This window comes from Urocitellus parryii, chromosome 8 (assembly GCF_045843805.1).
Source record: "Urocitellus parryii isolate mUroPar1 chromosome 8, mUroPar1.hap1, whole genome shotgun sequence".
Classification (NCBI taxonomy): Eukaryota; Metazoa; Chordata; class Mammalia; order Rodentia; family Sciuridae; genus Urocitellus; species Urocitellus parryii.
This window is the reverse complement of record NC_135538.1, coordinates 46,520,865-46,592,953: the sequence shown is the minus strand read 5'-3', so window position 1 is coordinate 46,592,953 and position 72,089 is coordinate 46,520,865. Positions and strand designations below refer to the sequence as shown.

The following is a 72,089-nucleotide window of genomic DNA, read 5'->3' as shown; positions in this document are numbered from 1 at the left end:
CTTGAATATTTGATGTATTGATGTTTTCTGTTTTTCTTCCTAATAATTATATGAAGATGCTGGGCTGGATTTTGATCACCTTGGCAACAATTGCTACCTTGGTCTCCTGCTGTCTGGCAAGGTGCTGCTCTCCCCTCACCTCTCTGCAGCATTACTACTGGACCAACCACCTCCATAATGAGAAAGAGCTTTTTGAACAAGCCGCAAAGGAGCACTCCAGGCTTCTCATTGGGCAGCGCATAAAGAAACTATTTGGCTTCTGTCCCGGGAGTGAAGATGTCAGACACATTCGTATTCCTTCATGTCAGGACTGGAAAGATATTTCAGCACCTGGTCTTCTATGCATGGGTGACACCTCACTGGGGCACTATAGCTTTCTTGGAGACAGGGTGGTTGAGGATAATGAAGACAAACCAGATGGCATTGAATTAAAACCTTGATAATAGCACCTTTAACAATTCAAGTTATTTAACAGATATTTGACTTTATGATGATGGAGTTTCAATGCAATCTCTTCATCATTTTCTCTCTCCATTTAATATTTGTTGATAGAAGTTCATCCAAAAATACTATTTCAGAAATCAGTTTGACAATTGTGTCCATCTCTCACTTTTTAAAATTCATTGATGGTTTGGTAATGCCTACAGTGTCATATTGATCTAATAAAAATATGAAATTTTAAGTCACATCAAAATTTGCCTCTTTGTTCCATTATTTGCTATTTGTGAAAATTAAAATTTCTGAGTGGCATTTTTTTTATCTCCACATGTTAGCTACCTCATTCAGCCATTGTGAAGACTAAATGTAATAACATCAGCAATATGTTTACTGCAGCACCTTTCATAAAGTATTGATAAATTTTAATTTTTCTCTTTCCCTTTAAACTCTATGTCTTCTATCATTGTTTTCCTTACCTCTAATTTCTGACTTTCTCTATTTCTACCTTTATATAATATCTAGAAAGTTTCCACTGTCTCTTCCTCTTTCCTAAAATCTGAATATCTGACCTATTGGGAAGAACAATAAAATGCCTTGCTAAACTAATAACATGTGAAGAAGGTCTTCGCTCATCCTGCCATAATCCGGAGGAAGTGATGCCTTACGGTATCATCATTAGTATCATACTGTTATTTATAGCATACTACATATTCTGAGCATTTTAATGGCCACTACATACAAGGATTATTCTAGAAAACTTACTCTCTGTGCTCCACTACAGGGGTCCCATATGTGCCTTTTATTTATCAAATTGCACCTTGCATTAGAAGTCTGTTTGGGAAACCAAGACTACTGTTTGTTCTTGTTTATCCATTACTATAACACCAAAGGGGAAAATATGTCCCTCCTCTGCCTGCCTTTGCTATGTGATTTCTAGTATTTGACAATTTTCTAATTTATCTTGATTCTTTTTTAATATTTTTATTAGTGCATTATATGTAGTAGTGGGATTCATTATGCCATATTTGTATAAGCACACAAGATAATTTGATCAATATTTCCCAGTACCATCCCTTTCCCTTCCCTCTTCCCTCTCCCTCATCTACTCACTCTACTGATAGCCCTATTATTTTTATTCTTATTATTACTTTAGCTTGTACATTGTAATTGCGTGTATATATGTATATATATGTAGGTATATATACACACACATATGTGTATATATACACACACATAGTTGTCAGTAATATATATATATATATATATATATATATATATATATATATATATACAGGACTCATTTTAGTATGTTCATGTATGGACAGACCAAAATTTAGTAGATTTTGTTCCCCCCAGTACTTCCTTATTCCTATGACCTCCCCTCCTTCCTTCCTCTGGATTCTCTTAATCTACTCTACTGGTTTTCCTTCTATTTTTTGTGAGAAATGCCCCCCCACACACATTCTTTTTAATTTTGAGATTTTTTTTTCTCTCTATGGCTAGCTTCCACATATGAGAGAAAACATTTGTCCTTTGATTTTATGAGTCTGGTTTATTTCACTTATAACCATGTTCTCTAGTCTCCTCCATTTACCAGCAAATGACATAGTTTCATTCTTCTTTGTGGCTGAATAAAACTCCATTGTGTATATATACCACATTTTCTTTATTTATCTGTTGATGGGCACCTGGGCTGGTTCCATAACTTGGCTACTGTGAATTGTGCTGTTTTATTCATTGGTGTGTATGTATCACTGTAGTATGCTGATTTTAGCTATTTTGGATAAAAACCAAGGAGTGAGACAGGGGGGTCATAATTCTTTCTTATGTATAGTGTCTCATGTCTGATTTTTTCATATTTACTGAAGCAACTGGCTCATGGGCTAAAATGAGCAATCTGATGGCTTTCATTTATTCATTTCCTTAGCCAAAACAATGATCTCTTACTGTCAGTGGGCCAAACTGCCAATGGTCAACTTGACTTAGAAGATTCACTTTCAAGGAGAACAAATAGCTTGATTATCTAAAATTCAACCAATTTCTTATTAATTTATTTTTATACAATTATGGAGGATTCTATTTTGTGTCAAATGCTGGGTCCTTCAATTTAACAAAACAAGTAAAAATGAATTTTTAAGGAAACAAAATGTTTTCAGGCTTTCACCCCAACAAAAGGCTGTTCAGTGTCATATTTTGTAAGCACTGATGACTTGTGCTGCCTTATCATTGCTTATTAGTAATTTAGCCTTGTGCAACTCAGTTCATCTCTTTAGCCTTTCACTGTTTTACCTGTAAAATAAGGATAATGGTGCCCTCTCTTCTGGAAGGCAAGGAACTGAACAAATTCCTGAGGTCTTTTCCAGATTGAATGACTTTAATATTTATGTTTATAGGTATACAGGTCAATATGTACACATCCTTCTGAAATGAGTAGGACCAGATTGCTTCTCCTGGAAGAAAAATATTACCGAGTTTGATTTTGAGCTTTCTCTAAGACAGATACGGGCATTCTACTTTTAAAGAATGATAATGTACTTTTTGCATGTGTCTAGGAAAGTTGTTCTAGCTTATCAATTAACCATATACTCACTACATTGCAAGAAAGACATTAAAAACAAAATATGTGTGTCATGGAAGGAAATTAGGATTCTAGTTCCCTTTGCTACATGAGCTGGCAAATATGGAAAGTCTCATCCATTTCTTCCTCAAAATTCTCCTCAAGCTTGAAAATTCTATGGCTATATTTACATGAGAGGTTTTGAAACTTCTCTGTAGTAGGACTTGCTACAAAATCAGCCCTTTATACCATGCTCAGAATTAGTTTATTGGTTTGCAGGAACTGTACCACAATAAAGACTCTCCAATAGGATATTCAATTAAGAGCAAAATCAAACAATGTATGAAGTTTTAGCATACATCATCAGAAAGAAGATTAATAGTAGCTTATATACCTTAATAATAGGAAACTTTGTCTCTATTGGCTTCTGAAGCCCTTTCTTCATAAACTCTTTTGGACTATGACATATGAAGTTTATATTTTGAGCAAGTTAATCATGCTCTTCCATCATAGCTTTCTGGTAAAGGACAATAGGCATCCTTTGCTTCTTCTAAATGGCTTCAAAGTACTTCATAGAATCTATATGAACATTTAAAGTGTAGGATACATCCTTGTGTTTGCATTATATGTTATCCACTTCAAATGAAAGACTTGAATTCCCAGTTGTTTTTGTTTTTATCTAGAGTATTCTTTTGTCCCACAGTCAGTTAGGTAATTTTTTTCCATTAGAACATGGTACTTCCTCCCCTTTAAGCTTAGTGGATTTGTGTAATTATGAAACATATAATTAAAATTAATTATGTGCTAATACTACCTAATATTTTGCTACCAAGTGCTTTTGGCTACCACATCAGATTCTTTGGCTTGGCAAATAGAAACTTGCTGACTTCTTAACTTCATCTTTGTCAGCTCCTCCACTTCCCCACCGCAGTCTAAACTGCCTCCTTCCCAGGAACTAAATAAAGCCAATGTTTAGGTATGTTTAATTTAGATTTCTTTCTTTTCCAAAGCTGAATTGTATAGCATTATAAATTCTATCATCCTCTTTGTTTCTTCCCTCTGTTCTCAATCTCCAACTCTGTCTTTAAAAAATATTCATTTATGTTTGTAATAAGAAATACTAGTGTATTTTACCACCTATATGCAAAAGGAAAGCACATTAACCATAAATTTTGACTTACCACAACTAACCAAAGGCCTTCTGAACTCATGATTATGTAGGTATTTGCTAACTCAAAAACATAAGGTGAAGAGACATAATTTTAGCTTCTAAAAGAGTCTATCAAAATTTAGCTCTAGTAAAGGAAGAACAGATACTGGCAGAATAAGGGGAGCAGATAGATGGCTGCTTGAGCTGGGGCAGGGGAGGCACAAATCCGTAAAATGTGACCCCTGGGTCAAAGAGCAATAGATAAACCTAAGAGCAATTTCCACAAAAGCAAAATTAATTATCGGCCAGATTATTTTTCTGAAGTAAGCACCAATTTGATTAAGCTTCTCTAGTCTCAGTGCACCAGAAATCTTCAGGAAGAAAACTGATTTCAAGTATGGCTTCCTCTGCTGCCACCCAGTGGTTAGTAGTGTTGTCTGCACCCACACCCATTTGTAAATGGGGATTAACAGGTTGAGCATTCTTAATCCCAAAATTAGAAATCTGACATGCTCCAAAATCTAAATTTTTTGAGAGCCAACATGATGGATTAGGAATATTAAGCCAGTAAAATATATGCAAATATTCCAAAATTCGTAAAGAAGTCTGAAACACTTCTCGTGTCAAGCATTTTGCATAAGAGATACTCAACCTGCAGAAGTAAAAATAATTAAGAGTGCTCATTATATACCAGCTACTATAAAAAGTAGCTACTTATAACAAAGAAGCAAACAGAGTCACTTATCAGAAAATAACTTGCTGGAATGACATTAAATAATGTAAATAATATGAAAAAGTTTTAAAAGTCCTATACAAATGAAATACTTTCCCACTTACATCTCTTTACTAGATAACCGGTGAATGGTGAGTCATAATTGGAATCCAAGTTTACATAACTCCAATAAAATAAGTTCTTCCATTTTATTAATGAGATAATTGAGATGCAGAGAAATCAAACAATGTGCCCAAGATCATTTACCTATAAGTGATGAAGCCTGAATCTAGCACCAGCAGGCTGACTTCTTACCCTGTACTACATAGCACTGTGCTAAAATGTTGCAAAAGTAGCGGTTTATCAACATTCCAGGGCCTTGCAGTGTTGGGAGGATTTCTCTATAGTTCAATCAATCAATAAACCACCCTGAACTTCAACAAGTCAATGTCATAGCACATTTCACTCCGTCTTTCCACTTGTATTCTTGCATACATAAGGCCTAAACCTCAAGTCACTGTGCTTCTTACCATAGTGACTTTTCCACTCTCACTGGACCATGAACTTTAGACCTTATCTACTCAGTAAACAGTCAGTAGCACTGATTTTACTAACTTCAGATGAATCATATACCTGCCCTGGGTTCTTACATGTACTCTTTCTTATGCTGGGCTCAGCAGGGCAACAGTATAATCTGTGAATATGCTTTCAGTCATAGTTATGAAGGGTCAAAATGAGGTTCAGGGAAGCATAGTCTCCATTACTCTTATGATCTTGTATGAGTCAGTCGCCCTGGAATTTTAATTTCCCCTTGTATGAAACAAGAGAACATATTAAATTGTGAAAGTGGGTTATTAAAGTATTTTGAGTCACATATCTCTTTGAGGAGCCATTCTGATAAATTATTTTGACAAAATATTCAGCAAAACTGCATACACACAGACACAGGCTCACATACCTTAGAGTTTACAACACTGTGCAAGCTAAACAATGGCCCCTCAAAGATGTCTACATCCTAATTCCTGGAACTTGTAAAGTAATATGGAAGAAGAGACTTTGCAGATGTGATCAAGTTAAGAATTTTGAGATGAGATTATCCCAGTGTACTCACAAAGGTCTTTTTAAGAGGGTATAGGAAGAATCAGAGTCAGGGAGAAGGAAAAGTGACAACAGAAGAGTGTTAAGAAGGGTTAGAGTGAAGCAGTTTGAGAAATCAATCACTGCTCGCTTTGAGGATGGAGTGGGTCATGAGCTAAGGAATGTGGGTAGCTCCTAAAGATGAAGAGGCAAAGAAGTTGACTCTCTCCAAGTGCTTGCCGAAGGAACACAGCCCTGGTGACACCTGTATTTAAAGCCACTGAGACCTGTGTCAGAACAGTAAGAACCAAATACTGTTCTAGAACTATAAGATAATAAATTTGCATGTTTAAACCACTTAGTTCATAGTTATTTGGTGACAGGAAACTAATACACATACTGATATGTTATAGTATCTTATGAATCCACAAGCCTGTGGACAAATGATACCCTCTGGATTAAGACCTTTTCAAGGTCATTTCTAGCATGAGCATCCTAAGATTCTATATGTGCTAATGTTCTGTCCTAAGTACAACTGTTGCTCCTAAAATATATGTATATATACACATATATCTAATATATTATAAATAAAATACAATGTGTTCTAATATTTAAGGTGCTCTAAAGTACAGAAAGAATAGCTGAATATAAACTTTATTTGTATGTATAGATGTTTCACCTTAAGTTATAAAAAAAAAGACCGATATCTAGTTTTCTTCTGTAGTTACTAGTCAGTGGTATACTATAATATAACTGTATATTATAAGTTATTTCATAATATTTCAGCATTTGGAAATGTGAGAAAGCAAATGCCAAAGCAAAAAACAAAAACAAAACAAAACCCCTTCCCCAAACCTACAATATTTTGTAAAAGAGGAATCTGGATCTATGTGGCACTTTACTGATTGTATAAATTTCATAAATCAAGAGTAGCTGACCTATTAATGATGAATCTTTGTCTAATATTTTTTCATGTTGAGATTAACTTGAATTTGAGAAAAACATTTACAAAACAAGCATCTTTAATTCAGTAATGACTTAATAGATCCCATGAAATCCTATGGGAAAGGCTTGTATTTTGTGGAGAAGATAAAAGCAAAAACAAGAAAAATACCCAAGTTATTACAGATAGAATAATAATTAGTATGCAATTCAGTATTGCTCACCATCAGGGCCTTTGAGTTCCTTCTCTGAAATGTTCTGGGAACCACCTGGGTGAGGTGCCTGGAGCCATCTTGACTGGCTCTGCATTGCTTGGGCTCCTTTAGTCCCTTTCTGGCTATCTAGGCTGTACTCCACAGGTGCAGGCAAGCCCTGGGTGTAATCCACATATATGTTCCAAGCCTGCAGGATGGTGGCAGATGACACTGAGCTCTCTAGTTAATCAAGGACATTCCTTACAAGGGAATAGAACTGCTTACTTTAGCACTGCCCATAGGCTGCTTGCCTACTGGGGGCCATATGTGGAAGGCAGTGTGCAGTCAACATTGAAGAAGATTCCATTCTAGGAATGCAGTGATTATGGCCTAAAAACATGGTTGGAAGGTGTGTGGTAAAGTTAGCTGACCAGAAAACTTTGGGTTAGATCTTAATTTGTGCTCATCAGGAAAACATTCTTGGGGAAACTCACTGGAAGCCAGTAGTCAGGAGAAAACCTGATGGGGTTTAATAAGTAATGATGTGATCAGGGATATTAGGTTAGGGATGTGATTTTAGGATAATCCAGAAGCAAGAACTATGATTATTTCAATATAAATGACAAAGTTATAACATATGTGTAATAACACCACTATTTTTCTTTTAAATAGTAATGAGATAAGAAATCAGACAGGAACAGTGCATTTGCAAATAAAGAACATGAAGAGAGCTGGGTTGTGGCTCAGTGGTAGAGCGCTCGCCTTGCACATGTGAGGCACTGGGTTCTCTCCTCAGCACCACATAAAAATAAATAAAAATGAAGGCATGTGTCCAACTACAACTTAAAAAAAAAAAAAAAACATGAAGAGATGGCTCTTTAACCTCAACAGGAAGAGATGGTAAATGTACACTATGAAGAATTCTCAGAATGACTAAACAAATGTTTATGTACCTTGCTTTATTATAATTTATTCTAAGTCTTCATCAGTAAGTTTATTATATCTTACAGAGGCCTATGAATTGTTTCAAAATATTTAAATTTAATTAACTACTGAGAGCCTGTGGTGAGCCGTTTCTGTGAACTGTGGCCGCCATTACAAGATGGCGCTGGTTTCCCCTGTAGTCTGTGACAAACAACTCCTTATCAGAATGAGTTGGCACGCTGTGACTTGGCACCCTATGAGAAAAGTCCACGTGGCAGTTGTGCATTGGGGCTTTATCTGCTTTATTAAGGCTGGGGCACACGGGAGTAGTAGTAGTGGCAGTAGGAGTAGCAGTAGAAGTAGTAGTAGGAGTAGCAGTAGAAGCTAAAAGACATGTCAAAACAAAGGCCTGAATAAACAGCTGAAAGAAGAAAAAGTATCAAGGACCTGAATAAACTGCTGAAAGAAGATTCCTGAGTTGCGTCTTCCTTGCGGGCAAGGGGTCGCGACAAGTGGCGCCGAGACCCAGGAACCAGAACTTTCAGTCAGTCAGGGGTGGTGCACCGGTTAGTCCCAGGTAAGTGGGATCTGCGATCAAAGCAGGGATAGTCCCAGTAAGTGGGATCCGCGACCAAAGCGGGGTCAGCTCCTCTACAAAGAAAGAGAGAGCCTTACATTTTATTGCAGCTGCACTGTGTACTTTCACTTTTGTTTTCTGTGTTTCTTTTGTTGTGTCATTTCGCTTTTGTTTTTTGTGTGTCTTTTGTTGTTGTGTCATGGGTGTCGCATCTTCAAGTCCGCTTCTCCTGGCCCTAGATGACCTGTTACGTTCCAAGGGCCTGGAAGTGAAACGTAGTACTTTAGAGAGATTTTTACAGAAGACAGATATTGCTGCGCCGTGGTTTGCATTTTCGGGCAGCCTTACTATACCTAGTTGGGACAAATTAGGGAAAGATCTGGATTTCGCTTACAAACAAGGAACTTTAAGGGGCAGTACCATTCCGCTTTGGAAATTAGTGAGGGGGTGTATAATGGATGGTAAATGCCAGAAAGCTGTGAGCGAGGGCCAGGCTGTTCTTGAGCAATTGCATGAAGAAAAATCGGAGGGGTCACATAGCGAGGTAGCAGAAAGTATTAGGAGTAAGAGTGGTGAAAAGATAAGGGAGTCTGAAGTTAAACAGAGGAGAAGGCTCTATCCGGACTTGACTGAGTTAAAAACTCCCAAGGACACAAGTAGCTCGGACAGTTCTGAGGAATTAGATCCACCCTAGCCGCTCTCAACCCCTCCTTCTCATCTTCCCCCTCCCTATCAGGCCCACAGAAAAGTCTTAATTGACCTTCTCCAGAATATTCACCATGGCTTATTTTAGGACTTTCAGCAAAAGAATCTCTACAAAAAGGTTTAATGTAGATAAACTTCCTATTTTCATGTTGCCCTGTTTTATTTGGCTACTGTCTGAAAAAATCAGCATTCCAGGCACTGGACACTCCCTTACTAGTTTTTCACAAAAATATGTAACAAGGCCTCTGGCCTTGAGCTGGGCTTCACAGTGCTGACTACATTTCTAAGATAAGGGAGTTACTAACTGGGCTCCAGGGTAACAGCTGGCAGGAGGAAAAACTGGAAAGGGAGATAGAGGAACTGGAGGGTCCATTAAAAAAGTCAAGATTTAAAGCACCTACGGCCCCGATGCAGTCATGCTCCCTCCTTGTAACCCCGATTGGGACAAGGACAACCCCAGAAGGCTGGGGGGTGTTCAGTGGCAGCCTAAGACGGCCCAAACTTCCCAGTAATTGAAAACTTGGATGCCGATGGACAGCCGGCCAGAATACATGTTCCTTTAGCCTTTAAGGATATTAAACAACTAAAGGAGGCAGTTACTAATTACAGACCCCTGCCAATCAGCCGACACCTAGTGACTGGCAACAGCTTTGCATGGCTGTGTTGTCCGGAGGGGATTTTTTGTTGTGGAAAAGTGAAAATCAAGAGAGGTGTCGCGAGCTAGCCCGAGTCAATCAGGACGCCGGCTTCCCACGGCGTAACCTTGAAATGTTAACAGGCTTGGGATTATATGCTATCATAAATCAACAAATTAATTATAATCCTGGGGTCTATGCTCAGATAGCTACAGCAGCCATTCAGGCTCGGAAGGCTCTACCTATTTCAAATGCTAAAACAAAAATTTCAAAAATTGCTCAAGGACCCTCTGAGCCTTATTCTGACTTCATTGCCTGATTGATACAGGTAGCAGAAAAAATATTCCCTAACTTGGAACAAGCCATGCCGGTCATTAAGCAATTGGCTCTTAAATATGCAAACTCCTATTGCCAAAATGCTATTAAATCTACCAGAGCAAAGAGTGTTGATGACATGATTCGAGCTTGTAAGGATATTGATAGAGCTCATATTACTGGACAGGTTCTGGCCGCTGCCCTCAAAACAGGAACAGGGGCCCGCCCCAAGGTCTACTGGGCAATCCAGGGACGGAATGATACCCTGGGGAGTGGGCGACTTCGTCACCTCCCACGGACCAACCCCTTTCTATCTGTAGACTCCCCAGGGGAACGCCAGGAAGTGCAGGATATACAAGAGCTGCAACCGCAGGTCACAGAGACAGAACAAACTGCTACCGCAGTAAGATCTTGGCCAGGCGCGAAAAAATGCAGACAAACTCAAACAAAATGCAATTGGCTAGGAAAACTTGGAGAACTTTTGCCCCGAAAATGGGCAGCGGACTCCATGTTGTTTGCATCACCATGGTAACCATGGGGTGCCTGGCCGGAAGAGCTGCTTCCTGGTCCCACCTCCCACACTTTTGCGGGCTTCTGATTGGTTCTTCCACAGTCACTCAGACAGGACTTCTGGTCCCGCTTTCCAGCCACTAACCTGTACTGCTGTGTTTCAGGTTTCTACCGGAGCTGCTCAGAGCCTGTATTTTTTTTACAACAAAATGCCTACCTGTAAATGCTAATGAAAGATATCTTTTTCAGACAAAATTTAATTCCACAGGTTTCTATGTTACAGTCCTAAATTTAAGCTAGTTCTAAGTTAAATAACCTGACTTTTTCTCTATAGTTGTGTTACTAAATAATGTTCTATTGATGGGAGATATCAAATATGCTTCTTTATATTTTACTTTTAATTTTAAAGGTTATGAGGATGCATTTGCTCGCCACAGGAACAAGCCGGCAAAGTTCCTGTGATGACCAAAAAATCCTTATTTTCATTGCTAACTATAAAAATAAAAATGTATACTCAAGGATCTTATTTCAGTTACATCAAGTGACGTCACATAGAAGAGTGCACTCCTAGTTAAAAATAAATTTAAATGGATCCAAATATTTTAAGACCACGTGGTTACATAAAGTTAATACAATTATAAGTTATGTTCTTATTCTTAATATATATATATATATATATATATATTTTAGATATTTAGATAACCTATATTTGTTAATCTATAAATTAATTAGCACATGCCTAATTGATTAGTTAATATATATTTGCCTAATTGTTTTCTTCAACAGAAAACCCATAATTTAAGTTTTATATTTACATTTATCAGATACTCTGTTTTTTCAGTTACAGATATTTGAGATAAATGTGTTTACTATAAATTTGCTTTTAAGTAAAAATACAATCAAGTAATTTCTACTTCTCAAGGTTATTGTTCAAACTCATATAATGATAAATTATTATAATTATTTCTCCAAAATATCTAAAGGTTTTAACTTTATTTTCATTGATATTTCTTATCAAAATATAATAATTGGTTTATAGATTCTAAGGTTTTCAAAAATTGTTCCATAGTATAAAAAAAAAAAAAAGGCACACATGCCTCCTCCTGGATGAAGAACCTTGGTGTCCTGTGATTTTTTTTTATTTTTTAACCTCGACGTCTCTCGCCGGACTCGGTTTCCGTTAGCCGGACTTGGCATCTGGAGGTCCTTACCCGAGATTCGGAAAGCAGAGGTAAGCAGACGAGGCTCACCTTCTAAGGGAGAAGGGGGAAAATTGGATCAAAGATAATTTAAAGAGACAGGGTACATACCATGGGTCACTCAACAGTGAAACTTCGTCTGGCCAATGAAGTTAAAGAACTGTTAAACAAACAAGGAACAGGAATAAAAACCAAGACAACAACTGAATTCGTTGAAGCTATAGCCCAGGCTTGTCCTTGGTTTCTGACGGGAGGCTTTCTTAATAACAGTGATTGGGATTTGGTAAAGCAGGATCTCCAAAAGTTGTTGAGGGACCAGGGTCCAGATAGAGTCCCGATTGCTACTTTCTCTCTATGGAGATTGGTAAAGGATGCTCTTTTAACTGATAAAGTGAAGATTAAGGAACAGCTTGCTGAATGCAAACAGGCTCTTAATCAGGTCCAAACTGCTGCCACTATTGATCAGGTTATTCAACAAACTTCCAACATACTCAAATCTCAAAGTAAAATTAATCAACATATTTTGTCAGGGATTTTAGCTGCCAACCAAAGAATAGATTTACTCCAAGCTCAGGTAGAAGAATTAGCTGACTTGGTGCTTTTGGGTTGCGTTGACCAACGTGCACATTTATGCATAACCTCTGTCAGATTTAATAATTCCAGGAATGCTTCCCGCATCATCGGAGAGTACTTGGCCGGAAATTGGTCCATGGTGGCAGAAAATTTGATCCAGTCTCAACTGACTCAGATAGCTGTTTTGAACGACACCCGTGTCATACCGGTGACTTTGGGACAATTCACCCTTTGGATTTCTTCTGCCTTTTCCTTTTTTAAGGAGTGGGTGGGAGTAGGCATTTTTGGCACTATGTGTTGCTTTGGTGTGATTCTTTGTAGTTTCTCTGTCGCCTCAAGGCCCGCAATGCTCACGATAAGGCTATGATCATACAAGCTCTTGCAGCTTTAGAAAATGGCAACTCACCTCAAGTCTGGCTTGCGCATCTTAAACAGTAAATCTTTGACATGGTCGTTGCACCCCAAGTTGTTATAACATTGCACTGGGATCGACATGTCTTTCCTCGCTATTCTCTTAGTGTTGGAAAGTCCTTGCACTCTGCCGGTCTTGCTGCCATTGCACGCAGATGGGTTTCCACACTAGTGCTTCTCTATCGCTTTAAAGTCCGTGCCTTTCTTTCAGGGTGCTGTCAACTTGTTTGTCGTTGTAAACAGCCACAGTTCAGCCTCAGCTATCCCCCTCCGTCCACCATCGTCACGATACAGGATGCGAGGCAAGGCACTGCACTTGAGTGATCCTTGAAGTGGACCTCAAGGAGAGCATGTCCTATTGCATGCGGGTTTGACGTCCTTCCTTACCCCACCTTATCCACGCCCCGCCCCACGAAAAAAGGCGTCGGCTGATATGGCCTCAGATCTGGGGAAGGGCCCTCCTTAGGGCTGAGCCATACTATGCAGCCACTTCTGCACAGTGGGATAGGACCTCTACTCTCGCCTGTATTGTCGTAATAAAACAAAAAAGGGGGAACTGTGGTGAGCCGTTTCTGTGAACTGTGGCCGCCATTACAAGATGGCGCTGGTTTCCCCTGTAGTCTGTGACAAACAACTCCTTATCAGAATGAGTTGGCACGCTGTGACTTGGCACCCTATGAGAAAAGTCCACGTGGCAGTTGTGCATTGGGGCTTTATCTGCTTTATTAAGGCTGGGGCACACGGGAGTAGTAGTAGTGGCAGTAGGAGTAGCAGTAGAAGTAGTAGTAGGAGTAGCAGTAGAAGCTAAAAGACATGTCAAAACAAAGGCCTGAATAAACAGCTGAAAGAAGAAAAAGTATCAAGGACCTGAATAAACTGCTGAAAGAAGATTCCTGAGTTGCGTCTTCCTTGCGGGCAAGGGGTCGCAACAAGAGCCCTGTTTTTTTTTTTTTTTTTTTAACAAGGCCCATTTGTCCACTGTAAAGTACACCAATTGCTGAAACAACGAATTTTCCAATAATTTATTTTCAAGATGGCCAAGTATAGAGATAAGAGACCCAAGTCTCAAATCTACCTCCAAAGAATGGGGCTTGGGATACTTATGACATAAAGAATCAGGATATTTAAGATATGTGGACAGGTGATTGGAGATGAGATAATTAGGGATATGTACATGTGTAATCAGCCTTCATAGCTTTTCATAGGAAGTCTGTTCAGAAATTAGTGGCATTAGAATGACCTGAGTATGAAGTTTTTTGGGGCCCTGATGTCAAAAGGTCATCCATTGGACACATGCAAGCTCAAGTGAAGAGTTGATGGCTTCAACAAAGATGATCTTTAAGTCCCTGAAAAGTAACGTAGATAACCATTATCACAACCTGTTCATCAGAGATGTAATCCTTAGCAAACCTAGTGGAAGGCTAATGACCTATTGCTCAGCTGTGTCATCTCCCAAATTGATGATGTTTAAAATCAACTAAAAGCAACTAAATCTGAGGCTAGATTTTACCTCCAAATGTTTGCCATCTAGATCTTCCATACCTTAGGGGCGACCCTGAGTCAGGCCTTTACTTTTTTTTTTAATCACAGGAAGCCAAAGAATTAATTACTTTAAATGTTTGTTTTAACTCTTAAGTTCATTTTTCTTCTATACATTTTAAGACATCTGCTTTGTATTTCAGTAGCCCTATCTTCTTTTGCTCCTTTGATTTTGCCTCTTTCCCACCTAGTCCCTTTTAAATCCAAAGCATAAGAGGTGTGTGTGTATGAGAGACAATAATAATAATACAGTGATGATGTTGGTGATGATAATGATGATAGCAAAGATAAAAATTACCAAAGTGTTCTAGGTGGAAGAAAAGAAAAATGTACAAATTTTATTTTGTCTGCTCACCTGTTCTTACATGCAAGGTCATGTTGAAAGTATAGTTCACACAAAACTCTTGCGGTCCTTGCTCTGTTTTTGCCCAGAATTGAGATCCCCTTCTGATACATGGCTCAAGAGCATTATCATGAGACTACTAGGAGATAAAATATTACCCATAAAATATTACTCCTTTTAGCTATGAGACTTTGGGTCAAAGAAATTAAATGTGGTCTTAAAGTCTGATTCCATACAACTGGCTCCAAAATGAGCAAGACCTTGAGAAATTATTGGCTCTTACCTCTGCAAAGAAACTTTTAAATCATCTTACACAAAGCCCTCATTTTATAGATGGAGAAGGTGAGACCCAGCGATGTGGTACCTTACCTAAATTCATGTGTTAAAGTAATTGCAAAGATCCAAAACCTGGTTTTACAATCCCTGGTCCAGTGCTTAACATCATACCATTATCCCTCCACTGGGCTTATTCATTCTGAGTGTAAATACTTTTCTGAGTGACTGGTATATGTGCTAAAATATAGCACCAAATAAAATTTCTGCCTTTGAGGAAGGAACATTAGTCCAGACAGTGGAAAGAGTGAGTGCAAAGACCTTTGGAGGAGAGACTATCTTGCATGTCTGAAGTGCAGCATATAGGTTAGTGTGGCTGGAGCAGACATGTTAGAGAGGAAAGAAGTGTTGCAGGAGAGCATCAGGGAGCCAGATTCTACAGGACCTACATTTGTAAAGATATAGACCTTTAACCTGAGACGTGAGTGAGGCGCAGTTATGAGCAAAGGAGTAATATGACTTCATGACACTGTAACAAGATCATTCTGGCTGCTGGATTGAGCCAGAGTAGACTGTGAGATAAGGGTGAAAGTGGGGAGATCAGTTAGGCTAGAAGTATTACTGAGATTCCCACCTCCAATCAAAATTTTACAGTTATTTGTATTTATGACTGCTGAACAGCCTTTGAGACACCTGGGTAAATGAAACATCACCCACATGAATGGTAGGAAAATTAAATTAAACATTAAAAAAGGAATTCTCAATTCTGAGCTTCTAAGAGTAGTGTAAGATTGAGAACTCATAGGCATAGGAAAGCAAAAATAAACACCAAAACAAATTTTAAAGACATAATATTAAAAGATAATTGAGTTTGCATTACCCACAGAAGAAACTAAGATGAATCCAAATGATTAAGGTTACTCCCTTAGGTATAACCTAGAAATTAGTGCTCTGATGTGTGAGGGGTGAAAAACTGTTCCCAAGATGTAGGCTCTCTATTCACCTCAGATTGTTTCTTTTGCTGAGAAAAAAACAACAACAACAACATTTTTTTTAGTTTGAATCCATCCCATTTATCGATTCTTGGTTTTAATTCTTGCACTATAGGAGTCTTATTAAGGAAGTTGGGGCCTAATCCCAGATGATAAACATTAGGGCCTACTTTTTCTATTAGACACAGAGGAGTCTCTGGTTTAATTCCTAGGTCCTTGATTCACTTTAAGTTCAGTTTTGTGCATGGTGAGAGATAGGGGTTTAATTTCACTTTGTTGCATATGCATTTCCAGTTTTCCCAGCACCATTTGTTGAAGAGGCTATCTTTTCTCCAATGCATGTTTTTGTCACCTTTGTCTAATACAATAATTGTAATTTGGGGGGTTAGTCTTTCTGTCCTCTATTCTGTACCATTGGTCTACCAGTCTGTTTTGGTGCCAATACCATGTTATTTTTGTTACTATTGCTCTGTAGTATAGTTTAAGGTCTGGTATAGTGATGAAAGAACTCAAAAAGCTAAGCAGCAAAATAAATAAATAAATAACCCACCCACCCAATCAATTTAAATGGGCCAAGGACCTGAACAGACACTTCTCAGAAGAGGATATACAATCTATCAAGAAATATATGAAAAAATGTTTATCATCTCTATCAATTAGAGAAATGCAAATCAAAACTACTCAGATATCATCTCTCTCTAGTCAGAATGGCAGCTATTATGAAGACAAACAGTAAGTGTTGACAAGGATGTGGGAAAAAAGGTACACTCACACTTTGCTGGTAGGACTGCAAACTGATGCAGCCAATATGGAAAAGAGTTTGGAGATTCCTTGGAAAACTGGGAATGGAACCACCATTTGACCCAGCTATCCCTCTCCTTGGTCTACACTCAAAGGACTTAAAAACAGCATATTACAGGGACACAGCCACATTAATGTTTATAGCAGCATAATTCACAATAGCTAAACTGTGGAACTAAACTAGATGCCCTTCAGTAGATGAATGGATTAAAAATATGTGGCCTATATACACAATGGAATATTACTTAGCATCATGACACTTGCAGGTAAATGGATGGCGTTTGAGAAGATAACACTAAGTGAAGTTAGCCAATCCCCAAAAAACAAATGGCGAATGTTTTCTCTGATATAAGGAGGCTGATTCATAGTGGGGTAGGGAGTGGGAGCATGGGAGGAATAGATGAATTATAGATAGGGCAGAGGGTTGGGAGGAGAAGGGAGGGGGCAGGGGGTTAGCAAGGATGGTGGAATGTGTTGGACATCATTATCAAGTACATGTATGAAGACACAATTGGTGTGAACATACTTTATATACAACCAGAGATATGAAAAAATGTGCTCCATATGTGTAATAAGAATTGTAATGCATTCCACTATCATTTATTTTTAAAAATCAATTTTTAAAAAAGGTTAATCTCTTAGGGACATTTTTCTTTAGCAATAAAAAAGAACAGAGAACAGAAATGCTTCAAGGGATATTATATTTTTCAAATCACTAATAAACAACAGTTGCATTGTATTTCCTAGTTTATTATATGTTTCCACACACATTTCATGCTATCCAAATGATCCTATAAAGCTTGTAAATGTTTAAGGATGGGCTTCTCACTTCTGGCTTCACAGACCATGATGGTTATTCTCACTATACCATTTGCTTACCTGCACAGCTTGAAACATACTTGTTCCACACCATCTTTAATTATAAATTAAGGGTCAACTTGCCTTTAGAGAATTTGCCATATTTTCAGATAAGGGCTTCTTGTGCTCTGTGAAATGTTTCTCTCATTGACAAATGAAACTAAGGGATCAACTAAGAAAAATTTAATGATGTCTACGTAGGTATGAGAAGGTAAATATTTGGGGGCATGTTTTTCTTATGGTTTAGGTATAAGGTATCCCCCAAAAGCTCATGTGTCAGATAATGCAAAAAAGTTTAGAGGTAAAATGATTGAGTTATGAGCCTTAACCTAATAAGTACATTAATCCAGTTGAATGGATTAACTGGGTGGTAGTCATATAGACAATGGCTAAAGGAGGTAGGTCACTGGGGGTGTGCTTTTGGGATATATATTTTTGTCCTTTTCAAGGGGAGTTCCCTCTCCTTCCTGATTGTCATGTCCTAAGCTGTTTTCCTTCTGCATACACTTCTGCCATATGTTTTGCCTCAACTCAAGCCCAGAGTAATGGAGTTAGTCAGCTGTGGACTAAGACCTCTGAAACCAGGAGCCCCACATAAACTTTTCCTTCTCTGAAACTGTTCTTGTCAGGTCTTTTGGTCACATCAAAAAACCTGACTAAAACAGTTCTTTTGATTACGCTAGGTATGAAACTCTCTAAGGAAACTATCTCTAGTATTAAAAACACCACTCTGGAACATTTGGAAAAACAGAGGTTTTACAATGATATGTAACAGGTTTGAAAATGATGTTTTACCAAAAATTGTTAATAAAATAGTAAAATGGTCATCCCATTCATTAGATTAAAACTTAAATGGCAATAGCAACTTCCTTTTTTAATATAAATATTAAATTGGCTGCTTTGCAATGTCTCACCTATTTTGGTAACTAGTTTGCATTATCAATTAGTAAAAAATTTACTTTGCATTTTTCTTTGATCCATGATTCAAAGATGAATTTTCATCTTTCTTTCCAAACATATGCTGTCTTAGTCACTTGCCAAAAACAATCTATGACTCTTCTCTTATAACTCATGTCAAGTCATACAGTTTTATCTTCAAAATATATTTGGAATTTCATCATTACTTTACCACTTCAATTACTGTCACTCTGGTCCAGATTTCCATTGTCTTCTACTTAGGTTACTGCCATAACTGTTCTCTATACTTTCAGATGTGGTCCTCCCTAAGAACTCTTACACCATAGAAACTACTGTGGTATTTTTAATCAAACCATTACTCTTTCATTTAAACATCCAATAATCCTATACAATCTGTAATAATCATCCTCTTCTCCAAAGTTCACTGGGCTCTCTTCACACTGGCTTCCAACATGCTATGTGGGTTCCCACCTTATGACCTTTGCAATGGATTCTGCCCTGAAGCTCTTTCCTGAAAAGAGACAATTGTAATTCCTCTGAATTAAGGATATCCAGAAAATGAAACATTTTATATATGGAAAGTTCTTTTATACATTTTATTTAATTCTCAGTATAGTCAGAAGATTCCTCTGACCCAAGCTTAAGTGAATATTTAAAACACGGAATCGTTAGAGATTGTTCTTGAGTATGCTGTTATAAAGTATTCCTCTGTTATAAGTAAGCAATATTTCCCAATTTAAAAAAAATCGAGATGCCTTATGATTCATGAGACATCATCTTTTTAACAAGAGAAAAATCTCAGAACCTTCGTCATTAGAGAGTTCTTATTTAAAAAGTGCTCCCCGTAATAGATAAATGAAATCAGATTTAATACAGAAAACAAAAGGAAAATAAATGTGGAGAAAATCTATTAACATGTTGAGAGTATTTTCTTACATTTTCCACATTTTTTGCTACACATAATCATATAATAAAGGAACCTGAGTTCCTTTACTGCGAACATAAACACAAACCTGGTTATTTAATATTTCTCTCATTAAAACACCACGCTTATTTCCCCATCCTCTTAGTTTTTGCCATTATGGTTCTCTGACAAATTCCTTTGTGATTGCTGCGCACGCTTGGAGTTGACAATGTTATTCTCATAAGTACCATTACCAAATCAAAGGTTCTTAACATTTTTCAAGGTGCAGCAAAATTTTACATTGCATATCAAAACTGTTACTGGCGTCTACATTCCTCTTCATCAATTCACAAAAATACATCATGATAGACATCTTTATTATATGCAAGCCGAGTTCTTCCACAAATTCAAAAATAAGGCCTAACCATATGAGCCTAAAGGTCAGATCCCCAGACCCCAGTCGATTTCTCCCTTGGATTCACCTCTACTTATTAAGGCGCTGAGCCTACCCGCCCCACGCATTAGCAGACCTTCTGCTACTCCGCTTATCGGCTTCCGTAGTGGTCCCAGCCTCTCGCTCAACTCCTGAGGAAGCCCAGCAACTTAAACTTGAACTTGGAGAAGGGCAGAAATGACCTGAACCTAACCAAAAGCAGGCTGGGGGTCCGCCTAGCTTCAACAGCAGGTAAATCAGAAACCGTAAAATGCGCCAGTTCGCAGACGTCCCCACCGCTCGCCATTAGAGACAGAGTCCGACCCAAAGCGTTAAGGGCACCTTCAGCCCCGACTCATCGAGCGAGGATGCAGCGCTGAAGGCTTCTCAGGCTCAGGCCCTGCAAAGCGCAGCAGCGGCGATAGGTGTCCTTAGTGAATGCCAGACCAGATGCCTCCAAGATCCCAGCAAACGTCGTACAGGCGTGGAACAGGCGGCAAATCAGTGCCCCGCTGGCTAGGCCGAATAAGTCGAACGCGGAATAAGGGCTCAGGCGGAGGGCGACGCGGTGTTGTTGCTCAGCAGGTCCGGCCTGGCTTTGGACTGCGTTCCTTCCAGCCCGGGACTCTGCGCCTGCGCCCGCCCCGCTGCCGGCGCGGCCGCGCTTTCAGCTGCTGCGCGCTGCCTTGGGATCCGGGCGACCCATGGGGAGCAGCGAGGGCCACGATGACAGATTACGGCGAGGAGCAACGCAATGAGCTGGAGGCTCTCGAGTCCATCTACCCCGATTCCTTCACAGGTGATTTTCGCTGCCGCGAGCCCACAGCTGCCTCGACGTGGAGTGGGATGGGCAGGAGCCGCCTCAGGCCTAGGTCTCCCTGGCTGGGATGGAGAGGGGACCTTGAGGCCGCGTGGCCACTCCGCCCGCCACACCAAGTTTTTCAGCCGCTTGCCAGTAACTCAGTGGTTGTTTCCCCTTCTCCGATTGTTCGCTGAGATCTGAAAAGCGGGGTGACGCTGGTGAAGTCCCTGGAAACTGTCAGGCCTGGAATTGGGTCGGGAGCACGTTGCTTTCTGTGTAACCTGAATCCATCCGAAAAAAAATCAGTGAAATACACTAAAAGATACTCCGAATGAGATTTGTTTTTCCAGAGCCGCAAAGGTCTGAGTTTTCACGTACTTACCCCTAACTCGATAGAAGGTGTGTTTCATAGGATGGCGTTTGAAAAATTGTGGGATTCCCAGTGCTCTTCTTAGAGCAACCTAGAATCAGTGTTGAGAGTAGCGTAATCCCTGGAGTTTGTCGACTTTCTTTCTTAAAGAGAAAGAAAAAGAAACACAACTTCTCTCCCTGGCATTCTGCAAAATGCCTCATGAATGATGTGGCCCAAATTTCTGTTCCGCTATAGTTTTGTAGGTTGTTAGGCTGTTAGACAGCATCTAGTTTGAGACTTTTGCTACAAGTAAGATAACGGAGGTTCAGGAAAGGAAAGTGGTTTGCTTGCTTTGGTACCTCCTGCGAGTTAGTGGCAGGGATGGTACTAAGTATTAGGTCCGGTACTCTGTCTTTTTTCCTCTTCTAGGCTTTGGGGCTTGATATGAAGGAAAGCAGATTACTTATTGGTTGGGCTAAGATAAAATATTAGTGAGAAGTTTATTAGCTATATTGAGAATTCTTACGTATTTAGTCATGCTTCAGTTGATTCTGAAAGTGCGATAAGGTAATTCTATCAGTATAGCTTCTCTCAGGTTTGAGAAGAAGTCCAGGTAAGGCCATTACGAATGAGTAGGCATTCCCCATCCTTTAAGTGCTGTCTATCATAGATATCAGAGTGTAAAATGTATTACTTGAGGTCATAAACTGTAACCCCTCTCCCTTTCATTGTTTAGGTTAGTTTTTCCTTGGTTCCGCCCTTTGATCACTACTTGCAATGGTAGCAAATTTTGTTCTGCTTTGCCAACAGGCAGAAGTGTGTCAGCTACCCCAGTATAGCTCCAGTCCTGTTCATGTTGTCTCTCACCAGCAGTACAACTGTGCTGTGAGGATGTTAAGGGGATGAGTGAAGAGGGGTTTGAGAGTGTCATTACCTGGGTGAGTGTGTATGGAGTCTGGCTCCCTTCTCTATCCTTGCTTATATATCAATGTCTAAATAAAATGGAATACCAGGGTCAGTTGTTGGATATATTCTTAATGGTGATGTTTGGTGGTTTCTAATACTTCAGACTTATCACAGACATGAACTCTGTAGGTAGAGGCAAATCAGCATAGGTGTGATATTCTTATATTCTTTTTTTTTTTTTTGGATGTTAAGGTATCTCTTACTATTATATGTGCATATAAATAGTTAGGAAAGTGATATGTTTTTAAGTTATGTAAGTATTTCAAATTGTATTATGCCATGACAGCTCTGGTATAGTTCAGTATGTAGAAATTTTGACAGATACACAAGTGCTTGAGAATTCTGAACCAGGATAATAAATGATATTTATGAATTTTTTGATGCATTCAAGTATTCTACTGTTATCATTTGAGTCTACATCTCTAATTCCTGATAGCATTTCTATAAGTTTTGCAATAAATAAATTAAAATGTCTTGATTTATAGTTCTTAGGGACCTTTGTCTTGTGATTTTGTTCTTTATGAAATGTCTTAGGAGAAAGGCAGAGGACTTTGAAATAAAATGTTGCCATGTTTTATCTTTTGAAATTTTGAGAACTTTTAAGGTTTGCTATTTTATATAGCCTTGTTTTGTTTGTTTCCATACTTTTGTATTTTTATGCCAGATTTAAGAAAGAGAGCTTACTTGTGTCAGTTTGTCAAAGAACTAATTCATAGTTTTCTAACTTCATTTTGAATCACAGTTAATATTAGATTTGGTAAATGCTCTTTGCTATTGATGAAGGAAGTAGATACCCACCCCCTCTTTTTTTCTTCTAATGGCTGGTTGAGAGCTAAAGAAAGCAGCATTTGTTAAGTACACATGCCTTTATGTGGATGCTGAAGAGGCACAGTTCTAGTGCATAGACCTACACTAACCTCAGAGTTAACAGGTTTTCTATTTGCAAAGAGTTTTTGGTCCAGTGTTGCATTTGTTGTGAATTATAACAAATCATAATGCAGTTTCTTCTTTTTGCCTATTCTGTAGCTTGATTGCACATTGATCCAACCCTCCTAACAACTAGTCTTCCAAAATTATAAATGGACTCTCCTGATACCACATTCTCCTTCAGTAGTGCTTCACTTGACAAGGTCCTGCTAAGGTAGTAGAATTTGGTTATTTCCGTTTCTGTATCAAAATCTCTGGATGTTGGGAGTTTTTGTTGAGATAAATTGGTTGACATCAAGTGAACCAAAAACCAGGTTCCCTTAATTCTGTTTGCCTTGCCAAGAGGTGTACATAATCCTGTATTTGCCCTGTCAATCCTGCATTTAACAGTATATCTTAGAGCAGGAGTCTCTTGTAAAAGCAGTTTTTCTTAAACATACTTTTGAAAGATTAAATACTCCCTAACAACCAAGGGGACTGATCTTAATATTGGCTTACTAGTTCTTTGTGGAAATCTAAGGTCATTTGTATGCTCTGCTAATATACCTTTTAGCTACTGCCTGTTATCTGTTTTTGGCAAAATCCTTAATTCTCTCCATCTCACCATTATTTGCCTCTATGTCATCTAACATCTCTCCTATCCTTCCGTTATGCCCAACAATCTTACTTTTTTTTTTTTCAAAATTATTTTGATCCACTCACAGTGGTGCAAGTCTGGCATCTGATACTTATCCCAACTCACAGTAATGTATGTATTAGATTGGGGTATTCCTTCATCAGAACTCAGGATCTCCATCTCTGTTTTTAGTTGCTGCCTTACTTTCACATACTGTATCACCCCCTTCTCTGTTTTAAAAATAGGTTCAGCTGTGATGGAAAACCCTAAATAACATTAGTTTTTGAAAGTAAAAGTTTATTGCTCTTGCACATAAGACTTATGGCAGGACCAATCCAAAAGTTCCTCAGGGAAGAGGCTTCTTTTGATCCTTTTCTTTGTCATCCCTAAGGTGTGTTCTCACCTTCTTGGCCTAAGTGATGGTAGTATTCCCTTTTCAGGTAACAGGACAGATAAAGAAATTAAGCTAGGGTAGGGCGGGGATGAAAGCCAGAAGTTTCTTAAGGGAGGTCCTGGAAACCATCAATGGACATTTCTGTTTTTATCTTGTTAAGTAAAACTGAGTCATTTCATGAGAAATGGGAAATGCAGCTTTTATTCTGGGACTGGTCAATATGCTCAATTAAAAATGGCATATCGAGAACAAGGGGAGACTCAATATTAGGGGATTATCAGCAGTGTTTCTCAATATTCCTTTTCTTTATTGTACCTGGGTCCCATTTTTTTTCTGTATAGTGACATCTTGATATAGTGTCCTTGGACAAATCATAATACTTCAAGCCTATATATCTTTTTAATGGGAAATAATGTAAGTAGAAATTCTTTATATCCATTAAACAAATATACTTTTTTCTAGAAATTTACCATCTTCATTGTTGATTCTTTTAATGGTGTGACTTTATAATTCATTGCCTTCATCAACTAACAGCTTTGATTATATCCTTCAGTTGCATGTGGCCATGGGCATTCCTTGGCAATGCCATCTCTAAAAATTTTGGCTTCTGAAATTCCTCCTTCTGTCCATAACTTTTGTAGCCCTATAGTTCTTTCACTGTAATGCTTTTAGAACTTTTTGTCATGATTTCTCATGGAATGGTTGTTCAGTTTTCTTTCTGGTCTGTCTTGCCTCCCTATTCAATCTGGCTCACAAGGTTCACTGATGTTCAGTGATATTCTTGCTCATATACCCATGGCTGTTTGACTTCCTCATTGACCAAATATTTATTTATATACATTTTTAAAGAACTAGTCTACTAGGGAAACAGACATAATATAAATTTAGGGAAGAAGAGAGAGCTTGAATTGTGTGGGAAACTGAGGAGTAATGGAAGAGTTCCATTAACAAGTGAGTGAGACTGGGGGGAAGAGTGTTTCAACAGTGGGCACAGTGTATGCAGAACCAGACTCAATAGATTATACAAAGGACAAGTGGTTTGGTATTTCTGGGATATAAAGTGAGAAGTGAGAGTCATAGAAAATGAGACTGGACAAATAAGCAGGGTCTAATCACAGAGGGCCTTGTCAGAGATTTAGATATGATCTTATAAGGCAATAGTTCATTGTCCATTTTTCCCCTGTATAGCTATAAAACTATGTAGTACACATTGTAGACATTGCCATATCAAACTTAGATCCTTATAACTGGTATAGTTTCACAAATAAAATGTATTTCAGTTATGCATAGTTTCTAGTGTGTTGGCTATATGATGCCACCCTCTTTTCACAACTGATCCAACACCACATATAGATAGAGAACTGCTGATATAGGCGGGTAATGATGTGATAAAATCTGCTTGCTAGAAAACTCTTGAGAGACAGTGGGTAGAACGGGGTGGGGAGAATTATCTTCCATGTCTTTCTGAAACTTTTCCCCTTGATTTGTTTAACATTGTTGTCTCTTGGTTTTGTTACTATCTCTTGCGGCTGCTTCTTGTAATCTTTGTCAGTTTTTTTCTTCCACTTAATTGTTCTTCAAATTGAGGATCCCTTTAAAAGTGAATGTTGGCCTTTATCTCTCTATTACATTTTCTCCTCCATGATCTTATTTAGTTTGTCGCTTCTTTATAAGTGATCCCAATTTGAATTAAGGCCTGGTTCTCTTTAGTTCCATTTGTCTATTTCTGATTGCCTACATGACATTTCCAGCTCAGAGTACCTCTGTCTTTAAAATATACCATGTTTGATTTTTGTGTGTGTGTGTTTTGTTTGTGTTAGTGGTATCATGTCCTCATCCTGCAAACTCAATATCTGATAACCATCTTAACTTCCTCCCTGTTTTCTCCATTCCCATGGCTGACAACCTAGTTTAGAACCTCCTTACCTTTACCTGATTTATTATAGCAGTGACCTTGTTTCATCCATATCTAGTCTTGTTTCCCTCCTTCCATTCTATATACTATTGCCAGATTTTTCTCCTGTTTGTAGAGAAAAAAATTTTAACCACTATTAAAAACTGTTATTGATCATGCCTAAACTTTAAATTGTATTTTTCCCTAGTGTTTTTTGCTTACATATATATACTTCAAACAGAAAAAATAATTATTCCCTATATGATCCTTAAGTTTTCTAATCATTATGATTTTGCTGCCATGGTACCTTCAGCTATGTTCCCTTTCTCCATTTCTACATGCCACCCATGATTTTCAGCCTAACTCAAATGGAATTTCTCAGCTAGAAATATATATATATTTTTCTTTCTAAATGAAACTATATATCTGTTTAGTTCTGCCATTTACTAGTTGTAGAGCCTTGGATCAATTATATAAAATCTCTGTGTCTAAGTTTCCACATTATGAAATTGGAGTGATAATATAGTTAATCTTTTCTGAGACACATTTTTTACATTTTAACATTACTGAAATACAAACTGATTGGATTATGTGTCATAGCTCAATTGGTAGCTTTTTCTTTCTTAGTGGTATATAAGGTAAAGTGTATCTCATACTTGATGGCATCCTAAATTTAGTGAAATACAGTAACAGTCGTGTTGTTAGAATTAAAAGATTTTTATGTAAATACATGGCACAATCACAAAGTAATGCTAAATTTAGAATGTTACCTGTTATACCTGGTATAGGATATCCCTGACCAACAGCTTCATAGAATTCTAGAAACAAGTAAAAGTCATTCAGTTGAACTCTTATTTCTAAAGTTGTTGGATAGTTTACATTTTGTGACATAAAAATGCCAAAATTGGTTATGAAAGGAAAAAATTAAACACATCAGCTGTATCTAATACACATTTGTTAAAAAATAGATGAGATCAATTATTTTGTAAACTTTGTTATAATGAGCTTTCAGTGCTTTTTCATCATGGGCTGGACTGATTGAGATCTAATCTAGTATAATATGAATTCAATGCATCCTTCGTCTTCCTGACCAAACACCTTTTTGGTAATCATAGATGTTCACCATTGCTTCAAGTACCTTACATTGCAATTAATATGAAGACATCCATCTTAAAAATGTGTTGATTATATATATATTTATGATGGCTTTGGGCCGTTCTGATACTAAAAGCCAAGTAGTTTCTGTAATGATTTCTTGAGTGATTCCTTGCTCTTTCATTTCACAAAGTCTGCAGATCTGCTGCCAGTGCAGATACCAGAGCTTCCCAGGTAGGAAGTAAGACATAGGCTTTCCTGACTGGCTTAAGCGGCCTTCCCTGTAGCTTGAAGTTTCCTTGGTTTTCATCTGGTTTTGAATCTGTTCCTTTGTGTCTCTCCTTTTCTTCCATTAGTTTAGTCCGTCTTTCATTAAGCCAATATTTATTGATTCTGCCAGGCATTGATCTAGGAGGTTTCTAGAATTTTTATAATATTTTTCGGGGAAAAAGATGATAAAAAGATGTAATTTTAGTTAGGTATGAAGCTGTAAAATAATTTATAAAGTTTTCTTATGTAAATGTTGACTTACATGTCTCATTTAATAAACTATAAGCAATTAAATGTTTTGATTCAAAACTAATTCCTTTTATAATTCTATGAAAGATGATGGAGGCTTAATAAGTATCTGTGAAAGGATTAAGTTTGATTACACTTAAGAAAGTGGAAAAGAGCAAGAAGTATGAAAGTCAGTGAATATCATGAATACCAGCGGGCAGTGTCTGGTGCCAAACATCATCAAACTCTTTACCTTCTGTTTGAGGTTTTTAGGAGTTGAATTTTTCATGTGTAGATAATAAAAGTTAAATTACTTAATGCTTCATTTGGTAAAACATAAAGATATGTATTTCTTTGTAAATTAAAGAAAACTCATTTAAATAGAAAATTGATATAGGTTTTATCATTTCAATATTCTGGTCAGTCTGTATTTCTGGAAATGAAAATATAGGCCAGGAAGCAGTTTGAAGCCTGGGTAATGATCAAATGCTAAAAAGGAAGAAAATCTGCCATAGGAAGCAGAATAATAACATCTGTGTGTATTTTCTTGCAGTATTATCAGAAAATCCACCCAGCTTCACCATTACTGTGACATCTGAGGCCGGAGAAAATGATGAAAGTAAGTGTTATAAAAGTACTTGTGGTAAGCTTCTTTCTCAGAACTTTCACGGATTCTGTAGCCATTGTGCTAGGCATTGCAGGTGTGAAGGTGCCAAGGTGCTATTAAGAATCTAACATGAATGATGTGTTTCTAATTGGTATTTCCTGTGTACACATAACTCCTAGAAAAATAGGAAGTCAATGAGTTATAGTCTTGCACAATATGCTTCATTTTACAAGTAAAAGAGACACATTAGCAGTATAGCAGATGGAGAAATAGGGGGAGATTTTTGCCTAAAATAAGACTTTGCATACAAATGTTTTTCAGTGATCATATGTTATTCCATTGAGTGACTAATATTTTTCATACTAAACATGTAGATTGTTATTTGTCATACTAAACATTGTGGATTGTTAATTTATAACACTGCTGTTATAAATGAGACTGGATATATACATATCTTCATATTTTCTCTCAAAATAAAACAGCTATAAAACCAATAAGTTAAAATTAAATTCACTTAAGTTTGGTGGAACATCAAGGAGATGGCATCTGAAATTCATTTCTACCTTTAGTCTAGTTCAGTTAAAATAGTGCTTTGACAGAAGTGGTATATAAATTGGCATTAGTCCCAAGATTTTTTTTTTCCCTGTTAGGCTGGTAAGTAAGAACTGTTAATGGTCTCGCTTGATAACTCTGAATCTGTCTTGTACATTTGAAAATAAGGTGAGCACTGAAATATTTTGAAATCTGAATGAAAAAGATGTTGGATATAGTTATTTTTTACCAAATTGATAATGAATGTACTCTTATAGGTAGGTCAATAAAAAATGCCTATAATATATCCCAGTAAGAGTAAATACTGTACCCTCTGCTCTTCACTGTTTGAAACTTTTCTTTATAAAAAAGTTGGTGATATTATTTGGGTTCATATGATGCAGTTTTGTGTGCCAGAATTGGTATGACAGTGCTCATTGTTAAAAGAATCCAGAAATATAGTTTTCTTTAAGAGTATACTTAAATGAAAAATTTAAAAATTCCTGCATATCGTTCCCATATTCTAAGCAATAGTTTTATTAGGAGCTAATAATAGCTCTGTAATAATATTTCTATACAGTTCATCATTCCTGATTTGAGAAATACTTTTTAAATTTGTTTGAAATAATTATTAGATTATACTATTTTTGTTCCAAAACTTCATTTTAATGAACCAACTAGTAGAAAAACAGGCAAATGGAATGGATATATGATTTCTAGAGGCAACATTATAAATGATTGTTTAAAAATTAATCTCACTAGTAATTGAAAAGGTAAATTAAAGTGAAAATAACATGTCATCCAACACATTTTCAATATTGATGAGGAGACAACAGTATGCTACTGGGAGTGAGTATAAACTTCTACACATACTTAGGAAAGCCATTGGGTTTTTATAGATTCCTTAGTGAAGCAGGAGGTTTAAATATATTTGTATCCTTGATAAGTAGATACTCATGGAATATTTATTCTGAGGAAACTTTTATGCACAAATAAAATGCATACAAGAATGTTATTATAATTGTAGTTTATATCTTAACCAATAAATGATGGCCAATTTATATAATGGAAGTATGCTTATATTTAATATTTAAGGAATTGAGAGGGATGCATTTGTGATACCTGATGATCTATATGCATATATTATGAAAGAGTAAATCATGCACAGCATTATGAGTATAATTAATAATAATGTTATGGCTATATAATTTTGTTTGAAATGTAAATGTATCTATACTTTAAAGTGTATTTTTAGAAATACTTCTGAGATTTTTTAAAAAAATAATTATACCAAAATGGTAACCTTGAGCTCTTCCCAATGATAGGATTACTTGTGATTTTATTTTCTCTTATTGTATTCCTAGGTCTTTTATAATGAATGTCTGGTATTTATAATAGTATGATCAATAAATATTATTTTTTTAAAAATTTAATCCTTAAAAATACTAAATGCATTTTAGTATACCTATAGGATGTAATTCAATTTACCATTATTTAAAATATGTATTAAAGAATATTCTCAATATAATGATCATGAAACAAATAAATTATATAAAACTACATTTATAGAGGAAAGAAGTAATATGCCAACAATGGTGTTTTTTAGGTATTTATTAAAATATTTTTGTGGTGATACCATTTAATATTAATCTTTTTGCAATTTTTCAGTACATGATATATTATTATTGGACTGGGGTAGAGTTCAGTGTTAGAACACTTGCCTACCATGTGCAAGGATCTGAATTCTATCCCTAGCACTTCAAACACAAAAACAAAAAAGCATTATTAACTAGAGTCACCATGATGTATCCTGGATCTCTAGAATTTATTCATCCTTTCTGAAACTTTGTACCATAAAATAAATATCACCCACCCTAGTATCAATTGTAAAAGTCTCAATTTTCATTTATTTGGATCTTTTTTTTTTTTTTTTTTAAAGTCTAGTTAAGTTTCATTGATCTTTTCTCATGTTTTTCTGGTCCATGTTTCATTTATTTCCATTCTGATTTTTATTATTTCTTTCCTTCTGCTGATTTTGTGCTTAATCTCAATCCTTATACTTCTCTCCTGTGTCCCACATGGCCTATGAAATTTGGGTTTCCCTTGTGTGAAATGTTCTAGCTGAGAAATGCCGCCAAAAAAATCACATGACACATAAATAATTTGAAAAGTGAGGGTAGAAGGGCTCTGAGACCTTAGGGATCCTGCTTCCACACTGGAAGGTGAGAGAAAGAAGAGTCTGCATTTTTTATTTATATAATGGGGATTCAAAGGATTTCAGTGGAATGTTCTTTTACCAAATAAGGCAAGAGGAGGGCTGTCCAACGCCCAAGTCCCCAGGTACAGAGCAGCCTCTCTAGCTGATTGAAGACTGAGGTCATCACGAGCTTTGCCAGACTAAAATCTCCTTGCCTCCAAGGCTGAGTAGAGGCTAAGTATTCTTACTACACATACAATAAAAATCATAGCTGTGGGAGGTGATAGTTTTGTTAATTGACTTGACCTGACCATAATAATCATTTTATAATACATATGTATTTTAAAACATCATGTTGTATATCTTAAATATAAATAATTTTATTTGTCAAGGATGCCTTAAAAAACCTAGGGAAAAATAAAAATAAATTTTATTTTTGTAGTAAAATTAGAAATGTGTTAAAAAGGGAAGAAAGAAGAATGTCAAGAGAAATTGATATTATTTCTTCCTAACCCTTAGTACTCAATCCTTTGTGTTGATTTACTCATATAATTCTCTATTGACATCATACATGAAGATTAAAAACACAATATCAAATCTGAAAATTTTAAGGTACCTCCCCCTACCCCTTGTATGGAGAGCTATATGGATTTGATATTACTTCATCAAAGTCAGGTTTTTAATAATTAAAATATGTTATAAGAAAGTTGAACTGTAGACAGAAGATCGTTTTGATTAATACAACTTTGAACAGAAAATGCATAGCAGTGCTGCTTAACTTCACATTGCCTGGTGGAATAGAGAACTCACTGAGTTGGGGTGTGGAGTGACATCTTGCACTAATGTACCCTTAAGAATTTTATTACTGTATAATCAGAGACTAATCCACAAAGTTACAACTATCTTATATTTGATAAAGGGGCTAAAAGCATGCAATGGAGGAAGGATAGCATCTTCAACAAATGGTGTTGGGAAAACTGGAAATATGTATGCAACAAAATGAAACTGAATCCCCTCCTCTCAACACGCACAAGAGTCAACTCAAAATAGATCAAGGACCTTGATATCAAATCAGAGACTCTGCGTATGATAGAAGAAAAAGTTGGCTCTGATCTACATATTGTGGGGTAGGGCTCCAAATTCCTTAATAGGACACCCATAGCACAAGAGTTAATAGCAAGAATCAACAAATGGGACTTACTTAAACTAAAAAGTTTTTTCACAGCAAGAGAAACAATAAGAGAAGTAAATAGGGAGCCTACATCATGGGAACAAATTTTTACTCCTCACAACTTCAGATAGAGCCCTAATATCCAGAGTATACAAAGAACTCAAAAAATTAGACAATAAGACAACAAATAACCCAATCAACAAATGGGCCAAGGACCTGAACAGACACTTCTCAGAGGAGGACATACAATCAATCAACAAGTACATGAAAAAATGCTCACCATCTCTAGTAGTCAGAGAAATGCAAATCAAAACTACCCTAAGATACCATCTCACTCCAGTAAGATTGGCAGCCATTATGAAGTCAAACAACAACAAGTGCTGGAGAGGATGTGGGGAAAAGGGTACTCTTGTACATTGCTGGTGGGACTGCAAATTGGTGAAGCCAATTTGGAAAGCAGTATGGAGATTCCTGGGAAAGCTGGGAATGGAACCACCATTTGACCCAGCTATTGCCCTACTCGGACTATTCCCTGAAAACCTTAAAAGAGCGTACTACAGGGATACTGCCACATCGATGTTCACAGCAGCACAATTCACAATAGCTAGTCTGTGGAACCAACCCAGATGCCCTTCAATGGATGAATGGATTAAAAAATGTGGCATTTATACACCATGGAGTATTACGCAGCACTAAAAAAATGACAAAATCATGGAATTCGAGGGGAAATGGATGGCACTAGAACAGATTATGCTTAGTGAAGCTAGCCAATCCCTAAAAAACAAATACCAAATGTCTTCTTTGATATAATGAGAGCAACTAAGAATAGAGCAGGGAGAAAGAGCAGGAAGAAAAGATTGACATTAAACAGAGTCGCGAGGTGGGAGGGAAAGGGAGAGAAAAGGGGAATTGCATGGAAATGGAAAGAGACCCTCATTGTTATAAAAAACTACATATAAGAGGTTGTGAGGGGAATTGGAAAAAAGAAAACAAGGAGAGAAATGAATTACAGTAGATGGGATAGAAAGAGAAGATGGGGGGGAGGGGGGATAGTAGAGGATAGGAAAGGTAGCAGAATACAACAGTTACTAATATGGCATTATGTAAAAATGTGGATGTGTAACCAGTGTGATTCTGCAATCTGTATTTGGGGTAAAAATGGGAGTTCATAACTCACTTGAAACTAATGTTTGAAATATGATATGTCAAGAGCTTTGTAAGGTTTTGAACAACCAATAAAAAAAAAAATTTTATTACTGTATAAGAGTCAGATCTGTAAAATGGCACAAGTCAAAAGAGCAGATGAGAATGTATAGCTGAATCAAGTTAAACGTTTTCCAGATAATTTCTCAAAATATCTAGTTCAGAACTGTCATTTAGCCACCAGATAGCAATGCCCTGCTATCATTGTGCAGATATAAATGTAAATTCCAGGGCTATAACCATACCTGGCTATGAGAGAGGATGAAAATGAGCCTATGACAGAATTTTATTCTATTTTATTTTTAATGATCATTGCTTTTTGTTTATCTCAGAAAGATTTAAGAAGAAATAAAAAAGAGTAGTTTTTGTTCATCTTTTTTTTTTTTTTTCAGAAAAGTAGTATAGTAAAATGCCAGTTGGTGGTAAATGTGTTTCATATGTAAAAAGTTATTTTTGGTATTTAATTGTTTTTGTTATATATATTGTTTATACTAGTGATTTTCTATCTTAATAGCCTTAGTTTTCATTGTGGGAAAATCTATTACTACTTTTCATTGACACATTGTCAATGAATTACTGATTCAACAAAAATACCAGTCTCTATACTTTTAATGTATTCACATCAACTCTTTCTTGTGTCTTAGCTGTTCAGACTACACTCAAGTTTACATACAGTGAAAAATACCCAGATGAAGCTCCCCTTTATGAAATATTCTCCCAGGAAAACCTAGAAGATAATGATGTCTCAGACATTTTAAAATTATTAGCATTGCAGGTAAGGAAATAGTTTTGTTTTATAGTAGTGATATTATTTCATTGGCCCTAAATATTATACACTAATTTAAGAGTTAGAAAAATGCCATTAAATATTTAAGTAGTACATTTACCAAACCAAATTTAAGATTCATTCAAAGCATCTTTATTTTTTGTTTCTCACTGTCCCTTTAAAGTTCTATTAATAGAAGGTGTGCCTATTTAAAGCTCAGTCCAGCCCCTGACTTATCTGTTCTCTTTAGGTAATAAAAAAGCCCAACAGGTTCTTTAAGTTATAAACACAGTTCTAATTTGGTTCTTGGATTGTCTAGTTACATGTGTAGCTAAAAAGTTAAACTGTGGGTGTATGTTACTAGGGATCAAACCCCAGGGGGCTGGTTTTATAGCTCAGCTGGTAGAGTGCTTGCCTCGCATGTAGTCTATCACTGAGCTATACCACCAGCTCTTTTTACATTTTATTTTGAGACAGAGTCTTGCTAAGTTGCCCAGACTGGTATCAAACTTGTAACCCTCTTGCGTCTTGCAGTTTTCCTGCCTCAGCCTCCCAAGTAGCTGGGATTACAGGTATATGCCACCATGTTCAGCAAAAATTCTAACTTAGGAAAAAATAAAACTTCTACCCCCCCTCACTTAATATTATAGGTTAGTACCCTGCAGTCTGGGAAGAGGCCTGCGATTTTTTTTTTCTTTTCTCCCTGTGTGGCTCTTCCTCACTGTTCTTAGAAATACCAATAATGGCTTATGACCTCTCCAAAAGGAGAAACTTATATGGAAGAAAAAGTGAATATTGGGAAGTTCATACTAGACTAGGGCGGAATGGGCTCTCCACAGTGAGGGCTTATCATGCTTTGGTAGAAAGTTTTCATGGGTTCTTTAGATACAGTAAGGAAGGCAAGTGAAAGATTTTACTCTACCATTTTAAAATCTGAAGTCCCAATTTTGTTTATTTCTAAGAATTATCCAAAAAACATCTTTTAACTTTAGATGTGACTTATATATTCTAAGGACCCATCCATTGTCCTCTGAGTGCTGATTTTATAACAAAAGTATCTGGAGCTATTAGAGAACGAGGCATGAAAAAAGGTCTGTCAGGAAGGAGTTTTTGCTGATGTTGGGCCCTGTTCATTCTGTTTCCCAGCATGAAATTATAGTAATTCTAGCGTAAACACTGTAGAAGACCTGGAATGATTATATTAGTTTGTCCCACATTAATGTTCATTATTCAATCTGAGTGAATTTTTTTGTGTGTTTAGTATACTATTATTATTTATACTCCAATTTTCTCCTTTCAAAAAGGCAGTTTTGATTTCTTTATACTTACCTGACATAAGATATATTGAGGGAATATTGTACTTTTTCTCAAAAAACAGTATTAATATCCAGTTATCAAAAACAAATTTATATTAGGAAAAAAAAAGTCATGAAGAAAATAAAAATGACTCTCAAACCCACCAGTTGGGTATAATTATCTATTATTTATGATATAGTGCCAGATTTTTTTCTTACACTTATATACCGTCTATAATGTTTTATAACATCTCATTTTTCACATAACAATGTATGTGGACATCTTCCCTCATTTTTGATAACTGCATAAAATTTCATTGTATGTATATTTAAGACATATTCATTTTTGCTTGATTTAATATACAGTTCTTTTACCATTCTTATATAACACTATTTTTAAATCCTTAGAGCAGATCTTCCATTATATCTCTAGTGTCTGGCATAGGAGGTACTCAAATGTTTGTTGAATAAACGAAAATAATGAACCTCTGATGACTTTACTAGTCTGATGCTTTCTAGAAGTCAAATTGGTAGATCTATAAGGTTTGCATGTTTAACAATTTCATTCATACTGATAAAAAGTTGATTTTGCCAGTTTATGACCTCATGATAGCCATTCAGATATCTGTTTCTCAGTTTTCCTAATACTACATATTTTCATTAAGAAAAAAAATGTTGATAAGATGAAAACAGTATATTTTTATAATTTGCATTTCTAATACTAGTGATGTGGAACTAGTATGATTTCTGAGTTGTTTAGTTTCCATGAATGTTTGTTCATTGATATATTTATTTATGTTTTTGCTGTTCTATTGAAATACTTAATTTTTATAAAAGATACCCTACTGAGATTTGTTAATGAAATGTGTCAAGCATTAGGTTAAGTGACACCATCCTTGGTCTCATAGATTTTATACTCTGTTGAGGAATTTGGACTGACAAGCTGGATATCATTATTTTATATGAACAATGCAATGATGGTGAAATTCAGGATTGTGTGGATGGTCATAGACTTGAAGCACTGGAGAAGCTTCCAAGAGGAAGTTGAGATCTAAAGGAAGAGTTTTCCAGACCATCAAGGGAATGGAAGAGTTTTAAGAAAGAGGATCAAGATTGTTAAAGGAACAAGCTTGAGAATGGGGGATGAGTGGTGAGGTGGACAAAGAGATAGTGAGAGGTTCTTCCCAGAACTTCCAGTTATACAGCATCAGTGGAATTTAAAGTTCAATGCTCATGGTGACAAGAGATGAAACTAAATAAGTCACCCCATTCTTTAGAAGGGTCTTCTAAACTGTTTAAAAATATGGACTTGGTTCTGATTGGTTTGGGAAGCTGTTGAGGAAAGCAAGAGACTGACTAGATCAGTTTTATGTTGCTTCAGCATATAAATTAGTTTAGCCTTGTATGTTTGTATATGTAGAGTGGTCTAGAGAAGTTATGTCAGGGGGCAAGGTCATAGGTTTAAGAAGATCAATTAAAGTTTCTTGTATTCCAAACTGAAAATGATGGTGTCCTGGGATAGGGAATTAACAATGTTGTTTGAAAACAATGGGCAGAACAACAGAGGCAGAGACTGATTTTAAATGGGTAAGGATATTCACACTGGGTAGAGGATGATGTGGTTTTCTGAGATTGAGAACCCAGGAATGGGTTTTGTGGAAAACATTTAGTATTGAAGTGACTGTTGGATATTAAGTCACCCTCTAGTGGGCAGTTTCAGTATGGGTTCACACTCACGAGAGACTCTTATTACTCATAAATTTAGGATGCTTAGCATAGATGCAGCACATTGAGGAGGATTACAGGAGTTAGCTTGAAGCGCCTTACAAAGGGCACAAAAGTACCCACAGTCTTTATTATAGTAATAGTTTAAAAATTCAAGCTGGCATCTAAATTCTGTTATTTTAGCTTTTAATACTCAAAACGGTAATTTAAAATACTGAGAAATGCTTGAGAAATGTTGTTACTCATACTGTAGAAAAAGGTTTTCTGAATTCTACACATATGATTATTAAACACAATTTACTGAAATACGTGCTTTATGTTGGGTATGACAAATGACATGACTTTTAGAGGAAGATCTCATTATCTCATATATAATCACTTCTTAACATGTTCATTTATTCTAGTGTATGAATATATGGTGTAACTGAATTGTAATCATGTTAGAAACATGTCTTCAGTGATTACACTAACACATTTTATCATAGGCTACTTTCTATTTTTCTAAGAAGTGTGTTGTTCTTTACCACCTTTTTGTTGCATAGGCTGAAGAAAATCTTGGTATGGTGATGATCTTTACTCTAGTGACAGCTGTGCAAGAAAAATTAAATGAAATAGTAGATCAGATAAAAACTAGAAGAGAGGAAGAAAAGAAACAAAAAGAAAGAGAAGCAGAAGAAGCAGAAAAGGTACATTTATTCTCTAAATCTGTTGTACATGGTTAATTACTACAGGTTTTTCTACATTGGAAATTTTGATTTGTTTTGAAGTTACAAAAACAAACATTTTGTAAATTTTTTGAAGAGTTTAGAAGTCTCATTTGGTTGGTGGAATAACATGAGTAATGAATTCTAGTCAGTTAGATAAGTAAAGCTCATACCAGTAAAACCAAGAAATGTAAATATTTTACTTATCATATAAAGTTTAGAATGATAAAGTCGCTGTCACAATGATCTGAGAACCTCAAATTCTGAAGCGAAGTTAACTATGATTTATTCTTATAAATTTATATGTATTCAACACATATTAAAACTGACAGCATTCTTCTTAATGGTAAATATCAGTGGTAAATATAGTAACTACATTGTATATTATTTTTGTTTTTTGTAATAAGAATAAAAAAGAAATGGGCTTTTCCAGAGCGAGTTGCCAAAACCAAGAAAGTAGCCAGAACAGGCAGAAATCAAATTAAATGTTTCAAAATTTCAAACATTAATTTTTCTTATAAATTGTTTCTCTTCTAAGTTGTATTTATTTAACTAGAAGATATTGTTACGCTTCATTTGTGAAACTGTCATGTCAGTCTGGTGAGTTATGTCATTTTTATTTTCTAAGCAACTATTCCATGGCACTCCTGTTACAATAGAGAATTTCTTAAGTTGGAAGGCCAAGTTTGATGCAGAACTCTTGGAAATTAAAAAGAAACGGATGAAAGAAGAAGAGCAAGCAGGAAAAAATAAATTAAGTGGTATGATACTCCCCTACCCCATATTTTTTTCTGTTACCCTCAAATATTTTGGTATCCTTTCTTGTGCAGCAAGAGGATTATTTGAACAGATTTTTATAAGACAGTAATATTCGTAGGCATCTAAGACAAAAAGAAAATATATCAACATGATGTTATTTTTTTAAAGTATAGTTTATAATTAATTTTTCCTCCAGTACTGAAGATTTATTCCAGTGACCTTCTATCACTGAGCCATGTCCCCAACCCTTTTTCATTTTTTATTTTGACACCGGGTCTCACTAAGATGACAAGGCCTATCTTGATTGTGGTCCTTCTGCCTCAGTCTCTCAAGTAATTGGGATTACAGGCATGTTTCACTGTGCCTGGCTGTGAGGAATTTTTATGTCTGATTTCTGGTACAAATATTACAAATAATAGATCTTGAAATACAGGAATATTTAAGGTAATAAACTTTATATAGAGGCAATATCATTTTTCTAGGACTCTAGATAAATTAGATTTATCACTTGTTCCATTTTAATGTGAATATATTTCATATACCGCTAGCTACTGAATGAATTAATAAATTCATTGAAATTTATCAGAAGATGGATTTTCAGACTTGTTTTCCTTAATTGTTACATTTTTTTTTTCAATGTTCGTAGGGAAAGTGAATGAATACTATGCCATTTTAGTTAAATATACTACTTGTGTTCTTTTAGGGAAACAGCTATTTGAAACAGATCATAATCTTGACACATCTGATATCCAGTTCTTGGAGGATGGTAAGATAATATCAGAATTCCATATATGTATAATGTTGTCTTTAATTTTAAACCATAAAAATCAGAGTGATAATTCAATGTAAATTTTTCCTCCTAAGACTGATGAAAAATTCATTTTGAAGCAAAAATTCTAACATTTGATCAATTAATACATTTGAACTGAATATTTTAATCCTACAGTAATATACTATTTAAAAGTTTTATGATAATTTAAGCAATCTCAAGATAGGGATAGACAATTACCGGGAAAAGAAAACAGGCCCATTGTGACTCAGAGGACCTGTTTCCCCCAAATTTCTCGTATCACAACTAACTTGCATAGTTTCTCATGGAGCTTGTCCTCTTTGCTTTCTTTATCCTCCTTTGTTTCCTACCCCTTACCTCTTTTGGTTTTCCATCTATCCATTATCCATCCATACACTTATAAATATTTATTGTATAACTTGGACTCTGAGATTATAGTAGAGAATAGTATAAAGCAATTTCCTGTCTTCAAGGAGTTTATGGCCTACTTATATTTTTTAAAAAATATGTTTTTAGTTGTAGATGGACACAATACCTTGATTTTATTTACTTATTTTCATGTGGTGCTGAGGATAGAACTCAATGCCTCATACTTGCAAGGCAAATGCTCTGCCACTGAACTAAAATCCCAATCCTGGCCTACTTATATTTTTATACTGGACTCTACACTCAGTTGCAACTCTAATATGACCCTAGATTTCTGTACTTTGTGAAATTTCTGCAAGCTCCATCTTGCTAGGTGGGGATCTTCTAGCTTTTGGCCTTTCAAACTGCTTCTGCTTTCTCTGATATAGAAGGTTAGAATTATAAAGGTGTTATGTTTATAGAGGTTAAAAAGCAATCTTGAAGGGGCCCACTGCTAATCATTCCTTTTAACCTTGCTGGTACTCACTTTTTTTTTTTTTTTTTAATGTATCTTATTACCTTCTCTGTAGCAGAGTTTTAATTGTCTAATTTTTGTAGTCTGGGAAAAAAATAAGTAAAAACCTAGCAAGCCTGTTCCTGTCTCTCTCTTTCTCTTTTTTTTTTTTTTTTTTGAGAAGTACTAACTCCAAAGCTTCATCTCATTCTCTCAGAACAAGTTTTAGTGTCACTCATCCTTCATTCCTTTCCTTTTGTGATGGATCGAATTCCTCTTCATATCCAGTAAGTTACCAAAACATACCTATTGATTTTGCCTCTGAAATGTCTTCTCATCACTTTCCTTCCCTTACTTGAAGGTTTTATCATTTTCACTTGGACTTTTGTATTAGCCTCTGAAACTGTATCCCCAAATCTGTTCCTCCTTCTAATGTCTTTATCTGTTTTATTGTTGCTGCCTCTGAGATGGAATTTCTAAAACCTATATTTAATCATAAACCTCTCTTTTGAAATTTTTTCTTGGTTTCCATTAGTTTGAAAAAAAGTTGACTTATGCTGTCCTCTGTCTGACCCTTATCCATGTTTTATCTGTTGGTATTTTTCCTAAAAAATCTTGCCTTCCAGTTAGACATATTCTTGCCTTTGTATACATTTCTACCAAGAATTACTTTCACCTGATCTTTACTTCTTAGTCAATTCATATATATCACAAAGACTTCATCTGCTCTGCGAAACCCTACAGAGACAGTTATTCTTTGACTAGGGCTTAGCATTTTATATTTTTCTTTCTGATCTACTCATAGGCATGAAACAACACTTGTTCTCTTTATATTCTCATTACAATGAATGTCAGTAAGTGAATCTGAGAGGGAAGGAAGGTATTACAATGTGTGGGGATTCAATAGAGCTATACTATCCTTTATTTATCTACTTCAGACAAAGTGAAGAGTGATATGTTTAATGGGGAACCTGGCTATTGCTTACTGTAGGGCTCAGACAGGTGGAATCTTGAGAAGTGATACTATTGGTTACAAGGAAAACTGGTGGAGAGAAAAGGTCAAGTTCCATCTGTCAATTAATTAGCAAGTATAAGAGAGATTCCTGGTACAAGTCTCATTGATAGTTAACTTACTATAACCAGGGTAACATATCTTCAGTATATAACATGCCATATTATAAATATGCATTCTATGATAATCCCTTAATAACAACAAGAGATTTTTGAACTGTGACTTGGAGGAATGAAATTGCTTTTAAAGTGTCTCTACTGACAAAGAAAGATGTGATTTGCATTAGTAGTTTGGAATTTCGTAAGTGATACCTCCTATATACACTGAGAAGCTTCTGTCTGGTAATCCAGTGAGTTCTATTTTTGATTTTTTGGAGTATAAAGCTGAGAGGGAATTTTGTTTTGCTTTTTGCAGCTGGAAACAATGTGGAGGTAGATGAGTCTTTGTTCCAGGAAATGGATGACTTGGAGCTGGAGGATGATGAAGATGACCCAGACTACAATCCTGCTGACCCAGGGAGTGACTCAGCAGACTAATGGACTGTCCCCATCTGCAGAGAAGTTGACTGCCACAGCATCTGTGGCTATGCTGAGAGGGTTTTGATTTTCCTTTCTTTTTTTCTAAGAAAAAAAAATAATTTTCAGGAGAGTATTCTTCTGATCACTTTCATCACTGACTTAATAAACTGACCTTAAAGTTTCAAATATAGAATGTTCATGTCTTCTAATTGATGAGCAGAAGATTACATATTTAAAGGTATTTAGTGTTGAAGAGCGATCCTTCTAATAACACCAAGACTTGAGGGTAGGCTGTGGCATGTGAGGGTTCATACATGAAGAATCAGAATAACTCAGAATTTCTCTGCTTGTGATCCTTGTTTCTTTGGTTTCTAATGTTATCATTTGTATTAGAAGGTTGAGGCAAATACAGAATTAATCCTAGATCCTTCTGACACAATAAATTTAAGTCTTAATAAACCAGAACCCATATTATAGGCAGGGAAAAAAATGGATTTCATTATAATAGTAGTATTGGAGTGAGATTTTGTGGTATTTTTAAGAGATGTTTATTCTTAGGTCACTTCTCAGGTAAGACTTTGTAAGTCCCAGTCTGCATTTTTAAACAGTGAAATTGCATACCAGTTCTACAGGTGATTCTGATGCACACTCCTGATTGAACTACCGTCTTGCAATTGTGACATCTGTATGTTATAGTGTTTCCCTGCTGCTTTCTAATTAGCCAGTCTGAAGTGGTCTGAATTATAAGAGTTATATACTGTGTGCAAGGGGAACACACATCAATCTCCATATATGTGTAAGACTATCTTTGTATTAATTTGAAATGATTGACATAGGGGTACCTTATGGGAGAGCCAGGCTTCATGTGAGTTTTCCAGTCTTTGAAGCCATGGAGGATTAATCCAAATCGAGTGGGAAATCATTTGTGCTGTTGTAAAGAGCTGCCTTTAGTCAAAAAAGACCCATGCCACATACCTGCAAACAAAACTATATCAATGCCACATTGACTTTTGGACTTTTGTTATTAAGAGCCAAATTGTCACTGGGTAATTTATTACTTTTTTAAGGAAACTTCTAGTCAGTCTTGATGCCAGAGCAATAGAACAGAATAGCAGGGAGAGATCCAAAAATAGTTACGTGAGATTTTGTTTTTCCTAAAAGCTCCTGATGAAAGCTGTTTAAAAGATACATAAGAATGTGGAAGAAGCAGACTAACTGGGGCTAAAACAGCAGTGAGGAGCCATGTGATACTGAGTTTAGTGAAGACTTGACCTCGCAGTATCAAGAATGATTCCCCGGCCTAGGGATGTAGCTCAATGGTAAAGTGCTTACCTAGTACGTGTAAGGTTCTGAATTCAATCCCTAGTACTGCCAAAAAATAAAAAAGATTTCTCTCTCCCCTTCATGTTGTTTTTAAGCATCAGTTTTATACATTTCCTCTAGGTATTGAAATGGCTTTCCACTTTTGTCATTTCAGACTTTAGGCAAAATCTGTGATAAAATAAATATAACCTGGTTAGTTCTAATATCATTTCCAAGTCTTTTCATGTAGGAATTCAGTTTGCTCTTGGCATTATTTTGGGAATTAAACCAAGATTCAGCTTCTCAAACCAGAATACACAGACTCCCAGGATGAGCAATGGCATGACTAATGGTATATGAAGCAATAATTAGCATGTCTTGGATTATCTGTTTTTTTCTTGGACTTAGGCAAATCTTTGTTTAGCTTTTCTACTTGAGCCAAGTTAAATTTTACTAGGTTAAAAATAAAAACTCTGTATTCATTATAGTGTACTCTAATAATGCCTGTCATGGAGCAAGTAGCTAGTATTGTTGAATGAATGAATTATAGAATAGAATGCAAAGTGATGTACTTCCAAAGATACAACGTGGGACTTCAAAGAAATTTCTTTTTCGCCATCTACATCTTTGGACAGTAGTAGATTTCACATTACTTGATGTACTTTTGCCAGTAGGGCTCTCCTAGGTAAAAGGCTGAACAGGTTGTGATCTAAGGCAGCACATTAAATGGTTACGTGGACATTGCCTGCTTGGGATAGAATCAAGGGGAGTGATCAGTCACATCTCAGTGGAAAGAATGAGTTTAATGATGGTATTGTCACAAACTCAAGATACATTTGCCAAGAAGGAAAGAGATGCATCTATACCAAGAAAATTATTGTGGGTTTTCAGTATTTGTGTGCTTGCACTTTCATTAGGTGTGTTGAAGTACAAATGAAAAGCAGGGGAACTGCCTCAATATATGGTGTTTCTCTTTTGAAGAATATACATATCAGATAGTAAAAGTAGGAGACATTATGTGATTTTGTGTCAAAATGAATCACACTCTTTAATAATTTTAGGGTGTGATCTTAGAGACCATTGAATGGTAGGTAAACTATTTCAGAAGAAAGTGTTAATTTGTGTAACTGTAAATGCGAATGCCACCAATTAGCTGTTTTAGGAACTGTGTCAGAGTGCCATTAAAAAATGCTGCCAAAATGGTAATTGTTAGGTTTTCAGGTTTCATTTTAAGTGGAATCATGTGACCTTTTGGTCAAGTTACTTGTGTCAGAAGGTGGCTGACATTCTAATTGTTGGTCAAACTCATCAAAAGACTTATAGAAATGGCCTATGATGATTTAAATCTTACATCTAAACTTATTTTGCATTATCCTGTGTGTGACTTATCCTCAACCCAGTTTTCATTTTTGGTCCAACTTTTAAAAATTTCATTTTCACAAGCACTTTGGAAAGCAAGAAAGATACACACAAATTTACTTTGTTGTTGCTGATTGGGAATGTTCACTTTGAAAGATCTGTTAACTAAGCTGACTTATGAGCCATGAGCCAGTAAGGTGAGCAGCTGATTCAGTTAACACTTGAGTGCTCTGTGTGCCAGCTGGCCTTTGTGGTAATGTGAATGTCCTTTCCCTCCTCACTGAAAGGAAATAAAATAATGCAGTTTGGCCCCGTGTTTTCATCTGATCAGCACTTTATCCACTTGTAGCCATACCAAATTATAGATTAGGTTCTGTTATAACCACTTTCAAAGACACTCTGCAATACGTCACAAGTGAGCACACCAACACAAATGGTGTTGTTTGCAGTCCTGAACCACCAAGTTAAGTGGCATTTCATTGTTTCTCTTAATTCTGTGATGCAGCTAAATATTTTAGGCATACTAAGCCAAATGAGAAGAGAGCACTGGGTGGAAGAGGAGATAGGAAGAGTAACAGAAACAGACTGATTCATACTTTTGGAAAAGTATAGTCTCTGAATGAGGCAAATGAGAAAAAGGGTTGTTTTCAAAGAACTAAGAAAATTGTTTCCCATAGTTAACCAGATCTTTTCATTTCCTTTTACATTTAAGTAATGTTTTTAAATAATTGTTGTATTTTCCTGCCTTTTGGCTTTTTCAGTTAGGCATTTGCTCATCCTAAACATACTCAAGAGTTTCTTCTTCTAGTTCCACCTCATCTCTACATTTGCAACAATTTTTCTTTGAAAGAACACTCTGCTAGTTTTTCTGACTTTCTTTACTTGCACAGAGGTGAAGAGTATTTACTTTTGGAAATTCTTTACTGTTGAAACTTTTTTATCTGAACAATGCACCATGGGATTCGTTGACTGAAAATAAGTCAGAAACAAAATATATTTAGTTCCCCCACTTTTTTTGAAGGTATTTAGTCCCCCAAAAGCAGGGGGGCAGGGGTGGGGCATAAACTATCTCATGATGCACGTATATGCCAGTACTAAAGTAAATTTTTATAGCAACAACAAAATCAGTTATTAGAAAATGAGAAACAATAGCTTTGATGAAGTTTGCATTTTAAGCAAATCATATTTGCCACTATTCTCTTTCCTTGCTATTATTAACTAATTTTATGGGAGATAAAGATAAGTTTGAGATAGGAAGTCTGCACATTTGTTTATTATGTGGGAAGGTTGGTGTTTTTCTGTTTATCTTCATTGGAAATCAATTGATAATGAACTTGAGCCAGTGCTGAGAGGCTTTAGCGCAAGAGAAAACAAGAAGTAAGAGTGAGGATTTAGTATTTAAAAATTAATATGTTAGTTCACCAGTTGTGTTGGCACATTTGTTAGTATGAAAATGTATGATACAGTTGTTTAGAATGGTGAGGATTGAAATAGTCATGCACAAGTAGTGTGAACTTGAAGAAAATTCACTGAACCTGTCTGATTCTTGACTCATCTGTAAGGTGGGGATGATAATATTTAATGATTCATTTTATAGAAAGAGAAAATTGTTGCGTTAGTGGTCAGTTACAGTAAAGCTTTTCACTGGGCTTTGCCTATAAATGTTTTCTGATGCATCTTCTTTCACAAGCCCTACACAATTGAATTGCAATGCTGTATTCTTCTCCACCTTCCTTTGTCATGATATCATCAAAACATCTAAATCCAGAAAAAGTCAAAAGTTTATTTAGCAGTGTGCATCTTCTTTAGTTTGCACAAATGTTGCTCTGCCTTCCCACCTGTGGCAGCCAACCTGCCTCAAGTTAGAATAATTCTGAAGAGTAGAATAGGGGGCTCTTTATCTATTTAATCAACTGTGGCCTCTATTGCAACTGCATTTCAGTTCAGCTTCTCCCTTGCTGGGTCATGCTTGTTACACTCCCACAAAGATGGTTCCTTGGAGTTCTTCCCAGCCTATATACCAATTCGTCTCTTCCCTGGGAGAACTCAAACTAAGGCATCTTATACAGTAATTTAAATTAAAAAATCATGGTGACTCAATGGCAAATGGTAGTAGATCAGAACTGGCTGAGAGCAAATTTGGTCAGGAGGGTCTTGAGCTAGTGAGTGCCTAAGCTAATTCCCACTGACCCCAGGTTGTGCTAAGAAGAGTGGTTCTGGGTGGGCAGTGGAAATATGTGGGAGCATTTTTGAGTGTTTGGATACACCAAAGTGGGTAGGAGCCAGTGATACTAGACATTTTCTGATATGCATAGTCCCACAAGATAAAAAGCTGTTCCAAATGCTGCACAAATTTCTAATATTTCTCTAGACATTCATGACTGTGGAAAAACGTGTAAAATTGAGTTCAGAACTTCATTCCATTTTACATATAAACTCAAAGTTTGTTTTGTAAACTTTTAATATCCACTGAGTGTTTTAAGAATATAATTCCATACAAATTGAGGAAAGATTACATTGTTGTGTTCAGAAATTTATCAAGAGCTTATTAATATTTAACAAAGTAGCATTATTGATTCCAAGGCTTTATATGATACATGAATTGCCAAGACACTGTATATATTTTATACATTTGTAGTTCTTGAATTATAGTGATTCTTCTTATAGGTGTAATAATTTGTAATTTATTATATTATAGTTAGTAGTATATGCGTATTTCACATATAAATATATGTAAATCTATTTTATTACACTCATTTTTCAGGTTTTCAGGTTTTTAGTTATGGTATTGAGTTTTTTCCAAATTGCATGTATATATTTAGGTCATGCTATCTGTGGATTTTATCTCAGGACAGTAAAGGGTTTAGAGCTTTTTTAAAAGTGTAAATGAAATGACAATAAAATACTTTAGACTCACTAAAATGATTACAATTAAAAGACAAACAATCTCAATATGGTGGGAGTGTGGAGCAATTGAAACTCACAAATGATGCTGGAAGTGTAAAAAGGTATAATCATTTTGAAAAACAGGAGTTTCTGATATGTAAACAATTCATTTTCTCTAGGACAGCTGATTTTATTTTTCGGTATTTATGCGAGAGACTTAACATCTATCTAAAAACAAAATCTTGTTCAAGACTATTCATAGAAATTTTATTCATGAAAATCCTGAACTAGAAACAACCTAAGCCATCAATGGGTAAATGAACAATTTATGTGATTTTTATACGAAATTCGACTAAGCAATTACAAAAGAACACATCCTGGGATATATTAGAAAACAGATGAATCTGAATTTTGTTTTTTAGCAAAAGATGATTGATACCCTTTATATGAATTTTCAGGAAGCAAAACCCATGTTGTAAAAAAACTGAAATAATGTTTGTCTCAGATATGGAAACTGACTGGAAAAGATTTGAGATGATGGAACTGTATATACTTTATAAAATCCATAATCCATGTGTTAATATATGTATTTTTTAGTATGTCTATTATACTTCCATTAAAATAGAGTATTGTGGGGAAAATAAAATGGGGAAATACAAGAGATAAGGACATAACAACTTATGGGAATCATTGTTCTAGGACATAAAGAATTTCCACCAAGCTCCTGTCAAAGGATGAAGAAGGGCCTGGGGTAGGGTAAGGAAGTTACTCAGTGAAGACTTTTGAGACCTCAGACAAGGCAAGGTCAACTGTTCCCAATTGTAGTTGCCAATTTCACATAAGAGATACCATTGCTAGATGCCTAGGTGGAAGAAGACACATTTAGTGAAGGTCAGCAAAGATCAAGGAGACAGAACACAAAATGTGGACACTAAGCTTCCATGTCCTGTGCCATTTATGGAAAGAGAAATAGAAAGGGAAGATTCATTGACAGGAGAACCACCCTGACAGGGTGTTTAAATTGGCTGGATATTTACTTGAAGTCACTGTTTAACACTGATGGTGTTTTGTGAGATTCAGTCTGTAGGTTGAATCTATTTTTTTAAACGATGATAATAATGGAGAATTAAGAATAAAATCACTGGGTAGAAAATAACATCCCCTATCCCATTGCAGAGTCATAGAGCTACAATCCTTAGCAAGTTGTAGGAGATTGAGAGAATAATTAAAGTCCTGGACTTAAATTTGTATCAGTGCTGGAAGGTGCCTCCTTGGGAGCAAATCACTCAGCTAGTGAGTGAGCAGAGCACAGCACTATTGAAGAGTCCCATGAACATGGAAATCTTGTAGGTCCTGCAGTGAGTTACACTTCAACAATGTTCATTATTTATCAAAGATAGGAACTGTGTTGAAGTAAATGCAATTAATTTATTTTATTTTTGGTATTGTTTATGATGAAAAAAAAGCACATCTTCAGTTTCTCTGACATGGTTGTGAATGAGAGATAATGAGACTAATGTGACTTTCACTTTCAATTATCATATGAGGCCAATACATTATCATTAAATAAGAAATATTTTTGTACTTTTTTCTAAGCATCAAATGTACTCATAATAACTGTACTGTGAATATATAATTAATGGTAAATTTAAATGCCTCTTTTGATCATATAAAAGACACTATTGCTCTTCAGCCAAATAGACTAAATTCTCGTGAGATGGCAGTGTTCATGAGTGCCACTTACTGGATGACATATTTATGGTGCTCTAGCTGCCAGTATTATTATCTGTTTCTGGCTCCTGGGAGCAAAGGGACACAAAAATAAAAAAAAACAAAAAAGGAAAACTTTGCCCTCCCCATAATAGGTTCTTCTTTGAGTTTTGTTTCCCCTCCACAATCTTCCTGCCTTTGCTTAATTTTCTGTATCTTCAGCTACTTGTATTTTTGTTATTTGCCTAGAATTTATAGATGTTTGGCAGATGGTCTCAAAGGGGGTTAAGTTGTCAAAATGGTATGGGAAATTGAATGATACCGTTTTGGTTGTAAGACTGTATGAATCTTTGAATAACCACACTGAGCTTTAACCTCCTGTAAGCTGGATTTATTTGAGAAAAAATCCTGGTTTTTTAGGTCGGTTTCTCTTCTATATGGGTACATTTTTTTTCACCCACAACTGGCACCTATAATTTTCCCTTGGAATCTGTGTTTTCTTGAATTCCCTACTTTCCCAGAATTCCTGATTTTTAAAGGTTACATTTGTATTGAATTTAAACTTCATCTTCTTCCCCATTTATCCAAGATTCTAGAGGTGAGGGATTCCTTATTTTATCCATCAACTCCATTGACAGGAGAGAAATAGATAGACCCTTGACCTCACCTTCTTTTAAATTTTTTTTTTATTCTCAGTGGACCTTTAATCTTTTTAAATTAATTTGTATGTGGTGCTGAAAATTGAACCCAGTGGCTCACACATGCTAGGTATGTGCTGTTCCACTGAGCTACATACAACCCCAGCCCAGACCCTTGACCTTATTAAAGAGTGACCTGAGAGGTTGAGACTTTCCCAGAAAAGTGTAAACTAGTGTGCTTATGTTTTATGATAAAATAAGGTATATATAAATGAAAATTCATATCCCTTTTCTAGATCTTTTTAAGGGTCCTGTGTTTTTCAGGTTCTATATAGATGTTTGGCTTAAGAAACATTATCTACCCAATTTCCTAAACAGGTACAGGGAAGATTTTCTTTAATCCTTGGTATGACATCCATCAAATTCAGTCTGTAGGGGGCATACTTGATCCTTCCCTTCCCGAGATTCTCAGGGATAGGCCACTTCTGCCCATTTCTGAGGAGGGAACATTAAAATAAACATCTAAAATCTAATCAGTCCTTATTGTCAGTGGTTTTCTAAGGGCCCAATGCTTTATTCTCTTTCTTTCTTCCTCTTGTTATTTTGTGTCTGGGCACAACATTGAATATTCCCTAATTTTTAAACTTTTGCTAATTATGAAATAATGTTTTGTCCATTTAGTTACTACAAGATTTTTTCTGCTCTTTGAAATTTTTTTCTTATTTATTTTATAAATCACATAAATGTATGGTAAAAATCAGAAAAATGTACAAATCCTATGTACACTGTCACACAAATATTCCCAAAATGGACACTACTGAGATCAAGAGAAAAAAATAAACCTAACATCCCAGAAGTGCTCTCATTTACCTGTTAAGTTACTACATTATATAAGGTGAACACCCACCTTCTAAAACCATCATTTGTTGCACCTGTTTTTGAATCATATAAGAAAACATGCAATATCTGGCTTTTTTCCACTGAATATTATATTCTAGACTTGTGTAATTTTCAGAGAGTTGTAATTCATGCTTCTTTATAGATAATTTGTTTCATAATGTGAAATGCCAGGATTTATTTATTTGAATGTACATGGATATTGGTTTGTGCTATGGTTTGGGTAAGTGTCCTCCAAAAGACCCCCTCTGTTGAAAGCTCCATTCCTACCCCCTAGTGCTCTTGGGAAGCAGAGCAACCCATTGGGTCTAGATGGAGGAAGTTAAGTCATCAGGGCCATTCCTTTGGGGAATATTAGGACCCGGGACTTTTCTTCTTTCTCTATTTTTCCTTCCCAGATGCCTTGAAGGGAGCAGCTTTACTCCACTACACACTGCCCATCATGAAATAATGTTTCACTACAACCCATAATCCACTGAGTCAAGTGACTGTGTCTGAAACCTCTGAAACAATGATCCAAAATGGACTTTTCCTTTCTTATGAATTTATTATCTCAGGTATTTTGTTATAATAACGGAAGGACAAGTAACACAGGTTGTTTCCATTTGATGACTTTGTATGGTGCTACCCTTAAAGCCTTATAAATATTAAATATTCAACTGTTAAATTTCTGTGATGTAATTTTATTCAGTGATACGTTATGGATAGAACTTTTGTTGTGGTGACAGTGGTGTTTCAGTACTAGGGAATAAACACAGGGGAGTTCTACTACTGAACTATATTCCCAAGCTCCCTTTCCTTTTCTAAAACTTTTGAGACAGGATCTCTATATGGAGCTGAGGCTGGCTAGAACTTGCTATCCTCTTGCCTCAGCTTCCTGAGTCCTGAGGTTACAGGTGCATGCCATCCTGACCAGCCAGAAAAAAACTAGTGCAAATTATGATCTGTAAAATTATTAAAAAGAAGTACCTGTTTATGTAGGATTTCTCCATTTATTCTATATCACATTTGAATATCCACATTGATTTTGAAACCAAAGAATTAGAATTTAAGTACAAGAATAAAATTATTTTTAATGTTTAATTGATCCTAAGTTTAATGGTGGGTAAAGGAAAATACACAATACAGAATCATCTCTCAAGATATTTGCAAGTCATGTTTTATGCATTCTGTTTTGCCATTTTCATGCAGGGTACCAAAGCATCAAAAGCAATTTAATTTCTGATTTTCAATTTTAATTATTAAAGTAAATTTTTTTTTAATTTTAAAGAATTCATGGCAACTAATCCAAGCATAGTTTATTTATTTTGTTAATTATGTTTTATAATTAGTAATTAAGTAGGCATAAATTATTATGTAGGTTAAGATATAGCCTCTGATTAGAGTTTATATGATTCTTTTATGGTTTGATTAGAATTCTACTCCTCATTTATATCCCAGATGAATTTCAGGGGAACGTCTTTCATTTCCCTTTGGAATATCTGGTCAAATCTTTCATTCTGCTCCACAGTAAAATGATGTTTCCAATCTCCAATGGTACCTAATGGGATAAGAACATGAATGGCACTTTGGTGAATAAAGAACACTTCATGTTAAAGACTGCCTCAACCAATGTGTCCCATTGTCCCAGATGTGGAACACCTGTCAAATTTAAGTGGAGCAACCAATATACCTCTTGTGGTAACTTTGTAATAATATGTGGATATTATTATGTTCACAGAATATAAAATTGGAAGTTAATGGATTAATCAGTTTTCAACTAAGCTAAATATTTGTTCATGCCCACAGGATTGGAGACCTCATCTTTTCTTACACAGGAATGATTGAATAAAGAATCTAGGAACAAAATAATGCAGTAAATAGATTTAAAGTTCACTTCACCATATGTTAGCCTTTCCCCCTATGTGATCCTTAAGAGGAAAAAACTATGCAGGATAAGACTATATTAGAATTTTACAAGTATGTTTTCGTATATCTACTCTTGTATATATACTAAGTGAACGTCACACTAAGTGAACCACATTTATCAACTGTAATATAGTTCTTACTAAAACCCTCCAAGATAAGTATTTCTTCCTTTTTAAATTTGAAAAAAATGAGACTCAAATATTTTCAACTAACTAAATCAAATTCATATACAGCACCAGAGCTTCCCTTTCTGCATCTATATTTTATACAAGATTAAACCATCATTATGCCATTCTTTTTTTGGGGGGAGGGAGGGGGTGACCGGAGATTGAAACTCATGGGTACTCCACCACTGAGCCACTCCCCAGCCCTATTTTGTACTTTATTTAGAGCCAGGGTCTCATTGATTGCTTAGCACCTTGTTTTTGCTGAGGCTGGCTTTGAACTTGCATTCTTCCTGCCTCAACCTCCTGAGCTGCAGGGATTATATTATGCCATTCTTAAGTGAAAAATAACTTGGCATTTTCAGCTATCAGGTTAACTTGTGTAGACATTATTATTGGTCTTTGGAAAAGATAACAAGCTCTTAGGGATATGAGAATTGCTTTTTATCTGCTGTAGCTGAGGAATGAAAAGAGAGAATTGATAATAAATGTCCTCAAAAAATAAGAATTTTAAAATATATCAATTTCTAGGGCAATGTCCATAAGATGTTTATATAATTGTTCATAAATTAATATCGATCATCCTATTGGTAAATTATGAGCCAATTATGATATAAAATGTGAATAAAGTAGAAGTGAAGTGTTTAGAATGTTTATAGCTCAGGAGGCTGAGGCAGGAGGTTGTTGAGTTCAAAGCCAGCCTCAGCAATGTGAGGCTCTAAGCATCTCAGTGAGATCCTGTCTCTAAACAAAATACAAAATAGCAGCTGGGAATGTGGCTTAGTGTTTGAATGCCCCTGAGTTCAATCCTTGGTAATAATAATAATAATAATAATAATAATAATAATTTGAATTTAAAGGGTATCAGTTACAAGGGAAATAATATTCTTGACAACTACTTCAGGCATGTAATAAGATCACAGTGAAAATGAATTCAATGACTTTTTGAAGTAACTGAATTCATAGCATATAGCACTAATAAGATATCACTCTTTGTGATGATGCAATCTGACACATGGGAACACACTAATCCAAGCCTCCTCCCAGAAGAGCAAAATACACATTAAGTTACCTCCTAGATTATTCTAGAAGAAAAAATGAAAACAAGGATTAGTATTCCTTTCTTTTAATATATCTAAACAGGCTCATGTGGCTTAGATATAAGGCAATATTAATTAAGCAAGTTAATTTGTCGGATTATGTACTAAAACAGGTTTCTTGAAAAACACTTCAGACCTACTCTCAATTAGATGCTTAATTTCTCTAGGTTCCAAATGTCACTGTTACTTGGAAGAGACATATTGGAAGCACTTATTATTTCTCCTAGGTACCAAGGACTTGAATGACAGCTTACATCTTGTACTATAAAATGCTGAATAGTACCTTTGCGCAGAAAATGTCCTTTATCATTTCTCACTCCAAGTTCATACTTTGTAATACCATGATAATTTGCTTGTGGATTAGTCTTCATGTTCTGAAATGAAGCCTGTTTCACAACAGTATCCACAACTTCTTCACTAAGTTCTTTCTCAAGAAATCCACAGATTTTCAGCACTGCACTTCTGAGGTCCTGAAAGAGTCATGAGTATGCATGAGTTACAGCTAAACACACAACATTTTCATATTCTAGTACAATTGATTCCTGGAATGCAAAGAAGTATCATCATATGAACCATGCAGTTTGTTATGAGAAGAGTATGGGGAAACAAACTGACATGATTATCTTAATTGATGCACAAAAAACATTTAACAAAACCCAACATCTTTGAGCATGGGAAGAAGATTACCTCTACATAGGGAAGAAGGGTGGGAGAGAAAGGGAGTGAAAAAGGGAATTGCATGGATGGTGGAAGGAGACCCTCATTGTTATACAAAATACATGTGAGAAAGAAAAAAAAAGATTAGTGTTACCCTAGAATAGGTAGAGAGAAGTGATGGGAGGAGAGGAGAGGGGCTGGAGAGATAGGAAGTATAGTAGAATGAAACAGACATTATTATTACTGTGTGTAATAATAATGCAACCTGTATACTCAGAAAAATGAGAAATTATATCCCATCTGCTTCAAAAGTATAATATGTCAAGATCATTGTACTGTCATGTGTAACTAATTAAAACCAAATACAAATGAAAAAAATTAAATGTTAAAAAAATACTCACTGATATTTACTCAGACAATAAAATTTTAGCTTAAAAAAAAAAAACCCAGAAGGAAGGCCCGCTCGCTCGTCTAGGCACGGACAGAAGGCGGCACAGAACAGAGGTTTTGCTTGTGGGACTCCAGACCTAAGTCTGGACACAGCACAAGGTTAACCCAGCACCCCCCACCTCACCAAACATCCTGTGCAGGTAATAGACGGAATCCATCTTGGAAAACCTTACTGGCCATCTTTTGGTGGGCCTGGCTACCAACACGGTTCTGCAGCTGATCAGGTACCCAGTTTCCAACTCCCCCACCCCCAGAGGTGATAATTCAAAAAATTTCCCAGAAGCTTTTGGGGGGCGTAGCTATCAACGCAGAACAGCAACTTTACAGGCACCTGGTTTCCAATTCAGAGACTAAGAGTAGGGAGGCTCCAGGTAGAAGCTCAAGCCCTCTCACGCTGGCTACCTCCACCACCCTGAATGCAGAGACTAAAGCTAGGAATAGACAACGCCACCTACTGAAAGAAAAGGAAACAGTTCTGAGACTTCTTTTTCTTCTTTCTTTTTTTTTCTCGCTCTTCTCATCCAATCTCCTCTACCCTTCCCCCTCTGGTCCTCACAACCTCAACATATGTGAATCCAAGAACTTTGCATGAAATTAGAGTTTAAGAACTGAATCACCTGAATAGTATAATATAGAGGAATTGCATAGGCCCCACCTCACCCCCCCTTTATTTTTTTCTTATTTTCTTTCTCCCTCTCTTTCTTTCTTTCCTTGTTATTTTTTCTCTTTTCTTTTTTCTTCTTCACCCTATCCCACTTTCAATCTTATTTTACTTTTTATATGTAGGGTAATTTTCTAAATACACATAAGGAGTTGAAGTTATACAATTTTCTGTAAATTATCCCTGTCTATTCATTAGAGTTCTCCTCTAAAGTTGCTAAGTTAGAGTAATACTATAGCCTTACTCCTTTCCCCCTTAACATGATGTCCTACACCTGACCCCCAGATATGGTATGCCTTTTATGGAACTAATGACTGTATTCTAAACAATAATTGAAGCCAACATCTGTAGACATAGAGTCTAACTATAAATGTAGTAATAATGAAAACTTGCTCATAGATGATGTGTTATTGATATTTGGAACTGTTAACATTGTTTTTCTCCACAAAAGAGAGATTTTCGGAACTATATAAGAGCAACATAAATATATAAGGGGAAAAATATTAACACAACAGTTACACAGAGCTGGAAGGAAATGTGAGTAATATGAAAAGACAAGGAAAGAAAGGACCACAAACAATGCAAGACAAGTAAACATTAGAAGAGGTAACATCTGCAGCAGAAGGAACGTCAGATAAAGATTTCAGGATATACATGGTCAGATGATCTGGAGTCTTAAGAAATTTATTAGACAGCAAATGCAGACAATGAAAGTTCACTTTGACAATGAATTACATAAACAAATCCAAGAAGCAAATGATCAACTGTACAGGGAGATAGAGGTTATACAAAAAACAAACAAACAACAACAACAAAAACCAGAAATCCTGGAAATGAAGGAAATATAAACCAAATTAAAAACTCAAATGAGAGGATCATCAGTAGAGTAGACCAATTAAAATTCAGAACTTAAGTCAACGAAGACAAAATATATCATCTTGAAAAGAGCCTGAACAACTCAGAAAAACTGATAAGAAACCATGAGCAGAACATCCAAGAAATCTGAGATACCATAAAAAGACCAAACTTAACAGTTAATTGGGATAGAGGAAGGTATAGAGGTCCAAATCAAAGGAATGAGCAATCTGTTCAATGAAATAATTTTAGAAAACTTTCCAGACATGAAGAATGAAACGGAAATCAAAATCCTAGAAGCCTATAGGACACCAAATGTAGGAAACCACAAGAGACCCACGCCAAGACACATTATAATGAAAATGTCCAACATACAGAACAAGGAGAGAATTTTAAAAGCTACAAGAGAAAGGAGGAAGATTACATTTAGGGGTAAACCAATTAGGTTAATGGCTGATTTTTCATCACAGATGCTGAAAGCCAGAAGATCCTGAAACAACGTATTTTGAATGCTGAAAGATAATGGGTTCCAACCAAGAATCTTGTATCCAGCAAAACAAAGCTTCAGGTTTGACAATGAAATAAAAACCTTCCACAATAAACAAAAGTTAAAAGAATTTGCAGCTAGAAAACTGGCCCTGCAAAGCATCTTGGGCAAAACATTACATGAAGAGGAAACAAAAAACAACAATGAAAATCAACAGTGGGAAGTAGTACAGTAAGGAGAAAAACTATTCAAAGAGGAAAAACAAATCAAGTTAAATAACAAAAATAAACAAACATGGCTGAAAGTACAAACCATATCTCAATAGTAACCCTAAATATTAATGGATTAAACTCACCAATCAAAAGACATAGGCTAGTAGACTGGATTAAAAAAGATCCAACGATATGCTGCCTACAGGAGACTCATCTGATAGGAAAAGACATACACAGATTGAGGGTGAAAGGTTGGGAAAAATCATACCACTCACATGGACCTTGGAAGCAAGCAGGGGTGTCCATACTCATATCAAATAAAATAGATTTCAAGCCAAAGTTAATCAAAAGGGATAAAGAAGGACACTACATATTGCTAAAGGGAACCATTCACCAACAAGACATAACAATCATTAATATATATGCCCCAAACAATGGTGTAGTTATGTTCAACAAGCAAACTCTTCTCAAGTTCAAGAGACAAATAGACCACAACACAATAATCATGGGTGACTTTAACACACCTCTCTCACCACTGGAAAGATCTTCCAAACAAAAGTTGAATAAAGAAACTATAGACCTTAATAACACAATTAATAACATAGATTTAATTGGCATATATAGAATATATCAACCAAAATCAAACAGATACACTTTTTTTCTCAGCAGCTTATGGATCCTTCTCAAAAATCGACCATATATTATGCCATAGGGCAACTCTTAGCAAATATAAAGGAGAAGAGATATTAACTAGCATTTTAACTGATCATAATGGAATGAAATTGGAAATCAATGATAAAATAAGGAAGAAAAATTCTTACATCACTTAGAGAATGAACAATATGCTACTGAATGAACATTGGGTTCCAGAAGACATCAAGGTGGAAATTAAGAAATTCTTAGATTTAAATGAAAACACAGACACAACATATTGAAACCTATGGGTCATTATGAAAGCAGTTCTAAGAGTTAAATTCACTGCATGGAGTTCACTCCTCAAAAAAAGAAAGATCCAACAAATAAATGATCTCACAATACATCCCAAAGCCCTATAAAAAGAAGAACAAATCAGCAGAAAATGCAGTAGAAGGCAAGAAATAACCAAAATCAAAGCTGAAATTAATGAAATAGAAATAAAAGAAACAATTGAAAAAACTGACATAACTAAAAGTTGGTTCTTTGAAAAAATAAATAAGATTGACAGACTCTTAGCCATGCTAATGAAGAGAAGAAGAGAGAGAACCCAAATTACTAGCACATGGGATGAAAAAGGCAATATCACAACAGACACTACAGAAACACAGAAGATAATTAGAAATTATTTTGAAACTTTATACTCCAATAAAATAGAAGATAAAGAAGGCATCGATAAATTCCTTAAGTCACATGGTCTTCCCAGATTGAGTCAGGAAGATATACAGAACTTAAACAGACTAATATCATGTGAAGAAATAGAAGAAGCAATCAAAAGATTACCAACCAAGAAAAGCCCAGGACCGGATGGTTATACTGCAGAGTTTTACAAAACCTTTAAAGAAGAACTAATACTAATACTCTTCAAACTATTTCAGGAAATAGAAAAAGAGGGAGTACTTCCAAATTCATTCTATGAGGCCAATATCACCCTGATTCCAAAACCATACAAAGACGCTTCAAAGAAAGAAAATTTCAGATCAATATATGTAATGAATATAGATGCAAAAGTCCTCAATAAAATTCTGGGAAATCAGATACAAAAACATATCAAAAAAATTATACACTATGATCAAGTGGGTTTCATCCCCAGGATGCAAGGCTGCTGGTTCAACATACGGAAATCAATAAATGTAATTCACCACATCAATAGACTTAAAGATAAGAACCATATGGTTATCTCAATAGACACAGAAAAAGCATTCAACAAAATACAGCATCCCTTTATGTTTAAAACACTAGAAAATCTAGGGATAACAGGAACTTACCTCAACATTGTAAAAGCTATCTACACTAAGCCTCAGGCCAGCATCATTCTAAACGGAGAAAAATTGAAGGCATTCCCTCTAAAATCTGGAACAAGACAGGGATGCCCTCTCTCACCACTTCTATTCAACATAGTTCTTGAAACACTAGCCAGAGCAATGAGACAGAAGAAAGAAATTAAAGGCATAAATATAGGAAAAAAAGAACTTAAACTAGCACTATTTGCTGATGATATGATACTATACCTAGCAGATTCAAAAATTTCTACCAAGAAACTTCTAAAACTAGTAAATGAATTCAGCAAGGTGGCAGGATATAAAATCAACACCCATAAATCAAAGTCATTCCTGTATATCAGTGACAAATCCTCTGAAATGGAAATGAGGAAAACTACCCCATTCACAATATCCTCAAAAAAAAAAAAAACTTGGTTATCAACTTAACAAAAGAGGTGAAAGACCTATACAATGAAAACTATAGAACCCTAAAGAGAGAAATAGAAGAAGACCTCAGAAGATGGAAAGATATACCTTGCTCATGGATAGGCAGAATTAATATTATTAAAATGGCCATATTACCAATAGCAGTCTACAGATTCAATGCTATTACGATCAAAATCCCAACAGCATTCCTCACAGAAATGGACAAAGCAATTATGAAATTCATCTGGAAAAATAAAAGACCCAGAAGAGCTAAAGCAATTCTAAGCAGGAAGAGTGAAATAGATGGTATTGCTATACCATATCTTAAACTATACTACAGAGCAATAATAACAAAACAGCATGGTACTAGCACCAAAACAGGCTGGTAGACCAATGGTACAGAATAGAGGACATAGAGACCAACCCACAAAATTACAACTACCTTATATTAGACAAAGCTGCTAAAAGCATGCAATGGAGAAAGGATAGCATCTTCAACAAATGGTGCTTTGAGAACTGGAAATCCATATACAACAAAATGAAATTGAATCCCTATCTCTCACCATGCACAAAAGTTTACTCAAAATGGATCAAGGATCTAGGAATCAAACCAGAAACTCTGCATCTAATAGAAGAAAAAGTAGGCCCTAATCTTCATCACATGGGGTTAGGCCCCAAGTTCCTTGATAAGACACCTATAGCACAAGAATTAAAACCAAGAATCAACAAATGGGACGAATTCAAACTAAAAAGTTTTTTTCTCAGAAAGAAAAATAATATGTGAAGTGAATAGGGAGCCTACATCCTGGGAACAAATTTTTACCCCTCACACATCAGATAGAGCTCTAATCTCTAGGATATACAAAGAACTCAAAAAGTTAAACAACAACAAAAAACCCCAAATAACCCAATCAACAAGTGGGCCAAGGACCTGAACAGACACTTCTCAGAAGAGGATATACAATCAATCAACAAATACATGAAAAAATGCTCACCATTGCTAGCAATCAGAGAAATGCAAATTAAAACTACTCTAAGATACCATCTCACTCCAGTAAGAATGGCAGCCATTATGAAGTCAAACAACAAAAAGTGCTGGTGAGGATGTGGGGAAAAATGTACACTTATAATTGCTGGTGGGACTGGAAATTGGTGCAGCCAATTTGGAAAGCAGTGTGGAGATTCCTTGGAAAACTGGGAATGGAACCAAAATTTGACCCAGCTATTCCTCTTCTCGAACTATACTCAAAAGACCTAAAAACTACAGGGACACAGCCACATCAATGTTTATAGCAGCACAGTTCACAATAGCTAGATGGTGGAGCCAACCTATGTACCCTTCAATGGATTAATGGATAAAAAATGTGGCATTTATACACAATGGAATATTACTCAGCACTAAAAAATAACAAGATCATGGCATTTGCAGGGAAATGGATGGCATGAGAGCAGATTATGCTAAGTGAAGTTAGCCAATCCCCACAGAACAAATGCCTAATGTCTTTCTGATATAAGAGAGGTGACTCAAAATGGGGTAGGGAGGAAGAGCATGAGAAGAAAATTACCTCTAGATAGGAAAGAGAGGTGGGAGGGAAAGGGAGAGAGAAGGGGAATTGCATGGAAGAGGGAAGGAGACCCCCTTCATTATACTGAATACAGGTATGAAGATGTGAGGGGAAAAAAAAGAAGTGGGTCACATCAGATTGGGTAGAAAGAAGAAATGGGAGGGGAGGGGAGGGGAAGAGGGGAATGGAAGGACGGTGGAATAAAATAGACATTATTATTGCTGTGGGTATATATGTGACTGCATGAACAATGTAATTCTGCAACCTGTACACTCAGAAAAATGAGAAATTATATCCCATCTGATTCAAATGTATGCTATGTCAAGATCATTGTGTAACTAATTAAAACAATTTTTAAAAAACCCAACATATTTTTATGATGAATGCTCAATAAATCTGCAATGGAAGGAGACTACCTCAACATGAAAAAGTCTTATATGGAATACCTGCAGCTAACAACAAACTCAACTGAGAGAGGAAATTTTCATCTGAGATGTGGAGTAAGACCAATTCAGTTTTCCACTTCTGTTTATTATGATACTAGAAATACTAGCTGGAGGCACTAAGCAATAAAAAAGGTATTGAAATAAAAAATAAAGATAATGAAATGATCCCTGTTAGCCCATAAGATTATCTTATATGTAGAAAACCACCCAAAAAGCACTCACACAACACACCAAAAAGAACATGAGAACAAAGAAATTTAATCAAGTTGTAGAATCAAAAATCAAACCAACTTGTAAAAATCAGTTGAATTTCTATACACTAACAATGAGTAAACCTAAAAGGAAATTAAGAAACAATTATACTAATAATTACAAGAAGAAAGACTAAAACTCCAAGGGATGAACAAGGAGGTAAGAGTGTTGCCTATTGAAACCTACAAATCATTACTGAAAAGTAAAAGCAAACAAATAAATGAAACAATATCCTATACTGATGACTGGAATTAAAGAAAGAATACAATGTAAAACAATTCACAGATAGATGTAATGCACTCTATCACAATCCCAATGATATTTTTTGCAAAAACAACAACAACAACAACAAACAATCTATCACAATATTCTTATGAAACTCCAAGGCATCCTGAATAGTTAGTCTTGAAAAAGAATACTAGATTCTCTGTTTTCACACTTCAAACTTACTACAAAATAATGGTCATCTAAACAGTCTGAAAATGCCATAAATTTGGAAGTATGAATCAATAGAGTTGAATAGAGTTCACAGAAACCAGCTTTAATATGGTCAAATTAATTTTGACATGAATGCCAAGAATATTTCATAGTACAAGGATAGTTTCCTCAACAAAAGGTAATAGGAAAATTGAATGGCTGCATGCAAAAGCTTGAAGTTGATCCTGATCCTATGCCACATATTAAAACTAACTTAAAATTGGGACCACCCACACCAGACCATGTGGGACCGAAAGAAGCTCACAGTAGACATAGGTCTACCCCTCCACTGGCACAGCAGACACCAGCCAAAGCCTAGCCTCTGTTGCAAGATCGCCTCTTTCAACCAGTGGTCTACTGGGGGAGGTCAGGCCTAGCATCCCAGATCCACCCACACCAGCCTGTGCGGGACCCAGACTCACAGTAGGCATAAGTCCACCCCTCCACCTACAGGCATCTGCTCCAGCCCATCCTCCAGCTTAGAATTGCCTCTTCTGTCCATCAGATTATCGCAGCAGCTGAGACCCAGCCCAGACTGCCTACACAAGCCCGCAAGGGATCAAGGCTCACAGTAGGCCCAGGTCCATACCTCCACCCATGGGGCAGACACCCGCCAGAGCCTAGCCTCTGGAATAGGACTGCCTCTTCTGACCAGCAGACTACCTCGGGAGGTCAAGCCCAATGGCCCAGATCCACCCACACTGGCGTAGAACCACCCACACCCACCTGTGTGGGGCCCATGCTCATAGTAGGCCTGGGTCCACCCCTCCACCAGGAGGCACCCACTGGAGTCCAGCCTGTGGCACAGGACCACCTCTTCCAACCAGCAGACTAGTGCAGGAGTCCAAGCCTAGCCCAGATCTGTCCACACAGACTTTCGCAGAATCTATGTCCATGGTAGGTCCAAGTTCACCCCCTCCCCCACATGGGAACCTAAGCCTAACCCACTTCCATCTTGGGACACTGCAGTCATTATCATACCTTCTCCATGCAGTAGCCCCTAACATTTTTACAACAGACAAGCAGCTGACTCTTAGAGCAGGCATTCCAAGGGAGTGTGAGGTCCATTCTTTCAGTCCCATCTCTGTAAGACATTGCTTCCATCTTGGGACACCTTAACTATTATCTGGAGTTACCTCTGCTATTGCCACCACCAACTTTAGTTGCAGTAGCATACATTGAGGGACACCAGCAGGGTCTGGAAGCCCAACTTCAAGGTGAGGTACAGACAATCTACACAGGTACTACAAGAATATAGGGAAAAAGCTGTAATATCTCAAATCCACACAACCAGAGATATGAAAAAGTGCCATGTATATGTAATAATAGAAGAAAAAGTAGGCCCTAATCTCCATCATGTGGTATTAGGCCCCAACTTCCTTAATAAGACTCATTTGGCACAAGAATTAAAATCAAGAATCAATAAATGAGATGGACTCAAATTAAAAGTTTCTTCTCAGTAAAAGAATCAATCTGTGAGGTGAATACAGAGCCTACATGTTGGGAGCAAATCTTTAGACTTCACACATCTTTATATATCCTAAAGATTAGAGGACTAACCTTTAGGATATATAAACAACTCAAAAAAGTTAAACAGCAAAAAAAAACAAATAACCCAATCAATAAATGAGCAAAGGAATTGGATACTTCTCAGTAGATGATATACAATCAATCAACAAATATATGAAAAAAATGTTCATCATCACTAGCAACTAGAGAAATGCAAATCAAAACCACTCTAAGATTTCATCTTGCTCCAGTCAGAATGGTAGCTATTATGAAGACAAAAAGCAATAAGTGTTGGTGAGGATGTGGGGAACAGGTACACTCATACACTGCTGGTGGGACTGCAACTTGGTGCAGCCAATATGGAAAGCAGTACAGAGATTCCTTGGAAAACTGGTAATGGAACCAATATTTAACCAAGCTATCCCTCCCCTTGGTCTACACCCAAAGGATTTATAAAACAGCATGATATAGGGGCACAGCCACATCAGTGTTTATAGCAGCACAATTCACAATATATAAACTGTGGAGCCAACCTAGATGCCCTTCAGTGGATAAATGGATAAAAAAGTGGCATATATCCACAATGGAATATTACTCAGTTATAAAAGAATAAAATCATGGCACTTGCAGGTAAATGGATGGAGTTAGAGAAGATGATCCCTTTTATTTTTATATCTTAACTGTGCTCAAAACTCTGTATTCTCTTCATTCACAAAGACACTACTCCAATCCAAGCCACCACTGATGTTCAGTGGATTAATACACTGGTCTCTGTCTAGTCTAGTTTCCTTATATTTACTATTTTTCCTCCTCAACTCATAAACAGAAATAATATTAAAAAATATTAATTATAATCTATGGCTACCCTTCTTAATAACTCTTAAGAGGCTCCTTACTACTTTTAACATTAAATAAATCACTCTCATTAACATAGTCTACATATCTTATAAAATCTGGCTCCTATAAAACCCCCTATATTAAACTTTCATCTCTCCCACATTGTTCAAGTTCTTCCCTTAGGTCCTCAAGGGACTTCTGTACTTTCCCTTTTTCTTATCTTATAAGTCTCTCCCATGATTTTTTTTCTAAGCTCTTATTTATTAGCTTGCATTTCCCATGTTCTTTATTTCAGGAAAGAAAAAAAATGACCATTACATTTGACTATACTAGATACCCTCAGTACATATGCACATTGACATCGAATTGGACATTTCCTTAATATTTGCACTTATTACTTTTGAAATACATATACTAGCTTGGTGAGTACTTGTTTTCCCTGATACATTATGAGTTCTGTCTATAAAAGATTCAGTTGTCTATTACTCATTATGCAGTGCCAGGCACAGAACAATCATTCAGTGATTTTTTAAGTAACTGAATAGATGATGTATTAATGGATCAATATACCAATCAGAGTCCACAGAACAATGAACTTCAACTTTGTGTAATTCAATAAAACTTTGAATTACACAAAGTTTTCAGGCAGTTTTGAATCTTTCACCAGCATATAAGCATTCTATGACTTCACATGAGAACTAATTTTAAGATTCTGTTTATAGGAAGAATGTGCCTCACTGGGCTCACCCTCATCTACAGCAATAATTATCCTATCTTAGAGTGACTTCATGCCTCAATGCCTTGGTGTTCCTTGATGAACTTTATTAAGTATAACTACCATGGAAAACAGTTTGGTGTATGGTGGATCCTCAAAAAAAATAAATAAAACTAAACTAAAAACAGAACTACTGTATAATCCAACTGTAACATTCCTGGTATATATCAAAAAGAAACAGTGCACCATACAAGAGACAACTCACATGCCCATGCTTATTGTACCACTATTCACAATAGATAAGGATTCAGTCTACATGGTGTTTATCAACAGATAAACAGAATAAGAAATTCTCTCTCTCTCTCTCTCTCTCTCTCTCTCTCTCTCTCTCTCACACACACACACACACACACACACACACACACACTGAACTATTATTCAGATATAAAAAATGAAATTCTCCAGCAAAATTCATGGAACTGGAAGACATGATGTTACCAAAATAAGCCATAGAAAGACAAGTAGCACAAGCAGCACACATGAAAACAACAACAAATATTGACTGAAAGTAGAATCCTGAATACTAGGGCCTGTGAAGGGTCCAGGGGGAAGGGGAGGTAAAGGTGGAGGAAGGGAGATTGGATATGGTCAGTGCATGTTGTATGGTCATATAGAAATCAGATACCAAAACCCATTAATATGTAATTAATATTAATAAAAATGATTTACAAGATTGGTATCCTAGATATTTGAGGTTGTCTTTATTGCTACAGTTGTTACATGATAATCATGGTGACTGTGTGTAGTGAGAAGACACCCTTGAGGAAAACCAATAATAATTAACGGATAAGCAGGAAATTAGAACCCCTATTTAACCCCCCAAGGCCTACAAAATATGTATAAAAATGACTAGGAGAATGAGTTTTCCTGAAACCAGGAGAAAAAAAAGGTTTAAAAATGAAATTTTAAAAAATACTTCTTATTTTACCTTTTTCATATCTTCATAGCTCATGAACTGAATATTGAAGTCATGTCTGTGTTCATACCAGCCTCTTACATGATCAAACCAACGACTTCCCATCACTGTACAAAAATTAATTAGTAACAAGGTGAAGATGTTGCACTTATTGAACAGCAAAGTATTCTGTCTTTTCCTCCTTATACTCACAAAAACAAAAATAAAGGCCCAACCACTGGACATATATATTACTGTTTTGAAATGATTACTGCTTAGGGGAACAATCATGGTTTTCATAGAGAAGTGACCATGAAAAGCGACCTTATGGATGTAGGAAGGCAGCAATAAAGAAATGAGAAAGCCCCTGGATCTAAGTTTAAATCAGATTTCTTTAAAGCAAGTTCCTCCACTTTCCTATATCCACCAGAAAACACACGTGTCCATTTTTCTTCTCATTCTCTAAGAACACTGGTTAGTGAAGCTACCTGTTTACAATGAGACAGAACCTGAATGTAATCTTTAAATGAGTGAGATCCTGATACTTCTCACTACAAGTCCCTTGCAACAATCAATCCTCATCAGTAGTGGAGTGATAAACTCCACCATGGCCCTAGAAGGCTTACCACAGTTCCATGAGAGAGTACACAAACACCCTGATCACTAGTGATTCTGGAATGTATTGTTTTAATTATATTTGTAGCTAGTTTGATAGAATACGTGTAAGCCTCTTATGGACTGGTAAAAATGTTTCCTAAACAACATGCCTTTGCAAATTTGACAAGACCTACATGGTCCTGGCAAGGAAGGAAAAGCCACTGGGTGGCAGACTAAGTTGATGTGTCCTAGTAACTACTCAAGAACATCCATTGTACAATTGCCCTTTTCCATCTCTCGAAATATCTTCCCCTAAATTCCTTGATAAATAAATTCATAGTTACCTTGTCCATCTAGAAACATTTCCATAAAATTCTCAATAGTATCAGAAGGCTTGAATCGAGCCACCCAATTTGAAAAATGAAAAAAGGAAACCAAAACATCTTTAGGATTTCTGTAGATATAAAGAATCTGCAGGGAGAATTAGAAATAATATTAACAATTCCAGTATATTATTTCAAATGTTTAACAGTTGCATCATATTCATTAGCGGAATGAATCATAATTATTTTAATCCATTCTACTAGCCATGGAAAATTAGGTGTTCCCCCAATTTTCCTCTATTACAAAAAATATTGTTAAAATAAATACTTTTATATATAGGAGAGAAACTGTATAAAGAAAATTAATATGAAAAATATCATTAATGAAAAGTTGGGTCAAAAAGTCCTTTCACAGAATATACAATAATTATGGTCAATAATCTTTCAAAACAGGCTTATTCGCATTACTGAGTGTGGACATGTAAGTTACAATCACTTGAAAAACCACTTCATAAATAACACATTGAAAAAATTTAAAATTCTGATATGTATCATTACTAGGGGGGAAGACAAAACATATCCATTACCAATTTCAGCAAGAATTGATACATCTGCTTTCTTAAGAAAATATAGCCCCATCCCATAGAACTGTACATCATTGTACTTTTGGCTTTGCGATCCCTTCTTGGATGTATATTCCAGGGAAACTCCTGCATATGTGCCCAAAGGGCATTCTCAAGAACACTCAGAGCAGCATGTAGTGATATTCAAATGCTGGAATATTCTGATTTTTCTATGAAGAAAAAGAACGGATCTGATAAAACTACTTTCAAAAGTTGTAAAGTTATGCAGCAGTGAAAATGGAATTTCAAATCAAGAACAAACAAGAGCATGTGGCAAAGTCCCAGCGAATTAGAGAATAAGGAAAAAATGAAATTAAGTAAAAATTGCAGGCCAAATGATTTAACAGGATGGCCCATAATTTGTTTTCAAAGACCAAAAGAAAAGGAACATTTGTACACTGATGATCATAATAGAAAAATTTCAACGGAAAAGTCCCAGTAAATCTGTAAGTATTTTGATTTAGCCACAATCATAGTAGAACACTTACAGAGAATTGTCTTTAACAAAACAATAAAAGGAAAAATAAATTTGTAAAATTGATTATTAAAATTTCATTTTATTTAATTTCTAAAATTTGTATAAGTACCCAACACAGAAAATTTATCTCATTTTTTCATGTATGAAACATATTCCATGTTTGAAAACTGATCATGCAATTGACAATTAACTTTTAAATAAATTCCCAAAATTAGAATATGTAAACACCATCACCCATGATAGAAAACTATACAAACACTTTTAAACTAAAAAAAAAATCTCAAAAGGGCTGAAACTAATTAAAAAGGTAAAACTGAAATGACAAAGTATTTAAACATTAACAAAATTACACCCATAGTTACACTAAAAATGGTATTCATTTTAAAATGTTAATATTGACAAAAATAAACACTGGAAATAGATGTACTGGACATTTAATTAAAGAAGATAGAAGATATATACTAAAATGAAACAATAATTAAAATGAAAGTATACATTAACAAAAAAGAAAACATTGAATTATGCTTAAAAAAAGAAAAAGCTAGTTCTGCAGAGGGTGAAAACATAGTAAAATAGAAAACTCCTTATATCCTAAAACTCTAAAAATAAGAGAATATGAAATTTTTATCATTGCAGCCTGAATGCAAATAAATGATCACAAAATTGAAGTAAATTGACAAGATCATTAAAATGTTATACTTGGTCTGGGGATGTGGCTCAAGCCATAATATGCTCGCCTGGCATGCACGGGGCTCTGGGTTTGATCCTCAGCAGCACATACAAATAAATAAAATAAAAATGTTGTGTCCACCGAAAACTGAAATATAAATATTAAAAAAATTCTCTCTCTCTCTCCTGTCTCTCTTTAAAAAATTATAAAATGTTATACTTTTTTTCAGTGTTAAATATCTTTAAGTGGGTAAAAAGCACACTGAGAACAATAAAAGGTACATATAGATGGCATTAAAGTAGACCTGATACATAGAATGAAACTCGAGGAATGTCAGAATATTGCAATGTTTGTTTTCCCAGAACAAATCTCTCTTAAATTAAAACCCACATTTGACAATCATTGTGGAACTAAACTATACTGTAAAAAGTCGATAGAAAAATTTGACTTATCTGGGGCTAGAGCTGTGGCTCAGTGTTAGAGCACTCACCTCACATGTGTGAGGCCCTGAGTTCTATCTTCAGCACCACATAAAAATAAATAAGTAAAATAAATTCGTGTCCAACTATGAAAATTTAGCATACCAATATATAGACTTCAAAACAGTAGAGGTATTCAAGTGAATGTTTTAATATATTGTTTTGGGCCAATCAGCAAACTTCTTAGACAAGTATAAGGCAATGTTCATGTCTCATAAGCAGTATCAGATGTAATTTATAATCATAAGAAGGTTAAAAATATCCAGGCTTCGTGTCCCACGCCAGTAATCCCAGCTACTCTGGAGGGGAAGACATGAGGATCATGAGTTCAGAGCCAGGCTCAGGAAAAGAGAGGTGCTAAGTTATTTAGTAAGATCATGTTTCTAAATAAAATACAAAATAGCGCTGAGGGGATGTGGCTCAGTGGTTGAGTGACCCTGAGTTCAATCCCTCCTTACCACCCCACACCTCCTACCCCACCAACAAAAAGGTTAAAAATAATACTGTTAGTTAGAAAAAAGCTAGAGGACATTTACATAATCTTTGTTTTTAGTGTTGTGTTTTCTTAGTACAGCATCAGAACCAGAAGTCATGAAAGAAGTATTAACAGTTGGGTTACATAAGGTTAAAAGTTTTCAACAATTTATTAAAAAAGTCTTTCCTTTATAAAGGGAAAGATTTTGCCACAAATAAATTTCCCACAGAACAGTAAATAAGATAACCTGGAATAAGAATATTTCAAGACCAATAAAAAATAAAAAGATGATCTTATTAAAATTGAAATAGTTAAATTCCCTCAGAGAGATTACTTTCTTACTTAGCATATTAGGCAAATTTGATAATTCCCATTATTAGTAAGCATGTGAGGACAGAGGCATTCCTACATGGTTATTTGATGAAGTCTGATTCATATATTATAAAAAGCAGGCAGGTAATCCCTGTCAACACTTAAAATATTAGACATTTCAATTTGAAAACTTCACATTAATTGAAATATGGCATAAGAATTAAAGTGCAAGTCTTTATATGAATGTGTATTACAGCACAAGACATCCTTTGGCTGCAACTTACCTATTCATCAAATACACATTAATTATTGTAAAGCCATACAATAAATTTCTATGAAACTACAAAAAGAATGGCATTTATGGCCAATGTGAAAAATTTTTGTTATATGCTATAGAATTACATTGCAAATTATATCCACAGTTGCTTATTACAGGCATAGTTTTTAGGACTTTCATATACTTTTATTGTGGAAGGCAATGTCCTAAACATACAATGATTGTAACATTTGGAAAACTGTGGTTTAGTGAGGTTGGGGAATCTACTTAAAGCAGATTATTTTGTTTGTGCAAAAAAAAAAAAAAAAAGATTAAGCTGTATGACATACTTTAGCTTTTCTGTTCTTCAGACCTTTTGGAACTAAATAATATGGGAGATGGGAAGCAAAGAGGCGAGGGGATGGCATTTTGATAAAATCCAAATTGTGAATATTGTATTCAAAGAAAGGAGCTCTATCCATTGTTTTGATATCTTCAGTTCTGTTACGATGCCCCTCAAAATATATCAAGTTTAGTATCTGCTGAGTCCAGATGGTACCTGAAAAAATAAATCATCTTGTTTTCAAACTCAATTAGTCATTAAAAATTAAGTCAACAATAGTGTCATTCACCATAAAATCATTTGAGCTTTCTTTTCTTTTAAACACTTTAAGTATGCTAACAACTTTGTCTGATTTTCCTTTTTTTTGTCTCTATGAAACATTAAAGTTAATAAAGATAAAATCAAAGACTCTAAATTCCTTTATCACTTGAAGAGTTGTGTTTGTTCTGATTCCATGATAGTGATGATTTGGATTAATTCTGCCTCTCCTTCTCTGTTTCCTGCTCCATGTTAGGTCCTTTTTAGTATTTTTAACTTTTTCCTTAACTTATAATAATAATTCTACATTTTGATGGGGTAGAGTGTGATATTTCCACACATGCATACACCCTGTACTGATCACATGAGGGAAATTAGCATTTCCTTCTCTGTGTCATTTCTTTCTGTTTGGAGTCTTGGAGCTTATTTCTTCTATATTTTCTTAAAATATGTTATTGGTTACAGAATCTCTTTTTACTATATTTTGTGGGCATCTCTTTCTCCTTCCTGGGATTCCTTTCTTAGAACTTTACCCTTTAGATTTATAGACAAATTAACAAAATTATAAGTGATTTCACTTTCTCCCCCTTTTCTATTTACCACTTAAGGTTGTGTAAACTATTTAAGGATCCAAGGATGTCAGGAAATAGCAGAACCTGACATGAGCAAAGATATATATATATATATATATATATATATATATATATATATATATATATATATATAAATGTTTTATATATATATAAAACACATTTTTTTTTACTTGAATGGCCTAACCATGTATGACCAACTTCTTTGTGGTGTTCTGAAGAAACCACACTATAAATAAGCAAAACATTGTATGTAGAATCTTAATAACTACAGTTTTATCCCTTAGTCTGCCTGGGCAACTGTAAAAACTCAAACCAAGCCAATCATCTTGCCCTGCTGAAGTAGAAGTCACTATTACATAAGGCTCATTAGTACATGTTTAGCCCAACAGGATTGTGTTTTACCACTTCTTTGTAATGATGGTCTTCACAAATCTCAAAATCATTCTTATTTTATTTTCTAGTAGAACTTACTGGTTGAAACCATTTTTGAGAATCTTCAGTGGAAATCAGCTGTCATGGAATACTTCTCAAGAAAATGAAACATCTTGGAACATGAATAATTATGGAAGATAAATCTTCCAACTCAGGAAGCATTTAC

The 72,089-nt window shown here is 35.7% G+C and overlaps 3 protein-coding genes across 3 annotated transcripts in view; 2 read left to right on the top strand and 1 right to left on the bottom strand.

The window, feature by feature from the left end:
* Calhm4 (calcium homeostasis modulator family member 4) overlaps positions 1-628 on the top strand; it is a 4,184-nt gene extending 3,556 nt beyond the window's left edge. Inside the window, exon 2 of the mRNA XM_026414998.1 lies at positions 57-628. Within this exon, the coding sequence (XP_026270783.1) occupies positions 57-440 (384 nt within the window). The 3' untranslated portion in view covers positions 441-628. The remainder of the gene's footprint in view (positions 1-56) is intronic.
* Positions 629-20,092: 19,464 nt separating this feature from the next.
* On the top strand, positions 20,093-47,661 carry Rwdd1 (RWD domain containing 1). Its single transcript, XM_026414984.2, has 7 exons — positions 20,093-20,779; positions 28,078-28,143; positions 33,878-34,008; positions 37,562-37,705; positions 38,352-38,484; positions 39,186-39,248; positions 41,558-47,661. The coding sequence occupies exons 1-7, from the start codon at positions 20,419-20,421 to the stop codon at positions 41,677-41,679; spliced, it is 1,020 nt and encodes a 339-aa protein (XP_026270769.2). The 5' UTR covers positions 20,093-20,418; the 3' UTR covers positions 41,680-47,661.
* A 4,210-nt stretch (positions 47,662-51,871) lies between these two features.
* LOC113201322 (amine sulfotransferase-like) overlaps positions 51,872-72,089 on the bottom strand; it is a 22,903-nt gene continuing 2,685 nt past the window's right edge. The window contains exons 3-7 of the mRNA XM_077802189.1: positions 70,648-70,856; positions 67,026-67,152; positions 66,118-66,212; positions 53,909-54,095; positions 51,872-51,993 (exon numbers count right to left, since the gene is read on the bottom strand). Of these exons, the coding sequence (XP_077658315.1) occupies positions 51,872-51,993; positions 53,909-54,095; positions 66,118-66,212; positions 67,026-67,152; positions 70,648-70,856 (740 nt within the window). The remainder of the gene's footprint in view (positions 51,994-53,908; positions 54,096-66,117; positions 66,213-67,025; positions 67,153-70,647; positions 70,857-72,089) is intronic.

What these genes read in the sequence shown, in the direction of transcription:
- Rwdd1 (XM_026414984.2), top strand. Translation starts at nt 20,419, where the DNA reads ATGCCAGACCAGATGCCTCCAAGATCCCAGCAAACGTCGTACAGGCGT. An exon ending in AGGAAAAAATAAATTAAGTG is followed by an intron (nt 38,485 to 39,185) that starts GTATGATACTCC and finishes GTGTTCTTTTAG; the next exon opens with GGAAACAGCTATTTGAAACA. An exon ending in TATCCAGTTCTTGGAGGATG is followed by an intron (nt 39,249 to 41,557) that starts GTAAGATAATAT and finishes TGCTTTTTGCAG; the next exon opens with CTGGAAACAATGTGGAGGTA.